Raw genomic sequence first — 72089 nt, 5'->3', positions numbered from 1 at the left:
CTGCTGATGCCATGATATTCTCAGGACCCAAACTCCGCCTCATAGGTGATCCTTGGCTGGTTTGTATTCAGACTGATTATTAAACATAAAACTGGCCTTTGGTGGTGGCCCCATAATTGAGGCATTAGCTAATAAATCTTGCAGTGCGATTTGGTGATAGATGCCACCAGTTTTTACAGCCTCGCGTTTCAAATTGGAATACATCGGGTGGGTATTATCCCCTTTCTGACATTAGACGTACTATCCCGTCGAGGTGGGGTGGGCCCCTATGACCAGCGACGGGATTATACGTCATGCCCATTAATGCGTCTTAAGTCGCGGTGATCGCATTAAAATTCCGACGCCATCTTACCTTGGGGAAGATGGCCTCGGCATCCAGGGGTTCAATTCTGAACAGCCAATCACAGCCTTTCTCATTGTTTCAGCCAATCAGCTTGGCTGAAACAGTGAGGTCCCAGGCTAAGATCAAGTACCGATGTACTCGATCCTGGGGCCGGTGCCTGGCAACCCAGGCACCGGCCAAAAACCCCCCCGGATTGGCGCGATCGACGATCACATCGATCGCGCCAATCGCAGGGCACAGCGCTGTGCCCTGCCTGAAAATACCTGATCCGGAGCCTTCCTCAGCTGCCCTGCGGCTCCGGATCCTGCAGCCGATTGGCGCGATCGATGTGATAGTCGATCGCGCCAAATCAGGAACAGACCCGCCGGATTGGCGCGATCGACGATCACATCGATCGCAGGGCACAGCGGTGGTGTTACCACGCTGTGCCCTGCTTGGAAATCCATGTGCCCTGCCTCATCTCCCTGCTAGCTCCCCCTGTCACCTCCTGCAGCTCTGCCAATCAGGGCACAGCAGCGGTGTGCCCGCGCTGTGCCCCGATGGTGACCTGCTGGTCACCTGCCTATGATCGGAGCTGTGTGCTCCGATCATAGGCTGGTACCTAGCAACACCGGCGTCACCATGGCCTCCTTTGATTGGTGGGATCGATGTGATCATTCGATCCCACCAACGACAGGTCACAGCAGTGGTGTGACCGCTCTGTGACCTGTCTCACCGGTCTTCAGGAATCCTCACACTTGGTGAGGATTCCTGCAGAGTGGTCACGCTGACAGATTCCCTCCTGTGCTGAGACTTGTGGTGCCACAGTAGCCTGTGACAATTCTTGCTAAAGAAAAAAGAAAGACAGAAGAAGAGAGACTACAAACGTAAGTGTTCATCCCCGATCCCGGCCCGATCTTACTTCACCCCACCTTACCCCCTCCCCCCTCACTTTGCTCCGCGTCCGTCCGTGCCCAAATTTAGCAGCCGCCGAGCATTGATTGGTGACGCAGTTCACCGATCAACACTCGTGCTCGCTTTTCTTTCCCACATCCCCTTGTGCGCACCCAACCGCTGCGTCTAAACCCATACCTTTCGTTTTGTTTTTTTACACATCCCCGTCCGCGCACCCAGCCGTCGCCGAACTTTGATAAGTGACGCAGTTCACTTATCAGAGCTAGGGCCTGCTGTTTTAGACTTTTCCTTTCACAGGTATTTTTTTTCCCCCATTTGCTTTTTTTTCCTTTAGCTTTTTTCCTTTCAGAATAGTTTGCACCAAACACTATCCCCCCCCACACACGTACACAGTTACCAATAAATATTACACCCAAGCACCATATTCACAAAAAAAATGTCCCGTTCGTCCCACATTCCTTTACTCTTCAGATTCTTCATCCTCTTCCTCCTCTGGTCCTGCGGAACCGCCACGCAGACGCCCCAGGAGTGAAGATCAGGCAGCGCCCACTCCTGAAGATGAACCAGCACGACTCTCTTCGGACCCCATATGGACCTCGCCCCCTGAAAATTACGAGCCACTGATTCCTGATTTTGTGGCAGAATCAGGAATCAAGTTTGACACCACCGGCCTCACAGAAATAGACTTTTTCAGTCTTTTTCTCTGAGGATTTTGTTAACCTCATGGTGGAGCAAATTAATTTGTATGCTCGGCAATTTTTGGAGCAAAACCCCCGTTCATCATTTTCTAACTGGTCTCCTGTAGACGCAGTTGAAATGATGCAGTTTTGGGGCCTGGTCCTCCATATGGGGATCGTGAAGAAGCCAGAAATTCGGCAATATTGGAGTGTAGATATTTTATATAACACTCCAGTGTACCGAATGGTCATGGTTCGGACGCGTTTTGAGGCCATCCATAAGTTCCTGCATTACAACGATAATGCACGGTGTCCCGCACGAGATTACCCCAATTTTGACCGTCTGTTCAAAGTTCGGCCGGTCATCGAACACTTCAGCAAAAAGTTTGCTGAAGTGTACGTGCCCAAAAGGGACATCTGCGTGGATGAGTCCTTGGTTCATTTTAAGGGGCGGCTCAGATTCCGTCAATACCCGCCCAGCAAAAGGGCCAGGTACGGAATCAAACTCTACAAGCTGTGTGAGAGTACCTCAGGGTACACCTACAGCTTTAGGGCTGGTTTTCACTTGCGAGGAACACGTCCGTGTCTCGCATGTGGAAACGAAGCTCTGGTGCCGGCACTCCGGAGCGGAGCGTGCGGTCCCATAGCAACACATGGAGCCGCACGCTCCGCTCCGGAGTGCCGGCACCAGAGCTTCGTTTCCACATGCGAGACACGGACGTGTTCCTCGCAAGTGAAAACAAGCCCTTAGAGTGTACAAAGGGAAGGACAGCAGGATTGAACCGCCTGAGTGTCCTTCCATCCTGGGAGTGAGTGGGAAAATTGTGTGGGATTTGGTGCACCCACTGCTGGATAAAGGTTATCACCTCTACACCGATAACTTTTATTCCAGTATCCCACTCTACAAATCCCTCTGCGCGAGGTACCGGAGCCTGCGGTACTGTCCGCAAAAATCAGAGAGGCCTCCCGAAGACGCTACTTGGGCAGATGCTCAGAAAAGGTGAGAGCAAAGCCCAATGTAGCGACCACCTGCTGGTGGTCAAGTACAAGAGGGATGTCCTTCTCTTGACCACCATACACGGTGATGGCAGTGCCCTCGGCAGTGTACAGGGTACCTCAACACAGGTCTGCAAACCGGACTGTGTACTGGGGTACAACAAAAACATGGGGGCGTTGATCTCTCCGATCAACTCCTCCAACCGTACAGTGCTTTGAGGAAGGCCAAGGTGTGGTACAAAAAGCTGTCCGTGTACATCGTACAAATGGCAATGCTCAACGCTTTCCTGCTGTCACGATGTGCACGACACACTGATACGTCATACCTTCAGTTCCAGGAGGTAGTGGTTAAGGCCCTGATATTTGGCACGAGGGAAGGAGCGGGCCCCAGTACTTCCGGAACTGAGGGTGCTTGTATCGTACCAGGTCAGCATTTTCCGGGGGTGGTCCCGCCAACTGATAGAAAAGGTAAGCCGCAAAAAAGGTGCCGAGTGTGCTACAAAAAGAAGAGTACGCAAGAACACCATCTATCAATGCGACACCTGCCCCAACAAACCTGGCCTGTGTATGAAGGACTGCTTCAAATTGTACCACACCTCCATGCACTACTAATTTACTTAACAGGAACCAGTAGATTAGTTCCAAAGAGGGGGCACATCTAAGTAAGTTCCTTGGGGGTCTAGGTTCCAAAATGATGCCACTTGTGGTTTTTTTTTTTACTGTTTAGGCACATCAGGGGCTCTGCAAACGGAACATGACGCCCTCAGAACTAGTCCATCAAAGTCTGCATTCCAAATTGTCACTGCTTCTCTTCTGAGTCCCGAAGTGCCCAAACAGTTTTTTCTCACATATGGGGTACCAGCGTACTCAGAACAAATTGGACAGCAACTTTTGGGGTCCAATTTCTCCTGTTACCCTTGGGAAAATAAAAAAAATGGGGGCTGAAAGATCATTTTTGTGGGAAAAAAACAGAATTTTTTATTTTCACGCCGGGCATCATAGACTTTAGTGAAGCACTTGGAGGTTCAAAATTCTCACGACACACCTAGATAAGTTCCTTAGGGGGTCAAGTTTCCAAAATGGGGTCACTTGTGGGGAGTTTCTACTGTTTAGGCACATCAGGGGCTCAACAAATGGCACATGATGCCCGCAGACAATTCCATCAAAGTCTGCATTCCAAAACGTCACTACTTCCCTTCCGAGCCCCGAAGTGTGCCCAAACAGTAGTTTTCTCCCACATATGGGGTACCAGCGTACTCAGGACAAATTGGACAACAACTTTTGGGGTCCAAATTCTCCTGTTACCCTTGGGAAAATAAAAAAAAATGGGGGCTGAAAGATCATTTTTGTGGGGAAAAAAAATATGATTTTTTATTTTCACGCCGTGCATCAGACTTTAGTGAAGCACTTTGGGGATAAAAGTGCTCACGACACATCTAGATAAGTTCCTTAGGGGGTCTAGTTTCCAAAATGGGGTCACTTGTGGGAGGTTTCCACTGTTTAGGCACATCAGGGGCTCTCCAAACGCGACATGGCGTCCGATCTCAATTCCAGCAAATTTTAGCTTGAAAATGTCAAACTGCACTCCTTTCCTTGAGCCCTGCCATGCGCCCAAACAGTGGTTCCCCCCCACGTATGGGGCATCAGCGTACTCAGAACAAATTGGACAACAACCTTTGAGGTCCATTTTCTCTTTTTACCCTTGGGAAATTAAAAAAATTATTGCTGAAAGAACATTTTTGTGACTAAAAATTACAATGTTAATTTTTTCCTTCCATGTTGCTTCTGCTGTTGTGAAACACCTGAAGGGTTAATAAACTTCTTGAATGTGGTTTTGAGCACCTTGAGGGCAGCAGTTTTTAGAATGGTGTCACTTTTGGGTATTTTCTGCCATGTAGATCCCTCAAAATGACTTCAAATGTGAGGTGGTCCCTAAAAAAAATGGTTTTGTAAATTTTGTTGTAAAAATGAGAAATTGCTGGTCAAATTTTAACCCTTATAACTTCCTAGAAAAAAAAAAATTTATTTCCAAAATAGTGCTGATGTAAAGTAGACGTGGGAAATGTTATTTATTAACTATATTGTGAGACATAACTCTCTGGTTTAACAGAATAAAAATTCAAAGTTGGAAAATTGCGAAATTTTCAAAATTTTCGCCAAATTTCTGTTTTTTTCACAAATAAACAAGTTATATCAAAGAAAATTTACCACTATCATGGAGTAAGATATGTTACAAGAAAACAGTCTCAGAATCGCTAAGATCCGTTGAAGCGTTTTGGCGTTATAACTTCATAGAGACAGTGGTCAGAAATGTAAAAATAGGGATTTTTGTGTACTCACCGTAAAATCCTTTTCTCCGAGCCATTCATTGGGGGACACAGTCCATGGGTGTATGCTGCTGCCACCAGGAGGCTGACACTAAGTAATACAAAGAAAAAGTTAGCTCCTCCCCTGCAGTATACACCCTCCTGCTGGCTCCCAGCTAACCAGTTCGGTGCAAAAGCAGTAGGAGATCAATAACGACATATAAGCGTAAAGCATGTCACATTATATATAAGAGTATAACATATCAAAAGATAAAAACAAAGCATAAGCTAATAACAGGGTGGGAGCTGTGTCCCCCAATGAATGGCTCGGAGAAAAGGATTTTACGGTGAGTACACAAAAATCCCTATTTCTCCTTCGCCTCATTGGGGGACACAGACCATGGGACGTCCCAAAGCAGTCCTTGGGTGGGGACAACACCACTTCAGGCCGTGTAGCCGCTACTTACAAGTGCGCCACCGCGGCCTGCAAAGTCCACCTGCCCAGACTCACATCTGTGGAAGTGAGTGAAATATAGTGCTTCAAGAATGCATGCGGCCTGGAGAAATTCGCAAGCCTGCGGTCGTGCTTGCCGACGTCTGGCGCCTAGAGCCCTCAGACAGGGAGATAGGCTGGCATCTAGCGCGAAAGCACTCCTGGATGGAGAAAAGAATCCACCAGGCTAACGTGGCCGAAGAAAAACGGCTAAACCCTTCCTGCGACCGTCAGGAAGCCTACTTACCATCGAAAAACCCGAGTAAAATGTCCAACCTTTGGAAGGACGTCGTCCTCGATACGTACCCACTCGGAGCACTCGCTTCTTCCAGATTATGGAGAACCCATTCCGCTTTGTGGACTAGAGCCGAAGGAGATGAGAGGACGATGCCCCTGCAACAGTGGAGATATAATACCCCTTGGCAACGAGGGAATAGGATGGCTAGAGGGCAACCTTGCCTTGAAGGTAATAAGGAAAAAAGATAAAGAACAGAGCGTCGAGATCTGAAGACTCATCAGGAGGACAAGAACGCAGAGAAAGAAGGGGAGAGACCCTCCCTGATAGAAAAGTCTATCCGGATCAGAAAAGGAGTCCACTGTAAGATGCCCAGGACCATTAAGGTCCCACGGATTTAACGGTACGTGGTTGGGAAGAACTACAGGTTGAGGCCTGCAAGAAAGACCATATTTCCAGCTTGAGACAATAAGCCGGAAAAATACTAGTACCGCAAGCGAGAAAAAAAAACCTGACATGGTCAGTGCGGGTCTCCCGGGATCACTGGGGCCCTACCCGCTTCCGAAAAGGTTTCAGACGTAGTGGAAGAGGGGTTATGGAAATTGGTACCATGGAAGAATAGATCATGCACTGCAATGGTCCTGGATCGCGAGGCCAAACCATGAACTGGAGTACATTGGCGTTCAGCTTGGACGCCATCCGAACTACCTCTGGAGTACTCCAGTGAAGGCAGGTCCGATGGAAGATTTCCGAGTGAAGTTCCCACTCACTTGAGGAAAAACCCCGGACGGCTGAATATGTCTGCCGCCCAGTGTACTACTCCAGGGAATGTACTGTTGAGATCACCGAAGATAGAACTCGGCCCATCAGAGAGTGCGAGGTACCTTAGCCATGGCGCTTGACTGAGGGTACTTGCTAGATGGCCAACTTGGGGCACAGCCGAGGCATTATCCAACTGAAGACCCGCCAGAAGGCAGAGGGCCTGCTGAAGGAATAGCCGTACCGTTCGGTTCTACAGAGAGATGATCGGGAGAAGAAAACTGGCAATGGTATCTCCCAATAGACCTTGGGCCAGGAGAAGGCTCTGGAAGAGAAAGGAGCTCAGACTACCCTTTGAGAGCCTGATTGACTTGCAGAAAACGAGCGCAGCGAAGGAAACTGCTTCCGTAGACGTCCTTTCCCTCAGAACCCTCCTAGTGAATTGAAAGAACCGAGGGAATGAGAGATCGAGTGCGCAAGCTCCCTGTAGAAGGGCCACGACCTAGACCCGAGAGAGAGTAACCATCCTTCTTGGGCAGGATCATCCTCAAAGAGGATCTGCTGGGCTGAGAATGAGGGAAAAAAACTTGTCTAAGTTTAGCTGCTAGCCCAATAGAGAGGTAATTGCAAGTGATATGGACGACTCAGCGTAGTCCTAGGAGAGCAGCTACAAAGTCGACCAAATAGAGGAAGGACGACCATGCTTCTAAGGTGCAAGAAGAACATGACAACCGTCATGACCCTTGCGACCACTCTGGTGTGGTAGCCAGGCAGAAGGGCCAGGTCGTGAAAATACTGTTCGCGAATGGAAAGGCGAAGAGATTATAGTAGAGAGGAGAAATAGGTATGTGAGGGTAAGAATCCCGAATGACGATGGATGCCAGAAAACAACCACGTTTCTCTGTTGAAGTAGTGGCTGAGCGGAGGAACTCAATCCGAAAAATGAAAGGGCCCTGTCAAAGGTTGTTAGAAGTTTGGGGTCCAGGAATGGAGATACTTTTCATTCCCTCCATTTTGGAACCAAGATCCCTTAGATCTAGACTGTCCTGGCCAATGCTTCCACTGCTGGTTGAGCCTGAAGAAGAGATACGATCCCTTGCTAGTCTCCCGCTCAGAAGATTTGATTGGCCAGCTATACTGTGGAACGAAGTAGATAAGGTCTGGGACCCGGAGACTTTCATTCTCTCCCTTTGGTCAAGCAACCCATGCGGCTAAGGAAGGGTAGAGCGCTGAACCCGAAACCACAAGACGGAACGAACTAGATTTGCTATCCGACTGTCTGCGGAATCTTAATTGATGATACACCGGCCAGGATACTGGTAGGAATACCGCAAGAAATTCTGCCCGGCGAGTCTGCCAAGTGACAGAATGCGGGACTGTAACCAGCAGGTCTCTGCCATCGTCGTGCAGAGAAGAAAATAAGGAAAAACCTCGATCCACCATCTTCTTAACAGGGAAGTGGAGAGGAATCGTCCACTTTCTTGCATCTGATACAAAGGGGGGGAAAACCTCCTTGTTGGGACGCCACAAATGTGGACGCCACATCCCCAGAATTGAGGTTTCCGAGTGGACAGGGCAGGTTGTGGCGATAGACCTGGATGCAGAAGAAGATACATGGAGGCGACACTCCGTGTGCTCGTCTCTTGAAGGTGTGGGGGGAAATCGGAGCCCTTTAAGGGACCCGTCGCCCATAAAATTCCGACCAGGTATGGTATCCTACTTAGAGGTCTTCCAGTGCATCACCGTCAAATGTTGATGGAGATTTTCTAGAACCTGTACGTTTTTCTAGAATACTTGCGGCCCCTGCTAGCCGACGGCTCCCATTGTAGGAGAGGGAGCATGTGAGTGCTCCAGAGCTCAGTTAGGGTGACCAGCTTAGGATAGATGATGTGCCCTTAAGACCAGTAAATACTGGTCATGCGCCTTTAAGGCTAGGGGTTACTGGCCCTGAGCCTTTAAGACCAGGGAATACTGGTCTTGTGCCTTTTGTAAGATGACATACTGTTCATGTGCCTTTAAAAGCAGGGCATGCTGAAATCCAGGAGATAATGGTCATGTGCCCTTAAAACCAGGGTATGCTGGTCATTTGCGTTTAAGACCAGGGCGTACTGGTCCTGAGCCTTTAAGTCCAGGGCATAATGGTCACGTGCCTTAAAGACCAGGGCATACTGGTCGTGTGCCTTTAAAAGCCAGGGGATACTGGTCACGTGCCTTTAAGACCAGGGCATACTGGTCATGTGCCTTGAAAACCAGGACGTACTAGTCATGTGCCTTTAAGACCAGGGCCTACTGGTTATAGCGTTTAAGACCAGGGGATACTGGTCACGTGCCTTTAAGACAAGGGCATACTGGTCATGTGCCTTTAAGACCAGGGTATACTGGACACGTGTCTAAGACCAGGGGATACTGGTCACGTGCCTTTAAGACCAGGAATACTGGTCATGAAAGGAATGTTGGAACAAGTGCCTTAAAGACCAGCAAAGCTGGTAATGTGCCTTTAAGAACAAGAATGCTGGTCATGCTCCTTTAAGACCAGGGATGCTGGTCATGTGCCTTTAAGACGAGGGCATACTTGCCATGTGCCTTTAAGACCAGTGCCTACTGGCCCTGTGCCTTTAAGACCAGGGCATACTGGCCTGATTTAGTACTAAGGAAAAGGAGACCGGCTTCTGGCAGAGCAGAGAATGCTGGGGATGTGACCCTTTTAAAACTAGGGGACCCTTAAGACCAGGGAATGCTGGTCCTGGGTTTAATAAAAAGGCATGGAAAGCTGGGGATGCACCTATGGGCCCAGCGACTACCGGGCAGAGTATTAAATACCAGGGAATGAGTCACCAGGGAATGAGTCACCAGGGAATGAGTCATGAGAGCTTCATTGCTGGGAACTCACAGCTCTGTTTGCAAGCCTGCACACTGTACTATACATTCTGTAGTGTGCAGGAGCACCAGAGATTGCAGCCTTAAGTATATAAAAAAACAGGGAAAGCTAGTCCCTTAATGCTGCCGGGATGCGTGCCGGGGGGAGGGGGGGATATTGGGGCGATTCACCTTACTCAGGTTCTGAGTCCCCCGTCTGGAATAGCGCTGACTTCAGCGCTGAAAAACCGCCGGCCGCAGCCCCCTCCAGAAGAAATAGTGACCGCAATGGAGGAGGAAGAAGATGGCCGCCGAGATCTCGTCTGGAATGAGAAGCGCCTGAATAGGGGGGCGGAGCCGCTAGAAGGAAGCAAGCGGTGGGCGGGGCTTCCCGGGATGCAGCCTAAACAGGGCCGAAGCCGGGGACTAAATTTATGGCTTCGGCCGGCGCGCACCCGCAGACTGAGGGGAAAAGTGCCGCGAAGCTCTGTGGGGACCCAGTCGCTATGGAGCCCTCCTCTGACCGCCGGAAAATCCAAATCTCACGGAGCACTTACCCCAATATGGAGGGGGTGGCAGATGCTGCAGGTAGGAGCTGTGCCCGGGTAGATAGGACGGTGCAGGGTTGGGGAGCCTCCATCCACCATCCCTGCAGAAGAGGGGGGGGAGAGGAACCGTCTGCCTCCTTCCATCATCCGCTTTTTCAGTGGTGATGCAGTGGGGGCTGCTCGGACGCCACGCTGGAAGGTGCCTCTGTACAGCCGAGGGTAAAACCTGGTGGGCAGGGCTGAATGTCCGGCAATAGGCCTGGCTGCAGAGGAGGATACTGAAGGTGAAACTCCAGTGCTCGTCTGATAAGGGAGGGGGGAGATCGGTGCCCTTGAAGGGGCCCGTCGCCCCTAGAATCAGCTCAGGCAGTGGCTTCCCACGTCGCAGGAGAGAATACGGAGAGGTAAAACTCCCGTGCTCGCCTGTTGATGGTTCGAGGAGATCGGAACATGAAAGAATCCGTCGCCCCATTCGACCGTAGTAAAAAGTAAAAAACGGTAAAAAAGAGTTCTTTGGGTCTGAATAGCAGACCCGTCCGTGTGCCTCCTACGGACACTAAGCAAGAACTGGTTAGCTGGGAGCCAGCAGGAGGGTGTATACTGCAGGGGAGGAGCTAACTTTTTCTTTGTATTACTTAGTGTCAGCCTCCTGGTGGCAGCAGCATACACCCATGGTCTGTGTCCCCCAATGAGGCGAAGGAGAAATTGGCCTGGTCATTAACGTGCAAACCACCCTTGGGGGTAAAGGGGTTATTCATAAGGAGCGGTTGGGGGGTCTCAAGCACGTGTTGCTTGCAGAACTCCGGCTGTTCTACTATAGTATAAGATGAGAAATCAAGGTAATCAATAATAAAACAAAGCAAGTTTTCAAAGAAATGTGTAAAAAAAAAAAAAAAAAAAAAATCAAGTATCAAAAGACTGATTGTCTCACCCAAATAGACCAGGTGAGAACCGATGCCAAGTAACCACCTCTATATATAACACAAAGTTGCACTATAACGATACAGAATGCAAACGTGAAATTGGAATTGCATTACTGATAAGAGAAAATAGGAAAAACCGAAGATACTTCGCACATAAATTGGCCAATTCATGTATGCCCAGCAGCCACAAGGCTTCTATTTTCCAGAGTAGTAATGCAAGTCCAATTTAATGTTTGCATGTTATAGCGTTACAACAATGCAACTTTTGTTAGTCAAAAACATGAAGTTAAAGGGAACCTGTCACCCCGTTTTTTGAGATTGAGCTATAAATACTGTTAACCCCTTAGCGACCGCCGATACGCCTTTTAACGGCGGCCGCTAAGGGTACTTAAACCACAGCGCCGTTAATTAACGGCGCTGTGGAAAAAGTGTATAGCGCCCCCCACAGGCCGATTTTCTCCGGGGTCTCGGCTGCCGAGGGTAGCCGAGACCCCAGAGAACATGATTCGGGGGGTTTTTAACCCTCCCCGCATTTGCGATCGCCGGTAATTAACCGTTTACCGGCGATCGCAAAAACAAAAAAAAAAGCGATCTCTTTAATTTCTCTGTCCTCCGATGTGATCGCACATCGGAGGACAGAGAAAAGGGGTCCCAGGTGGCCCCCCAATACTCACCTAGCTCCCCCGATGCTCCTCGTGTCTCCCGGTGGGCGCCGCCATCTTCAAAATGGCGGGCGCATGCGCAGTGCGCCCGCCGGCCGGCACCGGGAGAATCTTTGGGGTCTCGGCTGCCTGGGGTAGCCGAGACCCCAAAGAGCATGATCGGGGGTCGGTTTTAGCGACCCCTGTTTTGCGATCGCCGGTAATTAACTGTTTACCGGCGACCGCAAAAAAAAAAAGTAAAGTGTAATTCTCTGTCCTCTGATGTGATCGCACATCAGAGGACAGAGAAATAGGGGGATTCGGGGACCCTAGCATACTCACCTAGGTCCCTGGATCCTCTTGCTGCTCCTCCTGGCCGCCGGCAGAAGAACATGGCGGACGCATGCCCAGTGCGCCCGCCATCTGTCTCCATCTGCCGGCCGGCAGGAGAACAGCGGTTAGGGCTAAAATTAGGGTTAGGGTTAGGGCTAGGGGTAGGGTTACGGCTAGGGTTAGGTTAGGGGTAGGGTTAGGTTAGGGTTACGGCTAGGGTTAGGTTAGGGGTAGGGTTAGGTTAGGGGTAGGGTTAGGGGTAGGGTTAGGTTAGGGGTAGGGTTAGGTTAGGGGTAGGGCTAGGGTTAGGGCTAGGGTTGGGGCTAAATTTAGGGTTAGGGTTGGGGCTAAATTTAGGGTTAGGCTTCTTTCACACTTACGTCGGTACGGGGCCGTCGCAATGCGTCGGCCCGACATACCGACGCACGTTGTGAAAATTGTGCACAACGTGGGCAGCAGCTGTAGTTTTTCAACACATCCGCTGCCCAATCTATGTCCTGGGGAGGAGGGGGCGGAGTTACGGCCACGCATGCGCGGTCAGAAATGGCGGATGCGACGTACAAAAAAACGTTTCATTGAACGTTTTTTTGTGCCGACGCTCCGCCAAAACACAACTGATCCAGTGCACGACGGACGCGACGTGTGGCCATCCGTCACGATCCGTCGGCAATACTATGGGCAAAAAACGCATCTTGCGGGCACATTTGCAGGATCCGTTTCTTGTCCAAAACGACAGATTGCGACGGAATGCCAAACAACGCAAGTGTGAAAGTAGCCTTAGGGCTAGGGTTAGGGTTGGGGCTAAAGTTAGGGCTAGGGTTGGGGCTAAAGTTAGGGTTAGAGCTGGGATTAGGTTTAGGGTTTGGATTAGGGTTGGTATTAGGGTTAGGGTTGGCATTAGGGTTACGCTTGGGATTAGGGTTAGGTTTGGGATTAGGGTTAAGGTTAGGGTTGTGATTAGGGGTGTATTGGGATTAGGGTTAGGTTTGAGGTTAGGGTTGAGATTAGGATTAGGGGTGTGGTGGATTTAGGGTTTTGATTAGGGTTATGGTTAGGGTTGACATTAGGGTTGTTTTGGGGTAAGGGTTGTGATTATGGTTAGGGTTAGTGATTAGGATTATGGATCAGGTTGGGATTAGGGTTAGGGGTTGGAGCTAGAATTGGGGGGTTTCCACTGTTTAGGTACATCAGGGGGTCTCCAAACACGACAGCCAATTTTGCGCTCAAAAAGTCAAATGGTGCTCCCTCCCTTCTGAGCTCTGCCGTGCGCCCAAACAGTGGTTTACCCCCACATATGGCACATCAGCGTACTCGGGATAAATTGGACAACAACTATTGCAGTCCAATTTCTCCTGTTACCCTTGTGAAAATAAAAACTTGGGGGCTACAAAATCTTTTTTGTGAAAAAAAAAATTTTTTTATTTTCACGACTCTGCATTCTAAACTTCTGTGAAGCACTTGGGCATTCAAAGTTCTCACCACACATCTAGATAAGTTCCTTGGGGGTCTAGTTTCCAAAATGGGGTCACTTGTGGAGGGTTTCTACTGGTTAGGTACATCAGGGGCTCTGCAAATGCAACATAATACCCGCAGACCATTCTATCAAAGTCTGCATTCCAAAACGGCGCTCCTTCCTTCCGAGCTCTGCCGTGCGCCCAAACAGTGGTTTACCCCCACATATGGGGTACCAGCATACTCAAGACAAATTGGACAACAACTTTTGGGGTCCAATTTCTCTTGTTACCCTTGTAAAAATAAAAACTTGGGGGCTACAATATCTTTTTTGTGGAAAAAAAAAATATTTTTTATTTTCACGGCTCTGCATTATAAACTTCTGTGAAGCACTTGGGCATTCAAGGTTCTCACCACACATCTAGATAAGTTCCATGGGGGGTCTAGTTTCCAAAATGGGGTCACTTGTGGGGGATTTCTACTGTTTAGGCACATCAGGGGCTCTCCAAACGCGACATGGCGTCCGATCTCAATTCCAGCCAATTCTACATTGAAAAAGTAAAACGGCGCTCCTTCACTTCCAAGCTCTGCGGTGCGCCCAAACAGTGGTTTACCCTCACATATGGGGTATCGACGTATTCAGGAGAAATCGCACAACAACTTTTGTGGTCTAATTTCTCCTGTTACCCTTGTGAAAATAAGAATTTGTGGGCAAAAAGATCATTTTTGTGTAAACAAAAGCGATTTTTTTATTTTCACGGCTCTACGTTATAAACTTCTGTGAAGCACTTGGGGGTTCAAAGTGCTCACCACACATCTAGATAAGTTCCTTAAGGGGTCTAGTTTCCAAAATGGTGTCACTTGTGGGGGGTTTCCACTGTTTAGGCACATCAGGGGCTCTCCAAACGCGACATGGCATCCAATCTCAATTCCAGCCAATTCAACATTGAAAAAGTAAAACGGCGCTCCTTCACTTCTAAGTTCTGCGGTGCGCCCTAACAGTGGTTTACCCCCACATATGGGGTATTGGAGTATTCAGGAGAAATTGCATAACAAAATTTATGGTTACATTTCTGTTTTTACACTTGTGAAAATAAAAAAAATGGTTCTGAATTAAGATGTTTGCAAAAAAAAGTTAAATGTTCATTTTTTCCTTCCACATTGTTTCAGTTCCTGTGAAGCACGTAAAGGGTTAATAAACTTCTTGAATGTGGTTTTGAGAACCTTGAGGGGTGTAGTTTTTAGAATGGTGTCACACTTCATTATTTTCTATCATATAGACCCCTCAAAATGACTTCAAATGTGATGTGGTCCCTAAAAAAAAATGGTGTTGTAAAAATGAGAAATTGCTGGTCAACTTTTAACCCTTATAACTCCCTAACAAAAAAAAATTTTGTTTCCAAAATTGTGCTGATGTAAAGTAGACATGTGGGAAATGTTATTTATTAACTATTTTTCATGACATATCTCTCTGATTTAAGGGCATAAAAATACAAAGTTTGAAAATTGCAAAATTTTAAAAATTTTCGCCATATTTCCGTTTTTTTCATAAATAATCGCAAGTAATATCGAAGAAATGTTACCACTAACATGAAGTACAATATGTCACGAAAAAACAATCTCAGAATCAGCGGGATCCGTTGAAGCGTTCCAGAGTTATAACCTCATAAAGTGACAGTGGTCAGAATTGCAAAAATTGGCTCGGTCATTAAGTACCAAATTGGCTCTGTCACTAAGGGGTTAAATAGGGCCTGCGCTGTGTGTTCCTATAGTGTATGTAGTGTATGTAGTGTACCCCGATTCCCCACCTATGCTGAGATATAACTTACCAAAGTCGCCGTTTTCGCCTGTCAATCAGGCTGGTCAGGTCGGGAGGGCGTGGTGACATCGCTGGTTCTTCCTCAGCTTTACGTTGGTGGCGTAGTGGTGAACAAGCAGCGCGCGATCTGCGCTGTAATCCCTTGCATCGGTGGGGGCGGCCATCTTCCTGGGGCCGCGCGTGCGCAGATCGAGTGCTCTGCTGCACGGGGCTTCAGGAAAATGGCCGCGGGATGCCGCGCGTGCGCATTAGAGATCGCGGCGGCCATTTTCCCAAAGCCGAGATGCAAACTCGGCTTTGGGAAAATGGCCGCCGCGATCTCTAATGCGCACGCCACCAACGTAAAGCTGAGGAAGAACCAGCGATGTCACCACGCCCTCCCGACCTGACCAGCCTGATTGACAGGCGAAAACGGCGACTTTGGTAAGTTATATCTCAGCATAGGTGGGGAATCGGGGTACACTACATACACTATAGTAACACACAGCGCAGGCCCTATTTAACAGTATTTATAGCTCAATCTCAAAAAACGGGGTGACAGGTTCCCTTTAAGACCAATGTGGCATAATGACTTCCACACAATAAGATACACAGGGAACAGTCAGAGAAGCAGCTGAAAGAGCAGAGGATGCTGGAAGTGCGCAACAGACGCCATCTAGAGGAGGAGACCAGAACAGCGTTAGGTTTCCAACAAAAAAGACAAAGCTTTTAAGTTTTAACCCCTTTACTCCCAAGGGTGGTTTGCACGTCAATGACCAGGCCAATTTTTACAATTCTGACCACTGTCCCTTTATGACGTTATAACTCCGAAACGCTTCAACGGATCCTGGTGATTCTGACATTGTTTTCTCGTGACATATTGTACTTCATGATAGTGGTAAAATTTCTTTGATAGTACCTGCGTTTATTTGTGAAAAAAACGGAAATTTGGCGAAAACTTTGAAAATTTCGCAATTTTCCAACTTTGAATTTTTATGCAATTAAATCACAGAGATATGTCACACAAAATACTTAATAAGTAACATTTCCCACATGTCTCCTTTACATCAGCATAATTTTGGAACCAAATTTTTTTTTTGTTAGGGAGTTAAGGGTTAAAAGTTGACCAGCAATTTCTCATTTTTACAACACCATTTTTTTTTTAGGGACCACGTCTCATTTGAAGTCATTTTGAGGGGTCTATATGATAGAAAATGCCCAAGTGTGACACCATTCTAAAAACTGCACCCCTCAAGGTGCTCAAAACCACATTCAAGAAGTTTATTAACCCTTCAGGTGTTTAATAGGAATTTTTGGAATGTTTAAATAAAAATGAACATTTAACTTTTTTACACAAAAAATTTACTTCAGCTCCAATTTGTTTTATTTTACCAAGGGTAACAGGAGAAAATGGACCCCAAAAGTTGTTGTCCAATTTATCCTGAGTACGCTGATACCCCATATGTGGCAGTAAACCACTGTTTGGGCGCATGGGAGAGCTCGGAAGGGAAGGAGCGCAGTTTGACTTTTCAATGCAAAATTGACAGGAATGGAGATGGGACGCCATGTTGCGTTTGGAGAGCCCCTGATGTGCCTAAACATTGAAACCCCCCACAAGTGACACCATTTTGGAAAGTAGACCCCCTAAGGAACTTATCTAGAGGTGTGGTGAGCACTTTGACCCACCAAGTGCTTCACAGAAGTTTATAATGCAGAACCGTAAAAATAAAAAAATCATATTTTTTCACAAATTATATTTTTGCCCCCAATTTTTTATTTTTCCAAGGGTAAGAGAAGAAATTGGACCTCAAAAGTTGTTGTCCAATTTGTCCTGAGTACGCCGATACCCCATATGTGGCAGTAAACCACTGTTTGGGCGCATGGGAGAGCTCGGAAGGGAAGGAGCGTCGTTTGACTTTTCAATGCAAAATTGACAGGAATTGAGATGGGACGCCATGTTGCGTTTGGAGAGCCACTGATGTGCCTAAACATTGAAACCCCCCACAAGTGACATTATTTTGGAAAGTAGACCCCCTAAGGAACTTATCTGGATGTGTGGTGAGCACTTTGACCCACCAAGGGCTTCACAGAAGTTTATAATGCAGAGCCATAAAAATAAAACAAAATTTTTTTCCCACAAAAATTATTTTTTAGCCCCCAGTTTTGTATTTTTCCAAGGTTACCAGGAGAAATTGGACCCTAAATGTTGTTGTCCAATTTGTCCTGAGTACGCTGATACCCGATATGTGGGGGGGAACCACCGTTTGGGCGCATGGGAGGGCTCGGAAGGGAAGGAGCATCATTTGGAATGCAGACTTAGATGGATTGGTCTGCAGGCGTCACATTGCGTTTGCAGAGCCCCTAATGTACCTAAACAGTAAACCCCCCACAAGTGACCCCATATTGGAAACTAGACCCCTCAATGAACTTATCTAGATGTGTTGTGAGAACTTTGAACCCCCAAGTGTTTCACTACAGTTTATAACGCAGAGCCGTGAAAATAAAAAATCTTTTTGTTTTCCCACAAAAATTATTTTTTAGCCCCCAGTTTTGTATTTTCCCAAGGGTAACAGGAGAAATTGGTCCACAAAAGTTGTTGTCCAATTTGTCCTGAGTACGCTGATACCCCATATGTGAGGGTAAACCCCTGTTTGGGCACACAGGAGAGCTCGGAAGGGAAGGAGCACTGTTTTACTTTTTCAACGCAGAATTGGCTGGAATTGAGATCGGATGCCATGTCGTGTTTGGAGAGACCCTGATGTGCTGAAACAGTGGAAACCCCCCAATTATAACTGAAACCCTAATCTAAACACACCCCTAACCCCAATTCCAACGGTAACCCTAACCACACCTCTAACCCTGACACACCCCTAACCCTAATCCCAACCCTATTCCCAACTGTAAATGTAATCTAAACCCTAACCCTAACTTTAGCCCCAACCCTAACTGTAGCCCCAACCCTAGCCCTAATGGGAAAATGGAAATAAATACATTTTTTTTAATTTTTCCCTAACTAAGGGGGTGATGAAGGGGGGTTTGATTTACTTTTATAGCGAGTTTTTTAGCGGATTTTTATGATTGGCAGCCGTCACATACTGAAAGACCCTTTTTATTGCAAAAAAATATTTTTTGCAATACCACATTTTGAGAGCTGTAATTTTTCCATATTTTGGTCCACAGAGTCATGTGAGGTCTTGTTTTTTGTGGGACGAGTTGACGTTTTTATTGAAAACATTTTCGGACACGTGACATTTTTTGATCGCTTTTTATTCCGATTTTTGTGAGGAAGAATGACCAAAAACCAGCTATTCATGAATTTCTATTGGGGGAGGCGTTTATACCGTTCCGCGTTTGGTAAAATTGATAAATCAGTTTTATTCTTTGGGTCAGTACGATTACAGCGATACCTCATTTATATCATTTTTTATGGTTTGGCGCTTTTATACGATAAAAACTATTTTACAGAAAAAATAATTATTTTTGCATCGCTTTATTCTCAGGACTATAACTTTTTTATTTTTTTGCTGATGATGCTGTATGGCGGCTCGTTTTTTGCGGGACAATATGACGCTTTCAGCGTGGTTATTTATATCTGTCCTTTTGATCGCGTGTTATTCCACTTTTTGTTCGGCGGTATGATAATAAAGCGTTGTTTTTTGCCTCTTTTTTTTTCTTACGTTGTTTACTGAAGGGGTTAACTAGTGGGAGTTTTATAGGTCGGGTCGTTACGGACGCGGCGATACTAAATATGTGTACTTTTATTGGTTTTTTTTTTATTTCGATGAAGAAATGTATTTATGGGAATAATATTTTTTTTTTCATTATTTTGGAATATTTTTTTTTATTTTTATTTTTACACATTTGGAAAAAATTTTTTTAACTTTTTTACTTTGTCCCAGGGGGGGACATCACAGATCAGTGATCTGACAGTTTGCACAGCACTCTGTCAGATCACTGATCTGACATGCAGCGCTGCAGCCTTCACAGTGCCTGCTCTAAGCAGGCTCTGTGAAGCCACCTCCCTCCCTGCAGGACCCGGATCCGCGGCCATCTTGGATCCGGGGCTGGAGGAAGCAGGGAGGGAGGTGAAACCCTCGCAGCAACGCGATCACATCGCGTTGCTCCGGGGGTCTCAGGGAAGCCCGCAGGGAGCCCCCTCCGCGGTGCTTCCCTGCACCGCCGGCACATCGCGATCATCTTTGATCCCGGTGTGCCAGGGGTTAATGTGCCGGGGGCGGTCCGTGACCGCTCCTGGCACATAGTGCCGGATGTCAGCTGCGATAAGCAGCTGACACCCGGCCGCGCTCCCCCCGTGAGCGCGGCCGATCGGCTATGACGTACTATCCCGTCCAGGGTCAGATAAGCCCAGGGCACCTCGACGGGATAGTACGTCTAAGGTCACAGAGGGGTTAAAATATTAAATATAGTGTGGAATATCGCGAATCTGAATAACCGCAGCTTCCTTGTTCTCAACATTGTGATGCCTTTACCAGTGATCATAATACTGTAACTGATTCTTTCTGCAGAGAATTATTAATAATTTATATAGCACCATTAATTCCATGGTGCTGTACACGAGAGTTTACCTCTGTACTCTGCCATGTATAGGTTCAATTTATCAAAGAGTGACAGTAATTCGAAGTTGGGCAAAAATAAATATATATATATATATATATATATATATATATATATATATATATATATATATATATATATATATATATATACATACATACATACATACACACACATGTATATGTATATATTTATATTACACACATACATACACACACACACTTCCCACCAAATTCAACAAAGGTTGCACCCCTTCTGTGGCATACCTTAAGCCAGTAACGTTACTTCAGTCTGAATTTCTGTTTTGAGGTGCACACCACTGAGAGGATGCTCTTCTTAAATGCAGGGGTGGGGAACCTGCAGCCTGTGGTGACTTTTCATGCGGCCAGGTCCCGAGTCTGCAATGCTCGGGCAGCAGCCAGATCCTGCCAGCCCTTTAAGCCCCAAGTGCACGCAGCGTTCATTACAGAATGCTGCCTGCACATGAATGTTGTCGCCAGGGTGGGCAGGGTTAGCACCCAATGCTCTCCAGTCCTCCTGTCCCGGAAGAGGAGCTGCTGCCAGAGAGATCTCAGTGCCTATCTGCAGGTGCTTTCGGCGCCAGGTGATCTGTGCCCCTCAGCTATGTGCTTCCATGTGATCTGTGCCCAACCCCGTGATCTGTGGCCCCAGCTTTGTGCCCTCCCCTGTGATCCCCGATATATGACCCCATGATCTCTGCCCCCCCAAGCTATATGCACCCTTGAGATTTGTGTCCCCGTGATCTCTCTGCATCCCTGTGATCTGTGCCCCCCAGCTATATGCACCCTTATGAGCTTTATACCCCCTGGGATCCCTGTGCTCCCCTGCTATGAACGCCCCTGTGATATTTGTGCTCCCTGTGATCGGTCTCCCCCAGCTATGTACCCCTCTGTGATCTGTGCCCTCCAGCTATGAGCCCTCCTCTGAGTCCTGTGCCCCCCCCCCCCCCCCCCCCCCCGTGATCTTTGTGCACCCTCCCCCGTGATCTGTGTCCCCACCGGAGATCTATGAACCCCACCAAGTGCTGTATGTGCCCCAAGTGATCTGTATATTCCCCAGTGCTGCATTTGCCCCAGAAGTGCTGTATATCCCACTGAGTACTGTACATCCCCCACCTGTGATGTACATATATACTCGAGTATAAGCCAACCCGAGTATAAGCCGACCCCCCTAATTTTGCCACAAAAAGAACTGGGAAAACTTATTGACTCGAGTATAAGCCCAGGGTGGGAAATACAGCTACTGGTAAATTTCAAAGATAAAAATAGATACCAATAAAAGTAAAAATTGAGACATCAGTAGGAGCCCCATATAATGCTCCATAAAGTTTGATGGGCCCCATAAGATGCTTCATACAAAAATATGCCCCATACAATGCTGCATAAAAATTGATTATGGCCCCATAAGATGCTCCATAGAAGATGTGCCCAATATAATGCTGCTTAACCCCTTCATGACCCAGCCTATTTTGACCTTAAAGACCTTGCCGTTTTTTGCAATTCTGACCAGTGTCCCTTTATGAGGTAATAACTCAGGAACGCTTCAATGGATCCTAGCGGTTCTGAGATTGTTTTTTCGTGACATATTGGGCTTCATGTTAGTGGTAAATTTAGGTCAATAAATTCTGTGTTTATTTGTGATAAAAACGGAAATTTGGCGAAAATTTTGAAAATTTCGCAATTTTCACATTTTGAATTTTTATTCTGTTAAACCAGAGAGGTATGTGACACAAAATAGTTAATAAATAACATTTCCCACACGTCTACTTTACATCAGCGCAATTTTGGAAACAAAATTTTTTTTTGCTACGAAGTTATAAGGGTTAAAATTTGACCAGCGATTTCTCATTTTTACAACGAAATTTACAAAACCATTTTTTTTAGGGACCACCTCACATTTGAAGTCAGTTTGAGGGGTCTATATGGCTGAAAATACCCAAAAGTGACACCATTCTAAAAACTGCACTCCTCAAGGTGCACAAAACCACATTCCAGAAGTTTATTAACCCTTCAGGTGCTTCACAGCAGCAGAAGCAACATGGAAGGAAAAAATGAACATTTAACTTTTTAGTCACAAAAATGATTTTTCAGCAACAATTTTTGTATTTTCCCAATGGTAAAAGGAGAAACTGAACCACGAAAGTTGTTGTCCAATTTGTCCTGAGTACGCTGATACCTCATATGTGGGGGTAAACCACTGTTTGGGCGCACGGCAGGGCTTGGAAGGGAAGGAGCGCCATTTGACTTTTTGAATGAAAAATTGGCTGCACTCTTTAGCGGACACCATGTCAAGTTTGGAGAGCCCCCGTGTGCCTAAAAATTGGAGCTCCCCCACAAGTGACCCCATTTTGGAAACTAGACGCCCCAAGGAACTTATCTAGATGCATAGTGAGCCCTTTAAACCCCCAGCTGCTTCACAAATTGATCCGTAAAAATGAAAAAGTACTATTTTTTCACAAAAAAAATTCTTTTAGCCTCAATTTTTTAATTTTCACATGGACAACAGGATAAAATGGATCCTAAAATTTGTTTGGCAATTTCTCCTGAGCACACCGATACCTCACATGTGGGGGTAAACCACTGTTTGGGCACATGGTAAGGCTCGGAAGGGAAGGAGCGCCATTTGACTTTTTGAATGAAAAATTATCTCCATCGTTAGCGGACACCATGTCGCGTTTGGAGAGACCCTGTGTGCTTAAACATTGGAGCTCCCCCACAAGTGACCCCATTTTGGAAACTGGACCCCCCAAGGAACTTATCTAGATGCCTAGTGAGCACTTTAAACCCTCAGGTGCTTCACAAATTGATCCGTAAAAATGAAAAAGTGCTTTTTTTTCACAAAAAATTTCTTTTCGCCTCAATTTTTTCATTTTCACATGGGCAATAGGATAAAATGGATCCTAAAATTTGTTGAGCAATTTCTCCCGAGTACGCCGATACCTCATATGTGGGGGTAAACCACTGTTTGGGCACACGGCAGGGCTCGGAAGGGAAGGCGCACCTTTTGACTTTTTGAATGGAAAATTAGCTCCATTTGTTAGCGGACACCATGTCGCATTTGGAGAGCCCCTGTGTGCCTATGCAATGGAGCTCCCCCACAAGTGACCCCATTTTGGAAACTAGACCCCCCAAGGAACTTATCTAGATGCATACTGAGCACTTTAAACCCCCAGGTGCTTCACAGAAGTTTATAATGCAGGGCCATGAAAATAAAAAATAATTTTTCTTTTCTCAAAAATTATTTTTTAGCCTGGAATTTCCTATTTTGCCAATGGTAATAGGAGAAATTGGACCACAAATGTTGTTGTCCAGTTTGTCCTGAGTATGATGATACCCCATATGTGGGGGTAAACCACTGTTTGGGCGCACGGGAGGGCTCAGAAGGGAAGGCACGCCATTTGGCTTTTTAAATGGAAAATTAGCTCCAATCATTAGCGGACACCATGTCGCGTTTGGAGAGCCCCTGTGTGCCTAAACATTAGAGATCCCCCACAAATGACCCCATTTTGGAAACTAGACCCCCAAAGGAACTAATCTAGATGTGTGGTGAGCACTTTGAACCCTCAAGTGCTTCACAGAAGTTTATAACGCAGAGCCATGAAAAAAAAAAAATTCTTTTCTCAAAAATGATTTTTTTAGCCCAGAATTTTTTATTTTCCCAAGGGTTACAGGAGAAATTGGACCCCAAAAGTTGTTGTCCAGTTTCTCCTGAGTAAGCTGATACCCCATGTGTGGGGGTAAACCACTGTTTGGGCACACGTCGGGGCTCAGAAGGGAAGTAGTGGCTTTTGAAATGCAGACTTTGATGGAATGGTCTGCGGACGTCATGTTGCGTTTGCAGAGCCCCTGGTGTGCCTAAACAGTAGAAACCCCCCACAAGTGACCCCATTTTGGAAACTAGACCCCCCAAGTAACTTATCTAGATATGTGGTGAGCACTTTGAACCCCCAAGTGCTTCACAGACGTTTACAACGCAGAGCCGTGAAAATAAAAAATCATTTTTCTTTCCTCAAAAATGATGTTTTAGCAAGCAATTTTTTATTTTCTCAAGGGTATCAGTAGAAATTGGACCCCAGTAATTTTTGCGCAGTTTGTCCTGAGTATGCTGGTACCCCATATGTGGGGGTAAACCACTGTTTGGGCACACGTCGGGGCTCGGAAGTGAGGGAGCACCATTTGACTTTTTGAATACAAGATTGGCTGGAATCAATGGTGGCGCCATGTTGCGTTTGGAGACCCCCTGATGTGCCTAAACAGTGGAAACCCCTCAATTCTATCTCCAACACTAACCCCAACACACCCCTAACCCTAATCCCAACTGTAGCCATAACCCTAATCACAACCCTAACCCCAACACACCCGTAACCCCAACACACCCCTAACCCTAACCACAACCCTAATTCCAACCCTAACCCTAAGGCTATGTGCCAACGTTGCGGATTCGTATGAGATTTTTCAGCACCATTTTTGAAAAATCCGCGGGTAAAAGGCACTGTGTTTTACCTGCGGATTTTCCGCGGATTTCCAGTGTTTTTTGTCCGGATTTCACCTGCGGATTCCTATTGAGGAACAGGTGTAAAACGCTGCGGAATCCGCACAAAGAATTGACATGCTGCGGAAAATACAACGCAGCGTTCCCGCGCGGTATTTTCCGCACCATGGGCACAGCGGATTTGGCTTTCCATATGTTTACATGGTACTGTAAACCTGATGGAACACTGCTGTGAATCCGCAGCGGCCAATCCGCAGCCAAATCCGCACCGTGTGCACATAGCCTAATTCTAAAGGTATGTGCACACGCTGCGGAAAACGCTGCGGATCCGCAGCAGTTTCCCATGAGTTTACAGTTCAATGTAAACCTATGGGAAACAAAAATCGCTGTACACATGCTGCGGAAAAACTGCACGGAAATGCAGCGGTTTACATTCCGCAGCATGTCACTTCTTTCTGCGGATTCCGCAGCGGTTTTACAACTGCTCCAATAGAAAATCGCAGTTGTAAAACCGCATTGAAATGCGCAGAAAAAACATGGTAAATCCGCCATAAATCCGCAGCGGTTTAGCACTGCGGATTTATCAAATCCGCAGCGGAAAAATCCGCAGAGGACCAGAATACGTGTGCACATACCGAAACCCTAACCCTACCCCTAACCCTACCCCTAACCCAACCCCTAACCCTACCCCTAACCCTACCCCTAACCCTAACCCTAACCCTACCCCTAACCCTACCCCTAACCCTAGTTCTTACCCCAACCTTAGTGGAAAAAAAAAAAAAAAAAAATTATTGTCCCTACCTATGGGGGTGACAAAGGGGGGGGGGGGGTCATTTACTTTTTTTTTTATTTTGATCACTGAGATAGGTTATATCTCAGTGATCAAAATTCACTCTGTAACGAATCTGCCGGCCGGCAGATTCGGCGGGCGCACTGCACATGCGCCCGCCATTTTGGAAGATGGCGGCGCCCAGGCAGAAGACGGACGGGACCCCGGCTGGATCGGTAAGTATGATGGGGTGGGGGGGACCATGGAGGGGGGCGTCGGAGCACGGGGGGGTGGATCGGAACACGGGGGGGGGGTGGATTGGAGCACGGAGTGGGGGATCGCTGTGCGGGCGGGTGGATCGGAGCACGGGGGGGGGATCGCTGTGCGGGGGGGGATCGCTGTGCGGGGGGGGTATCGGAGTGCGGGGGGGGTTTGATTGGAGCACGGGGGGTGTGATTGGAGCACGGGGGGAGCGGGCAGGAGGACGGGGGAGCGGAGCACAGGACCGAGGGGAGCGGACCACAGATCGGGGGGCTGGGGGGGCGATCGGAGGGGTGGGGTGGGTGCACATTAGTGTGTCCAGCCATGGCCGATGATATTGCAGCATCGGCCATGGCTGGATTGTAATATTTCACCATTTTTTTAGGTGAAATATTACAAATCGCTCTGATTGGCTGTTGAAAGTGAAACTGCCAATCAGAGCGATCGTAGCCACGAGGGGGTGAAGCCACCCCCCCTGGGCTAAACTACCACTCCCCCTGTCCCTGCAGATCGGGTGAAATGGGAGTTAACCCTTTCACCCGATCTGCAGGGACGTGATCATTCCATGACGCATATGCTGCGTCATGGGTCGGAATGGCACCGACTTTCATGACGCAGCGTATGCGTCAAAGGTCGGGAAGGGGTTAAAGGTTGATTATGGTCCCATAAGATGCTCGATAGAATATTATGCCCAATATACTGTTGCTGCGATTAAACAAATATAAATAAATAAAAAGATATACTCCCCTCTTGTCCTTAGCAGGCGGGGACACCAGCACTTGCGATATTCACCTGTCCCCGTTCCACCGCAGCACGCCGCTCCATCTTCCAGCTCTCTGCAGTGACTGTTCAGGCAGAGGGCGCACACTAACCACGTCATCGCGCCCTCTGACCTGAACGTCACAGCCAGAGGACGTGGAAGATGGAGCCGGGGGTGGAACGGAGACAGGTGAATATCGCAATGCTCACCCTCCCCCGTCATAATCACCCTCCCGCTGCAGTCCCTGGCAGCTTCTCCGATGGTCTCTGGCAGCTTGTTCCTGTGTTCAGCGGTCACTGGTACTGCTCATTAAAGTAATGAATATGCGCTCCACTCCAATGGGAGTGGAGTCGCGTCCATATTAATTACTTTAATGAGCGGTACCACGTGACCGCTGAACACAGGAAGAGATGCCGGTGCGCGGAGACCATGGCATCGGAGAAGATGCCAGGGACCGCGCCGGGAGGGCGAGTATGATGCGAAAGCTGCCGCACCCCCTCCGACCCCCTGGGACAATGACTCGAGTTTAAGGCTACTTTCACACTAGCGTCGGCCCGACGTACCGACGCTAACTGCGAAAAAAAAAAAGAAAAAAAAAAAAAGAACAATGGGGGCAGCGCATGCAGTTTTAAAAGCATCCGCTGCCTCATTGTAAGGTCCGGGGAGGAAGGTGGCGGAGTTCCGGCCCCGCATGCGCGGTTGGAAATGGCAGACAAGACGCACAAAAAAAACATTACACACAATTTTTTTTTTTTTTGTGCTGACGGTCCGCCAAAACACGACATCTGTCGCACGACGGATGCGACGCGTGGCCATACATCGCAATGCGTCACTAATGCAAGTCTATGGAGAAAAAAACGCATCCTGCGGGCAACTTTGCAGGATGCGTTTTTTCTCCAAAACGACGCATTGCGACGTCCGTCACATGACGCTAGTGTGAAAGTAGCCTAAGCCGAGAGGAGCACTTTCAGCATTAAAAAATGTATGGGCTGAAAATCTCAGTTTATACTCGAGTATATACAGTGTATAGCCCCCAGTGACGTATGTGACCCCACCAGTGATGGATATTTTCCCAGGGACATATATGCCCCAGTGCTGTCTGTGTTTCCTAGTGATGTATATAGCCCCTCAGTGAGGTCTATTCCCCCCCCCCCAGCATCTCCTGTGATGTTTATGCCCCCCCTGCCCCTCATGTAATTTATATGATCCCAGAGTCTCCTGTGATGCATATACAGCAGTGTCAATATTTCCTATGTGATGTATATACAGCAGTCCCAGCACCTCCTGTGTGATGTATATACAGCTGTCTCAGCGTCCTCTACATGTGATGCATATACAGTAGTCCCAGCGTCTCCTGTGGTGATGTATAGGATTTACAAACTTATGACAAAAAGTTGACCGCTCTCCTGGCCGACACAAACCTGGAAAAGTAGCTGTGAGAAGCAACATGATCAGTATCACCTAACATCATAGCTGCACCAAAGAAGCAGCTCCAGCTGTCACATTAATGGTGAATTACCGTAATTAATTGTTTGACTAAAAATACCAGGGTAATTTTTCAAGGTGATCATTTTTGTGTGGCCCATGAATGATGGCAGATATTTCCAATTGGCAACCGGCTGGAAAAAAGGTTCCCCGCCCTTGGCTTAATGAGTTCGGCACTTCTCGCCCACCACGCTCCTTCATTAAGACTGATGTGTACAAAGCCAGCAGAATTACTCAGTCCCGACTTGCTCAGTTTTAAACCAGTTACATTACTATAACTAAATGTATGGTTGTCCACCGTGTAATGTACCAAATAAGTGGAGTACATGATTTTGTAGGAAATATATTACAGGTTCTCCTCCTGCACTTGTTAGACTGGTCTTCCTCACAGACTACACAAGGCTCATGTCCACAATGTGGCTGCTAGTGGAAGAGCAGTGACCAGATCTGTCCATCAGTCTCTCTTACATGAGAAAGCTGCTTTTCTATTGGAGGACAATGATGGAAAGGCCTGGTCACTTCACCATCAGCAGCCACATAGTGGACAGAAGCTCTGTGTAGTCTGAGGAAGAATTGTCTAACAAGTACAGGAGGAGATACTTCCATATTAAAGAGCAAACAGTCATGTTCCCTGACATTTATTTTTTTTTTTATAATAAGAGTGGTGGCTAACTTAAAGGGGTATTCTTATCTGCAAGATCATATCCCAACAGGGAGTAGATGTAATAATGTTAGCAAAAACCTCTAAATAGAAATGTAGTATTGTTCTTCTGATTTGCAATTCCTTTCCTCATGTGCAGGGACTTCAGTATCCATGGTTACATCCACTGATAAAGTAAAGTAGCTAGTGGTGGTAACCATGGATACCTAAGGTCCTGCAATGCACTGCACATAAGGAAAGACATAGCGAATCAAAAAAACAAAAAAAACACTACATTTCTAGGTGGAATATTATTACACCTACTACATATTGGATAGGATCTTGGAATACGCCTATGCAAGAAGAAAAATGCCCTTCCCGCTGCCAAAAATTCTTTACCAACTATACATCACCTATACCAGAAGGATAACAGTTGTGATTAGTAGTAAAACAAATTTCAATTTACTTTATTTATTTTTTCTAACAAAATATTTGACCTAGAGACAGAACAGAAATTCAAGGTGTCAAATACAATCCAACATTTACCAAGTGGATACTTCTGGAGCAGGTCACATTTGGTGTATAATACAGCCCAATCACAAACCATAGCCCTTTGTGAAGGCAGATTTGGAAGAATACAATACAATCCCGGCTTCATGGAGTGGAGACGAACAAAGCAGAATAATTCCCGCTCACACAGTAACAGCGCGCAGCTCAACAAGTCCTAATTCTGACCAGTGGATCCAAAGCCACCAGCACCTCGCTCTGTATCATCTAGGACCTGCGGAGGAAGACACAGAAGGGTAGAGGATGTAACAGCCATCAGCTCTGCGGCACTAGCACAGCTGGGTCATGTGGAGAAGCCATTTATAACAAACAGTTATAAAATACAAATACTCACTTTAAGTTCCTCAAGATCAGGGTAGACTATCCGCTCACATATCAACTGAGCCACTCGGTCGCCTTTCTTAACTGAAGTATAAAGTTATACAATTATGAACACTTGGCATTATGGTGGTTACACAGGCATGTGTTTCTGCACTAATTAAAAATCGAAGATGAGCTAAGCTCACCAGCATCAGGGGCTTATCTACAGCATTCTGTAATGCTGTAGATAAGCCCCGATGTATCCTGAAAGATGAGAAAAAGAGGTTAGATTATACTCACCCAGGGACGGTCCCGGTCTGATGGGCGTTGCGGTCCGGGGCCTTCCATCTTCTTACGATGACGTCCTCTTCTTGTCTTCACACTGCGGCTCCGGCGTACATTGTCTGCCCTGTTGAGGGCAGCATAAAGTACTGCAGTGCGCAGGCGGCGGGAAAGGTCAGAGGGGTCCGGCGCCTGCACACTGCAGTACTTTACGCTGCCCTCAACAGGGCAGACAATGTACGCCTGCGCCGGAGCCGCAGTGTGAAGACAAGAAGAGGACGTGATCGTAAGAAGATGGGAGGCCCCGGATCTGACCGCTATACCATCGGACCGGACCGACCCTGGGTGAGTATAATCTAACCTCTTTTTCTCATCTTTCAGGATGCATTGGGGGCTTATCTACAGTATTACAGAATGCTGTAAATAAGGCCCTGATGCTGGTGGGCTTAGCTCACCTTTGATTTTGGGGGTGACAGGTTCCCTTTAAAAATGCTGTGGCAAATGACTAGTTTAAAGCCATGATGAGCATTTGCTGTATTTTGTGCTGTGCAAAACACAGTATATTACAGTCGTAGCGAATTGTGGGATTTAGAGACCTCCCATGCACACTGTACTTCCCCCGCCCCGCCCCCCCCATCTCATTATTTTAAAGGCTCGGAAACTGACCTGTGGTGCGTTTTTTGAAATCCGCAAGATATAAATTACTATTGTAGCAAATCTGCCTTTGATTTGCGGATTTCACCCATACACAAATGAAAATGGCATTAAAAACATGATATTCCAAAAAGAGAAAAAAATGCAGCTTGTAGAACCCCTGCCCCATAAAAAAAATTGGGAGTAACTTAATTGGTGAAGAAAGTCTGCACCTCCAAATCACTTATCATTGGATCTTAGACTAAAAGTTAGAATATTTTCAAAGTGCAGCTTTTTGGTGTCATGTGCTCTAGCTGAACTTTCCTTTAGCACTAGAGAAACACAAACACACACACGTCAATTAGTATCATGAGGTACATGGAACTTTGGGGTTAGGGTTATAGGGAACCCAGTGAAAATCCTCATGACAATTTGCTGATCGGGTCACCGCTCAGATGCGATTGCTTTAAGTTCTTATTTGTGTATTTTATTGAAGACGTAGTCCTTTTACATTTTTGAAAAATAAATCCCTTCTACGACTCCATGTTAGATCACACTAATGGTAGCCTACATGAGCTTTTACCCTTTGTGCAGCAATAGCTCTTTACAACACATATGAACCTCCATCTCAACACAATGGCACATACCAGCAAAGGGCTCTTTTCCAAAGTTGAATAATACAACACCAACGTTTCCCCTGTAGTCTTCATCAATTACACCAGCTAAATTGAAAAAAAAAAAAAGATACATGAAGACCAACATATGTATAATATTTACATCCACATTTCAGGTGCAACGTCAAAAAAGGAGGAAATAAACAAAAACACTTTGAAAAATGACAGGCGAAGCAATGTGGAAATTCCTTCACAATACAGAAAGATATTCTGCATTGTGTAATGATGGAAAATACACTGCAGTCATCAGTGGAAAAACGCACATTGGTGCTGGCAGGTTAATGTGATGGCCCCGAGATGCAAGTGCTAACTGTGTCAGGGCCTTGGCGCTAGAGGCTGCCTACGCCTTCCAGCTGTGGACTGACTACAATGTGACATTGTGCTTGTATTTCTATAGAGGATTCAAAATGTTGGGAAATTAGGAGAAAATATTTCAAGAAAAGAATTGCAAAAAGAGGGAAAAAAAAAAAAAAAAAAATTTACACTAACCGGTAAACTGATTTTCCGGAGCACAACAGCATGCCTCCCTTTCTGTCTATGTTGAAGGAAGGGGGGTCATCACTTGGGTGTTGCATATTTGTAAAAAGATAGGTGTCATATTAAAAACTAAGTAGTGTATGACCCCTCCAATGTAAAGACAAAAGAAAAGAATGAATTAAAAGGATGTGGTCATGTGTACTGGAAAATGAAATTACTGGTTAGTGTAGTTCTCATATTCCCCCACACCCATGACAACATCATGAGAGAACACAGAGGGATCATCCCTTAGGGTGACACCACCACTTGCAGAACTTCACCTCAAAAAGAAGGGCAAAGACAAAAAGTTCTGTAAGTGGCTGATTAACATACAGATTCTATAGAAGCCCATGACTTTTCGTCCCAAGATGTGGACAAGGCTCTAGTAAACGAAATAGAAAACAACTCGTATGGACCACCGTCTGTTTACTCCATCTAGCAACGGTCCTTTTAATAGCCACTTTCCCCTTATTTGGCTCCCCAAACCAAATGAAAGATTTAGTCGAAAAGATGTAGCTTTTAAATATGTCGAAGTAGTTAAAAATCTTTCTCCAATTTAGGATAAGGGACTTCTGGAACTTGGACATTACCTTCAGAAGGAAGGCTGGATAGTTTTATGATAACTCAGATGTCTAGAAACGTAGTGTATAGAACAGCAACGGTCATTGCTAGGAGTTCCCCAATGCGCCTAACCAAAGTAACTGCATTGAAGAAACAGCATTTCAGTGTAAAGGGTTTAATAGGAATGACCTGGATTATATTATAAGGGGCATTAGTGAGCCTTCAAGACTAGGGGTATAGCACCCCCCCAGCATCGGAAAATCTCCAGGGTCTCGGCTACCCGGGGTAGAACATGATTCGGTCGGTTATCACACACACACAAAAAAAATACCGTATATACTCGAGTATAAGCCGAGAATTTCATCCCATTTTTTTATTCTGAAATTGCCCCTCTCGGCTTATACTCGAGTCATTCCCAGGGGTCGGCAAGGGAGGGGGAGCGGCAGATGTCTAATACTCACCTGCTCCCGGCACGGTCCCTGGTTCTCCGGGCACGGACAGCTTCTTCCTGTATTGAGCAGTCACATGGTACCGCTCATTACAGTAATGAATATGGACCTCACTCCCATATGGGTGGAGCTGCATATTCATTACTGTAATGAGCGTTACCATGTGACCACTCAATACAGGAAGAAGCTGCCGGCGCCCGGAGAACCAGGGACATCCAGGGACCGCGCCAGGAGCAGGCAAGTATGGCGGGGGCAGTGTGCTATATTCACATGTTCCTCCGTCGGTGCCGCTGTGTCTTCTGCATCCTCTGCAGAGACGCTCAGGTCAGAGGGCGTGATGACGCGATTAGTGTGCTTGCCACCCTCTGCCTGAGTGTCAGTGCAGAGGATGGGGAAGACACAGCGGCGGAACGGAAGATAGGTGAATATAGCAAGTGCTTGGGGCCTGAGCGACGAGAGGCGAGTATGTCTTTTTTTTTTTTTAAATCGCAGCAACAGGATATGGGGCAAATATCTGTATGGAGCATCTTATGGGGCCATGTGCAGCATTATATGGGGCAAATATCTGTATGGAGCATCTTATGGGGCCATGTGCAGCATTATATGGGGCAAATATCTCTATGGAGCATCTTATGGGGCCATGTGCATTATATGGGGCAAATATCTCTATGGAGCATCTTATGGGGCCATGTGCAGCATTATATGGGGCAAATAAATCTATGGAGCGGGCGGCACGGTGGCGCAGTGGTTAGCACAGCAGCCTTGCAGCGCTGGAGTCCTGGGTTCGAACTCCACCAAGGACAACATCTGCAAAGAGTTTGTATGTTCTCTCCGTGTTTGCATGGGTTTCCTCCGGGCACTCTGGTTTCCTCCCACATTCCAAAGACATACTGATAGGGAATTTAGATTGTGAGCCCCAACGGGGACAGTAATGATAATGTGTGCAAAAAATGTAAAGCGCTGCGGAATATGTTAGCGCTATATAAAAATAAAGATTATTATTATTATTATGGAGCATCTTATGGGGCCATGTGCAGCATTATATGGGGCAAATATCTCTATGGAGCATCTTATGGGGCCATGTGCAGCATTATATGGGGCAAATATCTCTATGGAGCATCTTATGGGGCCGTAATCAGCATTTGTGCAGCATTGTATGGGGCATATTTTAATATAGAGCATCTTATGGGGCCCATCAAACTGTATGGAGCATTATTTGGAGCTCCTGATTCGATATGGATATTCAAAAAACACTTAAACTACTGATGTCTCAATTAATTTTACTTCTATTGGTGTCCATTTTTATTTTTGACATTTACCGGTAGCTGCTGCATTTTCCACCCTAGGCTTATACTCAAGTCATTACGTTTTCCCAGTTTTTTGTGGCAAAATTAGGGGTCTCGGCTTATACTCGAGTTTATACGGTAAATAAAAAGTCAGATTTAGCATTCATTTCTCACTCCTCTGAAACAATCTAGCATACCAGATAGAGAAATGGGGGGCACCTCCACCAGACCTACACCATTCCCAGTCCTTCCTGCTGTGTCCCATGACCTTCTGCATCTTCTTCCTGGAAGAAAATGGTGGGCACATGCGCAGTGCGCCCGCCAGTTCCCGGCAACAATAGGAGATTTTTCCTATTGGTTCATTGTGATCACTGTGATAGACCCCATCAGTGATCAAAATAAAACATTAATAGTAAGTCACCCCCTTAGTTCGGGAAAAAAAAAAAAAAAAAAAAAAAAAAAAATTTAAAATGTATTTTTTTCCCATCCTTTGGGGTTAGGGTTAGAGTTGGAGTTAGAATTGGGGGGATTCCACTGTTTAGAAACATCGGGGGCTCTCCAAACAACTTGGTGCCCACCATTGATTCCAGCCAATTTTGCATTCAGAAAGTCAAATGGCGCTCCCTCCCTTCTGAGCCCTGCCATGCACCCAGTGGCTTTACCTCACATATGGGGTATCGGCGTACTCAAGAGAAATTGCACAACAAATTTGGTGGTACAATTTCTCCTCATACCCTTGTGAAAAAATAAAAAATTGGGTCTAAAGTACATTTTTTGTGAAAAGTTAAATGTCAATTTTTTTTCCTTCCATATTTCTTTAGTTCTCTTGAAGCACCTGCAGGGTTAATAAACTTCTTGAATGTGGTTTGGAGCACCTTGAAGGGATCAGTTCTTAGGCCTCTTTCACACTACCGTCTTTGTAGTCCCGTCAAGAATACGGTACATCGTTTATTGAGAAAACAGGATACAATATTTTCTAACATCCGTCGGTACGTCTCGCCGACGCATTTGGACGTGACACTCCCGACGGAAGCGTGAAAGAGGCCTTAGCATGGTGTCACTTTGGGTATTTTCCGTCATCTTGACCCTGCAAACTAACTTCAAATGTGAGGTGGTCCCTAAAAAAAAAAAAAAAATGTAAACGTAAATTTTGTTGTAAAAATGAGAAATCACTGGCCAACTTTTAACCCTTATAACGTCCTAACAAAAAATAAAAAAAATAATTATATGTTTTCAAAATTGTGCTGATGTAAAGTAGACATGTGGGAAATGTTATTTATGAACTTATGTGACATAACTGATTTAAGGACACAAAAGTTAAGTTTGAAAATTGCTAAATTTTTGTTATAAACAAACAAGTCATATCAAAGAAATTTCACTACTGTCATGGAGTACAATATGTCACGAGAAAACAGACTCAGAATCAGCGGGATCCGTTGAAGCATTCCAGGGTTATAACTAGTGATGAGCGAATATACTCGTTACTCGAGATTTCCCGAGCACGCTTGGGGGTCCTCCGAGTATTTTTTAGTGCTCGGAGATTTAAATTTTCTTCACCTCAGCTGAATGATTTACATCTCTTAGCCAGCTTGATAACATGTGGTGATTCCCTAGCAACCAGGCAACCCCCACATGTACTTATGCTGGCTAATAGCTGTAAATCATTCAGCTGCGGCAAAAAAACTAAATCTCCGAGCACTAAAAAAAATACTCAGGACACCCGAGCATGCTCGGGAAATCTCGAGTAACGAGTATATTCGCTCATCACTAGTTATAACCTCATAAAGTGAGTTTGTACAGCTGTGTGCCCACGTTGCATTTTTTAAAAAAAAAATTTTATGCGTTTCTGCCGAGTTTTTTGCCGCAGTGGAAATGCTTAAAAACGCATTCCATGCAATCCTATGGGATTCCACAGTTGCTGTGCACATGCTGCAGATTTTCCCAGTGCAGAATCGCATAGCGGTAAAATCCGCAGCATGTTCATTATTTCTGCGGAATCGCGGCGGTTCCGCAGCCATAGGATTGCAGTGAAACGCTCACTTTACGCATGTGGCTATGTCCACCATGCGCAACGTGAGCGGATCATGTGCAGTTGGTACCCGGGTGTGGAGGAGAGGAGACGCTCCTCCAGGCACTGGGAACCATATACCGGTAAAATAAAAAAAATAAAAATATATGAATGAAAAAAAAAAAAAAAAAGGGATATATTTACCTTCTGATGGCCCCCAGAGCCCTCCCGCCTCTCAGTGTTGCACGCGGCAGCTTCCGTTCCCAGGGATGCTTTGCGTGAATCACCTGGGATGACGTCGCGGTCACGCCACCATGACGTCACAAAGGTCCTTCACGCAAAGCATCCCTGGGAGCGGAACGTACCGGGAGCGCCGCCGAGAAGATTGGGGGCCGTTGAAGGTGAGAACAATTTTTATTATTATTTTTAACATTCTTTTACAATTGATGCTGCATAGGCGACATCAATAGTAAAAAGTTGGTCACACTTGTCAAACACTATGCTTGACAAGTGTGACCAACCCGTCAACCACTTTTCCAAGCGATGCTTCAAGTCGCTTGGAAAAGCAAGCATTCTGCAAGCTAAAAACGCTTGTGTTTTGCGGGAAAATGCATGCGAATTCTGCATGCGTTTTACCTGCGGCAGGGAGCTGCGGAAATGCTGCAGACATTTCCTCAGCATTTCTGCAACGTGGGCACATAGCCTAAAAATTGGCTTGGCCACTAAGGGGTTAACCGTAATTCCCCTGCCCTTTCATTTTTCGGCACTGCTCTGGTGCCACTGAGCCATCCTGTGATCATAGCTTCTGACTGGCCAGAAGAAGCTACATCACAAGTAGTGATGAGCGAACGTGCTCAGATAAGGTGTTCGCTCATCACTAGTCACAAGCGCTCAATGACGGTCTATGAGAGTAAGAACGAGGCTCTCAGACGTACAGTGATTAGTGACCTCCAACTCGCTCCATCAAAAACTGGAGCAGCCAGAAGGCCAAACTAAGGAAACGGACCAGAGCAGTGGCGAAAACAGATTAAAATGCCGGAAGGAGAGAGTATATGACCAGGGACAGGGAACTTGGATTTTAAAGAGAACCTGTGTCACGCACGCGCCCAGACTGGTTGGCGCGGGCATTTGGGGGTGTGGCCCCACTGGACCACAGACCAAACTTCCCTGGAAGGGGCGAAACTAAGTAGCTTCCTAGGTGTTCGCTGGAGCCTCTGATGGTGAGGACAGACTTGTGCAATAGGAAGCTACCAGGTGCCACTCCAGGGTGATGTCTGGCTGTGGCTGCTGATCCCACTAAGGAACGGAGCGGGCACGGCTGGCACTCTGGCTGACAGGCGGGCACGGCTGGGACACAGGCAGGCAGACGGGTACAACAGAGACCCTGTCGAGCAGGCGGACACGCCTGGCTCTCTGGTAGGCAGGCGGGTAAGGCTGGAACATAGGAAGAACCGGTAGGGACCGATCTGCAGGCAGGTATGTGAAACAGGTTGGAACCTGTTCAGACAGGAGGACTAAGTAACAAGTAGAAGGTGGAACTAAGAGAAGGAGAAGGCAGAGCCAAGAGCGGAGACGCTGGAGGCGGAGCCAAGAGCGGAGACGCTGGAGGCGGAGCCAAGAGCGGAGACGCTGGAGGCGGAGCCAAGAGCGGAGACGCTGGAGGCGGAGCCAAGAGCGGAGACGCTGGAGGCGGAGCCAAGAGCGGAGACGCTGGAGGCGGAGCCAAGAGCGGAGACGCTGGAGGCGGAGCCAAGAGCGGAGACGCTGGAGGCGGAGCCAAGAGCGGAGACGCTGGAGGCGGAGCCAAGAGCGGAGACGCTGGAGGCGGAGCCAAGAGCGGAGACGCTGGAGGCGGAGCCAAGAGCGGAGACGCTGGAGGCGGAGCCAAGAGCGGAGACGCTGGAGGCGGAGCCAAGAGCGGAGACGCTGGAGGCGGAGCCAAGTGCAGAAACAGGAGGCGGAGCCAGATAGAACCGCAAAGAGTGGAGCCACAGAGCAAAGCCAGAGAGTGCGAAGCAAGGTCTGAGTGCAGAGCCGCAAGAGTGCGGAGTGTAAGCAGACTGAGAACACAAGGAAAGACAAAGCAGGGAAGGAAGCCACAGACAAGGAGACCGAGAAAAGACAAAGTACAGACAAGGCAATGGAACAAGACACAGGGACAAAGACACAGGGACCAGGATATTCTGCCTCCTGGAGGGCGGACTACAAGATCAAGGCAATAGCACAGAGAAAAGCCTCCAGAGAGGGAGTAACTCAGAGCAAGGCCAGGCAAACTCAGCAGCTAAACACTAACTGAGCTAACACATTGCACAGGCCCAGACCACAGGGTGGAGCTGCACTATATACAGGAGGCCTCTTGATAATTGGTCAGGAACTGATTGGACAGGTGCACCTGATTCCTATAAGAACCAGAGAATTCAGGCGCCGGCCTCCTATACACATAGCCATGAGGCATGCAGAGAGACAGAACATGGAGCTGGCATGAAACAGAAACCACATCATGACCTGGAGCAGTGGGTAAGATAGTGTGAGAGATGTGAGGCCATGCCGTGATGCCAGCAGAGTTGTTACAACCTGTCAGCAGCATTTTACTAAGTGAAGTGCAGACGGGGCCATATTGGCACTGCCATAGTGATTAAAAGGATGCCTCAGGTGAAGAAATCAGTTTTGTAGATTTTCTTTAATCTGTGGAGTTTCCTTGTATTCTTAGGCTAGGTTCCCATTGCGTTAATGGGAAAGCGCTAACGGACAGCGTTGCACAGCGAAATTAACGCCGTGCAACGCGTCCGTTAGCGCGCCCATTCACGGCAATGGGAACGCGCAGCACTAGCGCGTGCCATGTTCGGCACGCGCTAGCGACGCGCCGGTGTTTTGTGGCGCGCCGCGGACGCTGCTTGCAGCGTCCGAGGCGCGCCCGCGGTCCGTTCCCGCAGATCGGGGACGTTACCGCGACCCCAGTAAAAACATTGCGTTAGCGCAATCTGTTAGCGCTAGCACTAAACGGATTGCACTAACGCAATGTGACCCTAGCCTTATCTTCAATGTTCGGTGCCGGATTGTCGGCAGGGTCTTCAGCTTCATTCCCTCTGCCGTGTCGGATTGAATGTCTTATTTAAAAATTTAGGTAAGCGCAGTCTTAGCACTTGAGAAGTTTGATCTAATGGTGGGCTTTAAAATGGTGCAGGTGGCACTGAGTATTCTACGCAAGCGCAGCTGCCGGCACCATTTTCCTGAAGACTTTCAAGAGCTCAGAGATCGTGATTTTAGCTACATATAGCAGTGCTGTTGCAAGTTTGGGATCTGCTTAATTGTACTGACCTGTAGAATCATATTGCCAGGTTAGTTTTACCATATAATGAACATGATAATTCCAATGCACATTATTTTTTTCCCGCTCATAACATCACTGGTTCCGTGAAAAACTAGGGCAGCACAGTGGCTCAGTGGTTAGCACTGGGTTCAAATCCCACCAAGGACAACATCTGCAAGGAGTTTGAATATTCTCCCCATGTTTGCGTGGGTTTCCTCCGGGTTCCTCCCACACTCCAAAAACATACTGATAGGGATTCTAGATTGTGGTCCCGATACGTGCACATTTTTCTTTATAGTACCATTTTTTTTGCCATTTTATTGAATAAAGATATATCCTTTTATCATATATTCCTTGTCTGTAGTTTCTTGGCTTTCCATTGTTCTGGGGTATTTAGTTGATTCCAATGTCACTTCAACATATCCCATTGATTGAGATTTTTTTTGTGACACATACTTTATGATAATGAGCATTTAAATTGATATGTTTTGCTTTAATTTACACAAATATCAGAAATTTGACACATTTTTTAAAATGATTACGCATTTAATCCAGATTGTCATACCACACAAAACATTAATAAATAGCATTTCCCACATGTCTGCTTTACATCAGCACCATTTGTAAAATGTGGTTTTATTGTGTTAGCATTTTAGATTTAAAAATGGAGCAGTCAAAACTCCGCCCCCTGAGCTCAGAGCATGAGGCTGTAGAGTGAGAGGCTCCAGGGGAAAGCATCACAATCCGGCAAAAAACCGACTAAATCCCAGCCATCCAGTCCCAAAAACACACAGGATTGGTCCGGGATACAACCTAGTCCCTTCCCAGACCTACATTTCCCACTTTGGAGGACTTTTGTAATTGAGGCCTACTCACACCTCTGAGGCCTGGGCCTAAATTTCTACAGCCAGCCGGCTGCAACGCTTCTACAGCGTCACCGCACATCCCCGGACACAGCGAGGTTCCTCCAGGGCCCAGAAAAGACCGAAAAGGGGCTGAATATCAGGGCCCCCCACGGGCACCGGGACCGCTGTGACAAGGTGAGGCTGCCGCGGCTGAGCCGCCATTGAAGTGCCTCCCTCCCTCTCCCTCAGCGCCCGACAGCGGTGAGCGGGTGCCCAAGAGCCTGCATCATCCACCGCCAGGAGCGCCAGGAACAGAGAAGCGGCACAGAAGACCCGGTCACCGGAACTACAACGGAGGTGACCGGCGAGGCGGTGAGTGTCACCGCTGCAGAGCCGCCACAGAGAAATCTCTTCCCCCACCTCCACGGCACCCTGCAACGGAGCGGGTGCACAAAACCTGCGGCCCACACCGAGACCGGGCGCAGAGAAGCGACCGTCGCGGCAGCGGCCGGCAGCCCTACAACCTCACTGCCGACGGATTAGCAGCAGAAGCGGTCCGGGACTCGGCGCGGGGCGGGAGATACATCCGGTCTCCGGCCGCGCCGGAGTCCTCTGCCTGTGAGCCCGCAGCAGCGGCGGGAAAGCAACCGCTCCCCTCCTCTCCCCACACTGAGTGAGCGATACAACAAGCGGGGGAGAGACCAGACCCTGCTTTACCCACCTGGACACAGCAGCAGCACAGCTCCAGAGGCAGCACAGATCCAGATCCAGTGCCTGGGTCACCCTGAATCAACAGGACAGCAGACACAAGCAAAATCACTACCAAGGCACAGCAGGTAGGAGGTAAGAGCCCCTCCTCCCCCTGCCCCAAGCACCCGGCCAGTCTGCCCACATAATATAATACAATAGCTGCAGCACAGCAGCAGCAGCTCACAGGTCTCACTGCCCCTGCCAGCTAAATCATTACAGTAACTGTTACCCTTCTGCGCTCCAAAGCTCCACTCAAGAAGCTCCAGCGCCATTTTCTCACAGCTACCAGCGCTCCATAATAAGTGCCCAGAGACGTATTCACAAAGCTGCTGCGCAACTTCCGTAGCATCACAGCGCTACACAGCCCTATCTAAAACGCTCCAGCGACATACCCTTACTGTCACATACGCTTTAATCACAGTTCTCTGAAACCAGTTCACATCTTGAATTAATCCCACAGATCATCTAGTGGCCTTACTCTGTCCCGCACAGACCCAAAAAAAGACCACTGAGCCACATAATTCCCGCTAAAAATCACTCAAAAGCGGCGGCTCCCACACCGGATCCCCCCGGTACTATCCTACCATTACCCAGCTAACTCAATCCAACCATCATGAGCTTCTCTAGACCTAAGGGGCTCTCACAGTCCCAACAATCTCCTAAATCACAAAATGCTGCAAAACAAAACATATAGCAGCCACAAACCTCACAAGGACCAAGTAAACCTCATTAGTCACATTAGAGCCAGATCCAGATCACCTCAGAGAGACGCTAACCAACAACCATTAGTTAGAAGAAAAACAAAAATGGATGAAAATCCCCACCAGTTGGAAAAAATGGACTCCTCCCTTTCCTCAAAAAGAAGTATGCCAGGGGCAATGGGCGAAAAATACGTAAACCTCAGAAACATTAGCGACTGATGAATCATACAATGACTGCAGCCCCAACCAAAGTCCTGAAAAACAAAGACTCAGAAGGGAGAGCCCACCCCGTGCCCAACCAGGATTAAACCACCATAACCAAGAACTACAACCAAACATGATTGAGGAAATCAGATCCATGATCAGAGATGAATTCAAAATTCAAAAACAAGAATGGAGAGTAGAGTTCGACACGATGTGCGACAAAATCAATAAACAAGTTGAGAACCACGAAAAAAGAATCCAAAAAAATAGAAAAGAGCACTGCAGAATCAACCGTTGACCTAGAGTACCTTTCAGCAGAGATCCACAAACTAAAAATTAAAATGGCAGACATCGAGGACAGGGGACGCCGAAATAACTTAAAAATCAGAGGGATTTCGGAATCAGTTAAACAGGAAGATCTCACACAACACATCCAGGACATATTCAAAACAGCAATCCCGGAATTGTCCCCCTCCGATCTTATAATCGGCAGAGCCCACAGACTCCCCCGTCCTCCCAAAATAGCCTCAGATGTCCCAAGGGACACCATCCTAAGGATTCACTTCTTCCAAACCAAGGAGAAAATTACCAACTACCTTAGAGCGAACAAGTTTTTCCCCGAACCCTACAAGGACCTGAAGGTCTTCCCAGACCTATCTAGAGAAACTCTAGAAGGCCGCAAGGATTTCAGCAAGGTCACTTCTTTCCTTAGGGAAAAAGACATTCCCTACAAATGGGGCTTTCCGCTAAAATTACTGGTGAGCTTCAGAGGACGGACCATTCCGATCTTCTCACCTAGAGATGGAATGGACTTCATTGACTCAATCAAAGACTCCCCCACCTCCACCAGAACCAAAAATTGAAGAATGTCACTTATATTCCTGTTGGGAGACTGCAAGTTGTAAATTGCTGATTAGATTTCTCTGCTACCAGGATGCTTTCCCTGTTTGCTTCCCTTTTTTCACAGGAGTTTTCCCGTCGAGAGGAGGTAGCATCCCTTCGGGTCTACCTGTCCATATATTCTACATTAATAAACAGGTCTAACCATTTTTTCTCTTTCAGGAACTGATACCAAAATCTGAAAATTGTTGTATAGTTAATTCAAGTTATAGCCGTTTCCAATAATTGTAATTTTTCTGGTTACTTCCTAAACTTATCCCTATTTTCCAGTCACTCAGCAAAAACGCATAATGGAGCTGAACTTGACCTCATACAACGTGAGAGGGCTCAACAACCCTAGAAAAAGACACGCACTGTGGAGAGAGCTGACCGAGTCCAGGGCCAACATTATCTGCTTACAGGAAACCAAATTCCTGGAAGGTAACCACCCTTATTTTAAACACCACAAATACCCACACATGTTCGAATCTTGTAACACAAAGAAAAGAGCAGGAGTCCTAACATTGATTGAGAGCTCAATCCCGTTTGAGACCCTAGGTGAATTTAAAGATAAAAATGGCCGCTTCCACATACTCATTTGTAAAATAAACGATCAGGAGTGTACGATAGCAAACATTTACGCCCCAAATGTTGGCCAGGTCCCATTCCTGAACAAAATCGTGAAAAAAAAAAAAATCGAAGAGGTCAGGAGAGGCAATCTGTTTCTGCTGGGGGACTTCAATGTCACCCCGGACAACAGGTTGGACTCCTCCTCCAAAAACAGACCCGCTAATGACTGCCTCAATAACTGGCTAGATAACAATGATTTGACGGCTTCAGGTGCCTTAACGCCAATTCTAAAGAATATACACACTTCTCGGACATCCATCAATCAGCCGCGAGAATAGACTTAATTGTCACAGACATCCACTCCCTGACAAAATTCAAGGAAATATCAATTGGAGTTAGGTCAATTTCGGACCATGCTCCTGTCTACAGGAAACTCACAATAGGTCCCCCTCTCCTAAATGCCAGATTATGGAGATGTAGCGCCAAAATCCTACACAATCCAACTAATAAAAACACTATACAAAGCGCAATAAATAACTACTTTGAGGTCAACAAATCAGAGTCAACCAATCCTTGCATCAATTGTTGCGCACAGAAGGCGGTTATCAGAGGACTGTTGCTGGGAATGGCATCCAGGGAAAAAAAGGAGTCTAGGAGAATAATTAAAGACCTATCTAATAAAATTCGGACACTAGAAAACAATATACTAAACAATAACACAGCCCCCCAGAACACCCAAAAGGAGCTTTCCAAACTAAGATCAGAATTAAGAGAGACCCTATTTTCGCCATATGACAACATAGTTAAAATGTCAAACTACAAATTTTATACATCACACAACAAACCTACTAAATACATGGCCAATAAAATAAGAACGAACAGAATCAAAAGTAGAATCAACAGAATTAAGCTAGATGGGTCAGGTAAAATCTCCCACCCTAACGAGATAGCAGATGAATTTGCAACATTCTACACCAAGCTTTATAACATAAACCCCCAAAATAACGACTCCACAGACAATTTGGTCAAAATAGACAAAATCAAAGACTTTCTAAAACAAATAAACCTCCCCACCCTAACCCTAGAAGAACTTACCGCCCTCAAAGCCCCTATAACACCCGACAAAATAGAAAACACTATCAAAGGGTTTGGCCTTCACAAGTCCCCAGGCTCCGATGGATTCTCAAATGCATACTATAAAACTTTCTCAAAAAAATCTTTCCCCACACCTAGCAGAGGTTTTCAACTTTATCTTCCATGGCGGCTCCTTCCCCTCAGAAATGTTAGCGGCCACAATTTCGGTTATCCCCAAATTAAAAGGAGATCCTGAGGCCATGGAAAATTTTAGACCTATCTCCCTAATAAACGTTGATGTCAAGATTTATTCAAAAATCCTTGCAGATAGGATCGGCCTGGTGATTCCAAGGTTGATTCAAAACGACCAAATGGGATTCGTGAGAGGTAGGCAACCAGCGGATTCTACTAGAAGAATCATTAATATCTTAAGCTGGGCTAGGAAACAGGGAATCCCCATGACTCTACTGTTGCTTGATGCTGAAAAGGCCTTTGACAGAGTGGATTGGGATTTCTTGAGAGAATGCCTAAACAAATTTGGCTTCGACAAACCCCTGACATCACACATAATGGCCCTATACTCAGATCCCAAGGCCAGCGTCTACTGCAACTGTCAAATTTCGGACCCCTTTAGTATCAGGAACGGTACTAGACAAGGTTGCCCACTCTCCCCGATCCTATTTAACCTAGTAATTGAACCACTGGCAGAAATTATAAGATCCAATAACAAAATAACAGGCATTTCCACACCCACCAGACACCACAAAATCTCCCTCTTTGCAGACGACATTCTATCCCTCTCCAACCCAGAAACCTCAATTCCCGAAGCAATCCAAACTATCGAAAGATTCTCCTCATTCTCAAACTTTAAAATTAATAAAGCTAAATCCAATATACTCCCAATAGGTCTTAGTGAAGCCCAAGCCCATACTATAAAAAACCTAACAACCCTAAACTGGTGTGAAAAAGAACTCACTTACCTAGGTATCATAATAAATAAAACAAATATAGGGACAATAAACTCTAACTTCAATCTACTGAAAGAAATACTAAACAAGGAAACCATAACACATAGGCACAACACACTTACATGGTGGGGCAGAGCTCTGACAATGGGTCTATTCATTCTACCTAGACTTTTATACATCCTGAGATGTGTCCCCCTACCATTTTCAGACATCAGCTTCACACACCTACAGGAACAGATAAAAACCTTTATCTGGAACTCAAAAAAGCCACGTACTGCCACCCAAACTCTTTTTAAAAGAAAAATAAACGGAGGGATTAATATCCCAAACATAAAAGCCCACTTCCACACACTGCTTATAAAACAGAGTATCCACTGGATGCAGAACTCCAACCCGCCAGTATGGCTTGATCTCGAGACAGCTCTAAATAACAATAGCCACCCAAAATCGATTATATACAAATCAATATTTGGCAACCTCCCAAATTCAGTCTCCCACCCCATCTTTCAGGCAACAGCCTCAGCCTGGAAAAAATTATCACTCCAAAAGAAAGGCCTTAAACACTCAGCTATATTAAGATACATTCCCATCTCCTTGGCCTATTCCATAATTGGCCAAACTTTCCCAAAAATTTGGTCAGACTCAAAAATTAAGAAGATTGGGGACATACACTCAGGAGAGACCTTTATAAGCTTCCAAAATATGAAACGCCAATATGGCACTCAACCATCCTCTTTCCTAGAGTTTCTTATACTCAAAAAGAACATAGGATCTTTTATGGGGAGGAGACCCAAATTATCAGAATCATCCATTAAACTCCTAAGCAATATTGGACATAGCATATTTTGGAGCCACAAATTCATTTATAGCAATTTCAACTCTGACTTTACTCTCTCTAAAAGTCCCCCAATGTTCAAATGGGAACAAGATTTAAAAAACACTTATAGTCCACTCTTTCAATGGCCCTACAAGAAACACACTTGAAGGTAGTATCAAGATGGTATTACACCCCCAACAGATTGGCGCACATGGACACCATAAATTCTGCCCAATGCTGGAGAGGCTGTGGCCAAAGAGGAGACATTATGCACATTTTCTGGAGCTGTCCCGTGATAAATCCCATATGGAAAAAATTATCTAAAGAAATCATCAACAAACTTACTAGCACACCCTTTGACTTGAAGCCCCAGGGGGCTCTGTTGTCTCTTGGACTCGGTCAGCTCGACCATAACCAAAAACTACTGATAACTCATATCTGCTTAGTCGTAAAAAATCTCATAGCATCAAATTGGAAAACTCAACAAACCCCATCAACAAAAGACATCATCTCAAGGATCTCTCTTCATAGATCCCATGAGTCTCACTTCGCAATTGCCAATAACCAGTACCTAAAGTTTGCAAAAAAGTGGTCCAGATGGGATCAGCAATTTCCCACACCCATCACCTGAACACCAGTCAAGTTCATGCTCCATTTGCCAAGTATAAAATAGTCCTACTGTTTTGGTGCTGTTGTCGACTCATAAAGAGTCAAATATTGTGTTGTTTTGTGTTATTACTGCTTTTTCAAATATCACAAAAAAGCTCTATAGCTTATGATGCTCTCTTCGACTCAAAGAGTCAAATTCCATGTCGTTTGTGATACTACTGCTATTTCAAAAGTTTTGTTTTGTGTTATTACTGCTTCTACACATATCACAAAAAAAAAAAAAAAAAAAGTTCTATTGCTACCGATGCTCTCTTCGACTCATAAAGAGTCAAATTTCACGTCGTTTGTAACACTACTGCTATTTCACAAGTTCATTACTATTATGTTTTTGTATCTGTACATAGTTCCTGCAATTTCTACATTTATGCACTTCAAATGTGAAAATGGTTCTGTTTTCTCCCCCCCCACCCCTACTTTGGCAGGGGGTCTGACCTTTCCCTCCCCCTTTTCCCATCCCTACCCTCCTTTCTTTCCCTCTTCCTACCCCCCTCCCCCCCCCCACCTTTCCCTTCTCAACTCCCCTCCCCCTCTCCTCCTTTTCTTCCTATTAAAGTTGAAAATCCAATAAAAGATTTTGAAAGTAAAAATGGAGCAGTCGTTTTTGATTTTTTTCAAGATTTACAAAACTTACCTTTGTAGGGACCTGTTCAGTTTTGAAGTCACTTTGGGGGTCCTACATATTGGAAACCATCAAATGTATTCAAAATTGCTTTAAGGTACTTGATTAATCCTTCAGGAATGAATGCAGAAGTTTTTTTACTACCTAAATTTTTATAGCTTTTGTACAGGCCACTATAGCAGGCAGATTATAAGGTAGTTATTTGGCCATTAACTGGCATTGCAACCATCAGGACCTTTTAGATGCTGTAGTCACTATTAACCCCTTCATGACCCAGCCTATTTTGACCTTAAAGACCTTGCCGTTTTTTGCAATTCTGACCAGTGTCCCTTTATGAGGTAACTCAGGAACGCTTCAACGGATCCTAGCGGTTCTGAGATTGTTTTTTCGTGACATATTGGGCTTCATGTTAGTGGTAAATTTAGGTCAATAAATTCTGCGCTTATTTGTGATAAAAATGGAAATTTGGCGAAAATTTTCGCAATTTTCATTTTGAATTTTTATTCTGTTAAACCAGAGAGATATGTGACACAAAATAGTTAATAAATAACATTTCCCACATGTTTACTTTACATCAGCACAATTTTGGAAACAAAATTTTTTTTTGTTATGGAGTTATAAGGGTTAAAATATGACCAGCGATTTGTCATTTTTACAACGAAATTTACAAAACCATTTTTTTTAGGGACCACCTCACATTTGAAGTCAGTTTGAGGGGTCTATATGGCTGAAAATACCCAAAAGTGACACCATTCTAAAAAAATGCACCCCTCAAGGTACTCAAAACCACATTCAAGAAGTTTATTAACCCTTCAGGTGCTTCACAGCAGCAGAAGCAACATGGAAGGAAAAAATGAACATTTAACTTTTTAGTCACAAAAATTATCTTTTAGCAACAATTTTTTTATTTTCCCAATGGTAAAAGGAGAAACTGAACCACGAAAGTTGTTGTCCAATTTGTCCTGAGTACGCTGATACCTCATATGTGGGGGTAAACCACTGTTTGGGCGCACAGCAGGGCTTGGAAGGGAAGGAGCGCCATTTGACTTTTTGAATCAAAAATTGGCTCCACTCTTTAGCGGACACCATGTCACGTTTGGAGAGCACCCGTGTGCCTAAAAATTGGAGCTCCCCCACAAGTGACCCCATTTTGGAAACTAGACGCCCCCAGGAACTTGTCTAGATGCATATTGAGCACTTTAATCCCCCAGGGGCTTCACAGAAGTTTATAACGCAGAGCCATGAAAATAAAAAATAATTTTTCTTTCCTCAAAAATGATTTTTTAGCCTGGAATTTCCTATTTTGCCAAGGATAATAGGAGAAATTGGACCCCAAATATTGTTGTCCAGTTTGTCCTGAGTACGCTGATACCCCATATGTGGGGGTAAATCACTGTTTGGGCACATGCCGGGGCTCGGAAGTGAAGTAGTGACGTTTTGAAATGCAGACTTTGATGGAATGCTCTGTGGGCGTCACGTTGCGTTTGCAGAGCCCCTGATGTGGCTTAACAGTAGAAACCCCCCACAAGTGACCCCATTTTGGAAACTAGACCCCCCCTAGGAACTTATCTAGATGTGTGGTGAGCACTTTGAACCCCCAAGTGCTTCATAGAAGATTATAATGCAGAGCCGTGAAAATAATAAATACGTTTTCTTTCCTCAAAAATAATTATTTAGCCCAGAATTTTTTAATTTTCCCAAGGGTAACAGGAGAAATTTGACCCCAATATTTGTTGTCCAGTTTCTCCGGAGTACGGCGATACCCCATATGTGGGGGTAAACCACTGTTTGGGCACACGTTGGGGCTCGGAAGTGAAGTAGTGACGTTTTGAAATGCAGACTTTGATGGAATGGTCTGTGGGCGTCACATTGCGTTTGCAGAGCCCCTGGTGTGCCTAAACAGTAGAAACCCCCCACAAGTGACCCCATTTTAGAAACTAGACCCCCCAAGGAACTTATCTAGATATGTGGTGAGCACTTTGAACCCCCAAGTGCTTCACAGACGTTTACAACGCAGAGCCGTGAAAATAAAAAATCATTTTTCTTTCCTCAAAAATGATGTTTTAGCAAGCATTTTTTTAGATTCACAAGGGTAACAGGAGAAATTGGACCCCAGTAATTGTTGCGCAGTTTATCCTGAGTACACTGATACCCCATATGTGGGGGTAAACCACTGTTTGGGCACACGTCAGGGCTCGGAAGTGATGGAGCACCATTTGACTTTTTGAATACGAGATTGGCTGGAATCAATGGTGGCGCCATGTTGCGTTTGGAGACCCCTGATGTGCATAAACAGTGGTAACCCCTCAATTCTACCTCCAACACTAACCCCAACACACCCCTAACCCTAATCCCAACTGTAGCCATAACCCTAATCACAACCCTAACCCCAACACACCCCTAACCCTAACCACAACCCTAATTCCAACCCTAAGGCTATGTGCCCACGTTGCGGATTCGTGTGAGATATTTCCGCACCATTTTTGAAAAATCCGCGGGTAAAAGGCACTGCGTTTTACCTGCGGATTTTCCGCGGATTTCCAGTGTTTTTTGTGCGGATTTCACCTGCGGATTCCTATTGAGGAACAGGTGTAAAACGCCGCGGAACCCGCACAAAGAATTGACATGCTGCGGAAAATACAACGCAGCGTTTCCGCGCGGTATTTTCTGCAACATGGGCACAGCGGATTTGGTTTTTCATATGTTTACATGGTACTGTAAACCTGATGGAATACTGCTGCGAATCCGCAGCCAAATCCGCACCGTGTGCACATAGCCTAATTCTAAAGGTATGTGCACACTGCGGAAAACGCTGCAGATCCGCAGCAGTTTCCCATGAGTTTACAAGTTCAATGTAGACCTATGGGAAACAAAAATCGCTGTACACATGCTGCGGAAAAACTGCACGGAAACGCAGCGGTTTACATTCTGCAGCATGTCACTTCTTTGTGTGGATTCCACAGCGGTTTTACAACTGCTCAAATAGAAAATCACAATTGTAAAACTGCAGTGAAATGCGCAGAAAAAAACGCGGTAAATCCGCCATAAATCCGCAGCGGTTTAGCACTGCAGATTTATCAAATCCGCAGCGGAAAAATCCGCAGAGGACCAGAATACGTGTGCACATACCGAAACCCTAACCCTAGCCCTAACCCTACCCCTAACCCTACCCCTATTCTAACATTAGTGGGAAAAAAAAAAAAAGCCGGATTACGTACCGGTAATGCTCTTTTAATGAGTCCACGACAGCACCCCACATGAGAGAGAGGGATCCGCCCATAGGAACAGGAAACCTACAGAATAAAAGGAGGCGGTCCCCTCTCCTCCTCAGTTTAGTTACAGAGTATAAAAAGGGGAACCGCAAAAGTGTTAGTATTCATTCTTATTCAGTCACATAAATTTCTTAACTCTATACAACCATTATTTGTGACCTTAAAGGAAAGAGCTGTGCATAATTTAGGGAGGGTAATACATGGGTGCTGTCGTGGACTCATTAAAAGAGCATTACCGGTACGTAATCCGGCTTTTTACCCTTCGCCACGACAGCACCCCACATGAGAGATTTTCAGAGAGTCATTATTTGGGTGGGATTACTGTATTAAGAACAGCTCTACCAAAGGTCAGATCAGAAGACGTGGACAGATCAAGTCTATAATGGTTGTAGAAGGTAGAAGGTGTAGACCAAGTTGCAGCCTTACATATTAAATGGATCGGTACATCTGCTTGTTCCGCCCAGGAGGAAGCCATGGCTCGTGTTGAGTGCGCTTTTATACCCACTGGAGGAATCTCGCCTTTTGACGTATAGGCCAAGCAGATAGCCTCTCTGATCCACCGAGATATGGTAGCTCTCGTGACCCCATGTCCTTTCTTGTGGCCCTGAAAGGAGATAAACAGAGCCCTACTCTCCCTCCATGTCTGACACCTTTCTATATAAGTCAGGATGGCTCTTCTGACATCTAAGGTGTGGAACTTATGATGTTCTGGAGTTACAGGTGAATCAAAAAAGGAAGGGAGAAATATTTCTTGTGACCTGTGGTAGGTGGACGCTACCTTAGGGAGGTATGAGGGGTCTGGTTTCAGGACTATCCGATCATGAAATATCAGTAAGAAAGGTGGGTCTACTGATAGGGCCTGGATGTCACTAACCCGTCTAGCTGAGGTTAGGGCTACTAGTAAGGCTACTTTATATGTTAGGATTTTTAAAGGTATTGAATCTAATGGTTCAAATGGAGAGCTTGTTAAGGCCTCTAATACTAGATTTAAATCCCACGGAGGTAGACGGGGAATATGGACCGGTTTACTACGTTCACAAGATTTTATGAATCTGGAGATCCACCTATTAGCTGCTATATTGCATCCATATAGGGCTCCTAATGCCGAGACCTGAACTCTTAAGGTATTTACAGATAGTCCTAACTCTCGGCCTTTTTGCAAGAACTCTAGGATAGGTGTGAGTGGAACTTGCTTAGTGAACGGTACCGTGTAGAAGTCTAAAAATTTATTCCATACCCTACTATATATTAGGGTGGTAGATCTTTTCCTGCTCAATAAGAGGGTGTTTACTAGTTCTGTTGAGAACCCTCTGGAACTTAATAGTTGCCTCTCAAATTCCACGCCGTCAAGTGAAGACCTTTCACTTGCGGGTGGAAAAAGGGGCCTTGGTACAGCAGCTCCTTGTCTGATGGGAGGATCCAAGGATCGCATAGGCACATGGTCTGGAGACAAGAGAACCATGGTCTTTTCGGCCAGAATGGTGCAATGAGGATTACTCTTGCCTGTTCCCTCCTGATCTTTCTGATCACTAGAGGAATCAGAGACATTGGAGGAAAGGCATATGCCAGTCTGAACCGCCAAGGATGGTGGAGAGAGTCCAACATATCTGGGTGATCCCTGGTGTTCAGGGAAGCGAACCTTTGTACTTGCCGGTTGTCTCTTGTGGCAAATAGGTCGATTTGTGGTATCCCCCATGCTTCTGTTATCCTTCTGAATATGGATTTGTTTAAGGTCCATTCTCCTTGACGCAACTCGTTTCTGCTGAGGTAGTCTGCCCTGATGTTCTCTACACCTTTGATGTGCAGGGCTGTTAAGGATGTTAGATGAGCCTCTGCCAGCTGAAAGATGTTTGCAGCTATGGTCATCAGACTTCCTGACTTTGTACCACCCTGACGGTTCAAGTATGCCACTGCGGTGGAATTGTCTGAGTAAATTCTTACATTTGTTCCATGAATCTGCGGAAGAAAATGATATAAGGCACATTCTATTGCTTTTAACTCCTTCCAGTTGGAGGAACATATTAATTCTGTCTGATCCCAAGTATTTTGGGCCAGATTGTCTTCCATATGTGCTCCCCACCCAATAGGGCTGGCGTCGGTGGTAATTATTTTAGACGGGTCTATTATCCATGGCACACCTCGTGATAGGTGGTCCATGTCTAGCCACCAGGATAGCGATTCTAAGACATTACTGGAAAGAGTTATTCTACTTTCTAGATAACCGTCTTTCCCCTGAGCCGACAATACTTCGTACTGCAATTGACGGGTATGGAATTGTGCCCAAGGTACAGCAGGGATACATGATGATAATGACCCCAGTAAGGACATGGCCTTCCTTAGTGTCATGTAGGGTTTGCGTATTGCGTCTGATACCTTTGATTGTATAGTCAACCTCTTTGACTGAGGAAGAAAGCATTTCTGACTTACGGAGTCTAGCTGGATTCCTAGAAATGTCTGAACGGTTTCTGGATTCAGCCGAGATTTTTCGAAGTTGACGATCCAACCTAACTCCTGTAGGGACGAGATCGTATTAGATAAACGAGTTTTACATTGAAGTGCAGAGCTTCCTACCACTAGAAAGTCATCTAGGTAGGGTATTATCAAGGTATCTCGTTGGCGTAGATGAGCCATCACTTCTAGTATCACCTTAGTGAAGACGCGGGGAGCCATAGAAAGCCCAAATGGCATTGCAACATATTGAAAGTGACGAACCTTTCCCTCCAGGGTGACTGCTACCCTTAGGTACTGCTGATGTTCGGCATGTATGGGAAGATGGTAATAGGCGTCCTTTAAGTCTATTCCGGCCATGACACACCTAGGGAATAAGAGTTTTATGGTAGAACTAATGGATTCCATTTTGAAGGTATGATTACGCAGGAAAGAATTTAATTTTTTAAGATTTATGATGGTTCTAAATGAACCATCTGGTTTATTAATCAGGAATAAAGGGGAGTAGAACCCTTTCCCTTTTTGATCCTGGGGAACTTCAATCAGGACTTTCTTAGATAGAAGAGATAGGATCTCTATTTCTAGAGCCCTCTGTTGGTCCTGACCTTTTGGAGATGTTATTATGAAGGAATCCCAAGGGATTCGATCAAATTCTAATTTAAGGCCGTATTGCACAATGTCCAGAATCCACTGGCTGGATGTTATCTGTTCCCATTGGGGAAGAAAAAATTTTAATCTGCCGCCTACTTCCTGGTTAGCGGTATTTACGTCTCGGATTATGGGACCCGCTAAAAAAGGCACCTTTTTGCTTTGGGTCCTTCGACTCCCATCGCTCTCTTTGTTCAAGCGGCTTGTTCCTAGTAAAGGGGCGTCTCCTGAAGGCTCTCCTGTAGGATGGAAGATACTGGTTAGGGAAGCCTTTCTTCCTTTCACCTGCTTTATTCAGGAGTTCATCCAGCGTCTTCCCAAAAAGGAACTCACCCTGACAGGGAATCGCACAAAGTTTTGCTTTAGCTTGTGCGTCCCCCTTCCAATTCTTTAGCCAGAGTGCACGCCGGGCTGTGTTGACTAGGCCGGCTGACCTGGCTGCAAGACGTAGCGAGTCCACTGAGGCATCAGCTAGGAATGCTACTGCTTCTTTAATTTGAGGCAATTTCAGCAGGATAGATTCCCTCGAAGTTTTGCCTCTAATCTGTTCCTCCAATTGCTCCGTCCATACTAGTAGAGATCTTGCAGTACAGGTACTAGATATGGCGGGCCTGAACGCCCCCGTATTGACTTCCCATGACCTCTTTAGTAAAGCTTCTGCTTTACGGTCCAGCGGGTCTGTCAGGACCCCTGAATCCTCCACTGGTAGGACCGACTGTTTGGTTGTGGAGGCTACCGCAGCATCAACTTTTGGCACCTTTGACCAGGTGTTTAGGTCTTCATCGCTGAAGGGATAGCGCCTTTTAGAGGATGATGGTAAAAACCCTCTATTCTGCTTGTCCCACTCCTTTTTGACAATATCTTTGATGGTTTGTATGACGGGGAAGGACCTACGTTTTTTCTGTCCTAACCCCGCAAACATTATGTCCTGTGCTGATTTCTTTTCTTTCCCATCTGGGCACCCCATCGTGCTCCTGACAGATTTTATTAAATTGTCCACATTACTGTTGGGAAGACAAAGTCCCCCTTCAGTCTCGGATGAGCTCGGCTGAGATCCCTCTTCGTCTGAAGAAATACATACACCCTCTGACTCCGAACTAACCGGAGACCGGGACCTGCTAGGCTGACGGGTACTGGCGCTACTTGTCTGCGCCAAACCCTGCATCTCTTCTCGGATAATAGCTCTGACATCTGAGGGAGTCATGATATTTTCCTGCCGTAGAGTTTGCATGATACACTCTGCACACAGTTTTTTGGCATAATCATCCGGGAGGGGCTGCGTACATAAAGCACACTCTTTATGCTTAGATTTGTGTGTCCTTTTCTTAGTCTAGAGGAAGGATACAGGAGGAACATATATCAGCATATAGGAAGAGACTCTTTCAAAAACTCACCCAGTGAAGCTGACAGGTACCGGTTCTGGAGGCGGAATTCGTTTGGTGGTAGAACTCTTCTCTGGAGGTCGGCCACCACTCTTTGTGCTGCTCCTCGTGCTTCTCTCCCTGCTGGGAGAGCGCTGTTGCACTGCGGGCAGGTGCGCTTCGTCGGCCGGTGAAGCCATTTCACACACACCGGCCCGACGCTAGCGCTGCATTTTTAAACTTGCCGCCCATTCTCCTGCCTCCCCGGACCAACCCGGAAGTGCTCCCGCGACTTCCGGGTTAGACGCGCCGCTCTCACTCACCATGCGGCCGCCAGAGGCTATTAAGCCGGCCGCTGCACCGCGCGCGTCCTCACAGTGCCGGCCGGACCTACGGTGACCGGACCCGGACCGTGGATGTTTGGCCAGACGAGGGGGGAGGCTGCAAGCAGGGGCTCCCCCGCCGCTGCTTCTGGTACCGCAGCCCCTGCCGTTCCCACAGAAACCGACGCAGGCGGGTGCATGGCCCAGGGATCCTCTTCATCTGTAGGTAAGCCGGGTCCCTGTAGGAACAGGAAACCTAAACTGAGGAGGAGAGGGGACCGCCTCCTTTTATTCTGTAGGTTTCCTGTTCCTATGGGCGGATCCCTCTCTCTCATGTGGGGTGCTGTCGTGGCGAAGGGTAAAATTTCTTTATTTTTTTATTGTCCCTACCTATGGGGGTGACAAAGGGGGGGGGGGGGGGGGTCATTTATTTTTTTTATTTTGATCACTGTGAGAGATTATATCTCAGTGATCAAAATGCACTTTGGAACGAATCTGCCGGCTGGCAGATTCGGCGGGCGCACTGCGCATGCGCCCGCCATTTTGGAAGATGGCGGCGCCCAGGGAGAAGACGGACGGGACCCCGGCAGGGTCGGTAAGTATGATGGGGTGGGGGGGTGGGGGAGATCGGAGCACGGGGGGGGGGGGGGGGGGGGGAATCGGAGCGCGGGGGGCGTGGAACGGAGCACGGGGGGGGGGGGGGGGGGCTGGAACGGAGCACGGGGGGGCTGGAACGGAGCACCGGGGGGCTGGAACGGAGCACCGGGGGGCTGGAACGGAGCACCGGGGGGCTGGAACGGAGCACCGGGGGGCTGGAACGGAGCACCGGGGGGCTGGAACGGAGCACCGGGGGGCTGGAACGGAGCACCGGGGGGGCTGGAACGGAGCACCGGGGGGGCTGGAACGGAGCACGGGGGGGGCTGGAACGGAGCACGGGGGGGGGGGGGGGGGGGGGGGGGTGGATCGGAATGCAGGGGGGGTGATTGGAGCACGGGGGGGAGCGGACAATAGCCCGGGGGGGAGCGGAGCACTGGATGGAGGGGAGCCGGAGCAGTGTACCGGCCAGATCGGGGGGCTGGGGGGGGGCGATCGGTGGGGTGGGGGCACATTAGTATTTCCAGCCATGGCCGATGATATTGCAGCATCGGCCATGGCTGGATTGTAATATTTCACCCGTTATAATAGGTGAAATATTACAAATCGCTCTGATTGGCTGTTGAAAGTGAAACTGCCAATCAGAGCGATCGTAGCCACGGGGGGGTGAAGCCACCCCCCCTGGGCTAAACTACCACTCCCCCTGTCCCTGCAGATCGGGTGAAATGGGAGTTAACCCTTTCACCGGACCTGCAGGGACGCGATCTTTCCATGACGCCACATAGGCGTCATGGGTCGGATTGGCACCGACTTTCATGACGCCTACGTGGCGTCATGGGTCGGGAAGGGGTTAACAGCAGCATTTAAGGGGTTAAATAGCTATGGTCGGTGCCATCACTGATCGCGACTGATGCAGCAAGTTGTCAGCTATAGTGTACAGCTGTTATCTGCTGGATTGTCACCTGTATGGGGATGCTATTTTCTCATATCTGAGGTGAGCAAAAAGACGTATTGGTGGTCACTAAGGTGTTAAACCTTTTGCCACATACCCCTGCTACGCTCAATTTTGGTGTAAAATGTCTTATTCAAACGGACTCAGAGTGACGAGATCTGCTCTCGTACTGTCCTTCTTACTTATTTGATCTGCCGAAAGGGATAGATCCTGCCCTGCTAAGATCAATAATGTGAATGGCAACATTCTCTAAACTTGACAGTCAGATACTTCCCTGGTGGCTCAGGTAGGCTATAACTGTGGTGCTCTCACAGAGTGACTGCAGACTTTTAGCTTAGGACAGGACCACCCCTTTAAAATAATCTCTGGAGGCAGATTCTCATGCAGATCAGTGTCTGGCCCATAGCCTGGAACAGCTCATTTACATATATGAAAAAACGGATTTCTCTGGAATAAGACATCAGATCGGAGGTATCATTTTGCTCAGCTTCCTATGACCTACATGCCCATATAGGCGGCTTAGGAGGTTTGATCCTACTGACAGATTCCCTTTAACCCTGCTGTTCTGTTCGGTCTGGGGAGATCTATTTTGAACTTTGGTATTTTTTGGGGTGTTCAAGATGCGGTTCTGAAACTTGTGGTTGATTGACTTAAATGAGGATGGGTCGGTCGGCCACGGGTTTCAGAGCCGCATCTTGAATATTTTAAAGAATATTGAAGTTCAAAGTCGGTCATTTTTGACCAACAGAACAGCAGGGTTAATACATCTAGAAATAGCAATGAGAATAAATTCCCTTACAATGAAGTGTGATAAAAAACAGAGGCATTACCATGTGAAACATTTTCAGCATCGCAAGAACAGTGGCTGCCTTTACGCAAAGTTAGCACTTGGAATAGGGGGAATGCCATGACTGACTATAGCTCTCCCCATTGTAAAATTAAATTCCATAAACTACAATGTAGAAAGCCGGAATAATAGATGGCCACCTGTCAATCTCATACACCTCTCTGGAGTAAATGGAGCCAATTCACATGTAAGGTATGGGGGTGACATGACTGTGTGCCGCCTGCTTTTCTATGCAGACAGCCACATATAGGGGTACATTTCGGTCACCAGACGGTTGGGCGCTGTACAATAACAGAGGGCTACAGAGGTGGCCCCTGAGCCACAGGTTCAGCAACCCCTGCTCTAGAACAACCTTGACAGAGAAAGAATTGCAAGTGCCACAATGTATTATACATATTCTGCATGTGAAATAGCAAGAATTACCTCCAACATCAATGAAGTGTTTAGCTGCCAAACCAGATCGTGGAGCTGAAAAAAAAAGATAAGAAAATAAGGAAATTAACACATTGGCACAAGAAGACTCATCACACCATGTACCCACTAATGACAAGCTGCAAGGTTTCTCTTCTTGCCATGTAATTCCACATTGTAGTAGTCACAGTATTTTCGATTTCTGCCGACAGACGCTCTGCAGTGGTCACAAAAGCATTAAGCTACTTACCGGTAGCGGCGTTTTTCGGAGGCCCATGACAGCACCAGGAGAGAGGGGATCCGCCCTTCAGGAACAGGAAACCTACAGATACAAAAGGGTGGTACCTCTCCCTCGTATATCAGTTGAATTTCAGAGCCTGAGGGGACTACCGCGGTTAATAGCACATAAACCAATAATGTTTGAAAAAGGTGGAAGGGGGATGACCATGTGGCCGCCTTACATATTTGTTCTATTGACACTCCAGATCTTTCCACCCTGGATAATGCCATGGCCCGGGTGGAATGCGCCCTCAGATTCTACGGAGCCGGACTCCCACCTGCTGTATAAGCCAGAGAGATAGCCTCCCTAATCCATCTGGCTAGTGTGCATCTTGATACTCTAAACCCTTTCCTAGGACCTTGAAAGGATAAGAATAGTGCATTATCTCCCTTCCAAGTATCAGTGACCGAGATATATTGCAGAAGGCATCTTCTGACATCTAATGTATGGAGTTCCTCTTCCTTAGGGTACCGTCACACAGTGGCATTTTGATCGCTACGACGGCACGATTCGTGACGCTCCAGCATCGTAGACTGCTGTCACACTTTGCAATGTACGACGCTGGAGCGATAATTTCATGACGTATGTGCGATGTAGAAGCCGTTGGTTACTATGCGCACATCGTATACAATATCGTGCACACCTTTGTTACACCATGCGATGATGCCGCCACAGCGGGACACTAGACAACGAAAGAAAGTTTCAAACGATCTGCTACGACGTACGATTCTCAGCGGGGTCCCTGATCGCAGGAGCGTGTCAGACACAGCGAGATCGCTGGAACGTCATGGATATATCGCTCGAACGTCACGAATCGTGCCGTCGTAGCGATCAAAATGCCACTGTGTGACGGTACCCTTAGAGTTAGTTCCACCATCATTTCTTCCTAATCCTTCTATCTCCTGTGGAAATGGGATGCTACTTTCAGCAAGTAAGCTGGGTCCGGCTTGAGGACTACTCTATCCTGCAAGAATTCTGTATAGGGGGGAAGCCTGGAAAGTGCTTGGATATCTCCTACTCTACATGCAGACGTCATCACTACCAGGAAAGCTGTTTTAAGGGATAGCATCTTTATTGAGGCTGATTGTAGGGGTTCGAAGGGCTTTTGTCAAAGATGAAAGGACTAGATTAAGATCCCATGGTACCGTCATATTCTTATGTATGGGTCTAGCTCTACCAATAGCTTTAATAAACCTCGAAACCCAATAGTTATTGGCAGTATTACAGGAGAACAGGGCACCCAAGGCTGAGACCTGTAATTTTAGTGTACTAGTGGAAAGATTTAATTCCAATCCCTTCTGCAGAAACTCTAAGATCTGGCGTATCGGCACCCCCTCTTTAATGTCGAAGTTTGAAATGGCCAGGAACTTCTTCCAAGTTCTAGAGTAGATCTTAGGGTACTTTCACAATAGCGTCGTGCAATGCACGTCGCAATGCGTCGTTTAGGAGAAAAAAAAATGCATCCTGCAAAATTTCTTGCAGGATGCGTTTTTCACCATTGACTAACATTAGCGACGCATTGCCACACGTCGCAACCGTTGTGCGACGATTGCGTCGTGTTGTGGCGGACCGTCGGCAGCAAAAAAGTTACATGTAACGTTTTTGTTGCGTTGTGTCCGCCATTTCCGACCGCGCATGCCGGAACTCCGCCCCCAGCAACTCACAATGGGGCAGCGGATGCGCTGGAAAAATACATCCGCTGCCTCCGTTGTGTGGCGCTTGCACAGTATGCGTCGGTACATCGACGCTAGTGTGAAAATAGCTTTAGTTGTGATCTATTTCCTACTTTTAAGAAGGGTATCTACTAAATTCGGGAGAAGCCTCTGTCTTAACAACGACCGCTCAAACTCTATGCCGTTAAATGGAGCCCCTTTTCTTGTGGATGACTGATCGGTCCCTGGTACAGCAAGTTCGTAATGTCTGGAAGAACCCAGGGATCGTCTACCAACATTGTCCTGAGCCATACGAACCAGGTCCTCCTGGGCCAGAATGGGGCAACCAGTATAACTCTTGCCCCATCTTCCCTGATTTTCCTCACCAGAGGTAACAGGTTCAATGGTGGGAAAACGTAGGCCAAATGAAAATCTTATTTTATCAGGAAGGCATCCACAGCCAGAGGATTCTCCCTGGGATTCAGGGAACAGAATTTTCTTACTTTTCTGTTGGCTCTAAAGGCAAAGAGGTCCACCTCCGGTTGACCCCATTTGCAGACAATCTGATTGAAGATGTCCCTGTTTAAAGACCATTCTCCTTGCCTTAGGGTATTGCCAACAACCTCCCCCCACTGGCATTGCTAGTTATTGGTCTGGTTCCTGTCAGCGCCGAGCGGGATGCCCGGCCAGCCAGCGATGCCCCGGACAGCTTCCCCTGATCGCACAGACTCCAGCGCCATACACCCCAGTGGCAAACAACCAGGGTGGAACATACTTACCTCGTGCCGGCTTGGAGACGGAAAGACCGCTGGCCACCGTTCCCTGCTATGAGCATCACCGCCATGCAGCCCTACCAGGACCACCGCGACGCCTCCAGGAACTCCACACCGGCCGAGGTAGGAAACCCCCTCGCTACCTGAGTCGGCTGGCCTGGGATCCATCTTCCGTAGGACTCAGTCCCAGTAGGAACAGGAAACTAACTGATACGTGGGAGAGGTACCGCCCTTTTGTATCTGTAGGTTTCCTGTTCCTTAAGGGCGGATCCCTTCTCGTGGTGCTGTCATGTGAGTCCGAATAAATATGTGCTAGCCATAGAGAACTACTGTAAGCACTCAGCCTGTTTCTACAGCTCGAGAAGATGTCTTGAGCTTTAGGTCAAGTGCACAAATAGCATGAACTTCAAGAACTGACTGCTCACACGCTGCCTAATGTATCCTCCCCTTACCATGTCCAGTGTAAAACAGTCAGTCTTTACACTGCTAAGTGGCTTTAATGAGTGCACCATGATCTCGAAAAATCATTCTTGGTAAACATTGAAAATGTATAACTGCCATAGAAAATGGGAAATACGTGCTATATAATGTACACATGAAATATTTATCTGCAAAAATTGATGTGAAAAAAGAAAGGTACTTTGCACATCGATTGGCCAATATACAGTGGGTATGGAAAGTATTCAGACCCCTTTATATTTTTCACTCTGTTTCATTGCAGCCATTTGGTAAATTCAAAAAAGTTATTTTTTTCTCACTAACGTACACTCTGCACCCCATCTTCACTGAAAAAAAAAAAAAAACAGATGTAGAGATTTTGCAAGTTTAGTAAAAAAAGAAAGACTGAAATATCACATGGTCATAAGTATTCAGAACCTTTGCTCCGACACTCATATTTAGGTCACATGCTGTCTATTTGCTTGTGATCCTCCTTGAGATGGTTCTACTCCTTCATTGGAGGCCATCTGTGTTTAATTAAACTGATAGGTGTGTGCCTTTCCAAATCAAGTCTTTTCTATATAACACCTCACAGCTCAGTGCATGTCAGACCAAATGAGAATCATGAGGTCAAAGGAACTGGCCAAGGAGCTCAGAGACAGAATCGAGGCAAGGGACAGATCTGGCCAAGGTTACAAAAGAATTTCTGCAATACTCGAGGTTCCTAAGAGCACAGTGGCCTCCATAATCCTTAAATGGGAGGTCTGGGACCACCAGAAGTCTTTCTAGACCTGGTCGTCCAGCCAAACTGAGAATCATGGGAGAAGAGCCTTGGTGAGAGAGGTAAAGAAGAACCCCAAGATCACTGTGGCTGAGCTCGGGAGATGGGAGAAAGTTCCACAAAGTCAACTATCACTGCAGCCCTCCACAAGTCAGGCCTTTATGGCAGAGTGGCCTGATGGAAGCCTCTCCTCATCGGCGTGTGACACCAATTCAGCGATGTCTTCACTGGTAACCAGGGTAAACATCGGGTTACAAAGCGCAGGGCCGCGCTTAGTAACCCGATGTTTACCCTGGTTACCATTGTAAATGTAAAAAAAAAAAAAAAAAAAAAAAAAAAAAAAAAACACTACATACTTACATTCCGGTGTCTGTCCCCTCGCCGTCAGCTTCCCGCACCGACTGTGAGCGCCGGCCGGCCGTAAAGCACAGCGGTGACGTCACCGCTCTGCTTTACGGCCGGCGCTGAGACAGTGCAGGGAAGCTGAGGCCGGAGGACAGACACCGGAATGTAAGTATGTAGTGTTTTTTTTTTACATTTACAATGGTAACCAGGGTAAACATCGGGTTACTAAGCCCGGCCCTGCGCTTAGTAACCCGATGTTTACCCTGGTTACCAGGGGACTTTGCATAGTTGGTCGCTGGAGAGCTGTCTGTGTGACAGCTCTCCAGCGACCACACAGCGACGCTGCAGCGTCCCTAAATGTGACGGTACCTTAAAGCGTTCTCAATCTGATCAGATGGTACATAGTGGACTGAGGAGCACCAGGGAAAAATGTAAAAGCAGCAGTGCCTCCTCAGGAGCAGCGTGCGCTCAACACTGGACATGGCATCCGAGCAGTGAGACCTCGCTGACCAGAGAATCATCACTGCCGTACTGTGGAGTGACAGCGGCTCTAGCCACATCAGGAAATGCTGGAGTAGTTTTCTCCTTTAGTGACATTAGGATTTCCGCATTCTTCTCTATACATTTTGGGCCACTTAGTTTTATTTTAGCTTTCTGTGAAAAACTATTTATCCAGAAGTCGCAGAGTCACAAAATGCATCTTTTAATCAAATATCACAATTATTTTTCTGTGTATCTTATTCCAGACACTGCCTGAAGTAACGTTTCTGGAGAGGTTTCCAATTTGGCATATTTTAGATTGTCCCAAACTCATGAACTACAGGCACAATATTGAAGAATTTGGCACAAACAAAATAAAAACACACACGTTGTTTTCAATGGCACCATTCAATATGCTGAACAATAAAATGCCATTACACTATAGTTTTCAGGTTTTATGGCACAAATAACCTTATAGCCATAACCAGCTTGCATAGATTTTTATTTAGTTAGCTGGGAAAAAAAAAAAAAAAAAGAAAAAAGAAAGTTGGTTTGTGTAATTTTCCAAGACCCTCAAAGTCTTACCTTTTCGTTGATGTGTTTTTTTTTCCCAGTGAGGAGTTGATTATCAATGCCAGACATGTTTTGATTTTTCTTCTTTTTTACGTCATTTATTATTTAGGTTAATTTTATACTTTGATAAACTAGATGTACAGACGTGGCAATACCAAGTGTTTATTTCCTAATTTCTTTATTTTTAAAGGGAGGGGGTGAATCAAATGTTCTTATTTTTTAGTTCACTTAAATGACTTGAACCTGCGATGGCCGGGTTACTTCACTGTATGCTGCAATACAACAGTACTGTAGAGTGGAAATCCCATCCCGTGGCCGAGCTTCACAGGAACACCAGTATAGCAGCAGCTGGGGGCTTCAGCCTGCCACGATAGTATCAGTGATTGTGTCGTGGGGGAATAATGGAAGTCACCGTTCATCATCCATTCAGCAGCAATCAGAGCTTAGATCCGGCCACTGCTGGTCGAGACAAATGCCGGCTATGTAACCGATGGATCTCCGCTCCCGAGCCCCCCGCCCACACTCTGTGATCCATGTCATTTTACTCAGAAAGGCCAAGGGGCTATAGAAGGAAGAAAAGAAAAAAAAAAAAAAAAAGAGAGAGAGATAAGTGCCCATTGTACTTACCGACTCTCCCATAACATCCACTGGGAACACAGATCTGAATGTCCGTCTTCACTATAGCTTTATCTTGCGGATCAATCATGTAATCATAGGCACTAAGGAGAGGAATAAAAGGAAATTACAGGATAAGACACCATCCATCATGTAGAAATAATAATATTATTATACACATCACTATGAGCTGACTGTCACACCAAAATATTAAAGGTTTTATTCTGAAGAGAAAAAAAAAAACAAGACATTTGTCCTGAAGGCTTCAATCAAAAGAGCTGTAGGGCCGGGATCTCGCGCCTCCGTCCCAGCACTGCTATATAGAGGGTACAAGAGCCCAATACTGGGGTCACACAGGCAGAAAACGGGAGATTTACAGCTCCCGCCATAACTGCTGGTCATAAAGCCCTGTAACCACAGGGGGGAACCTGCTGAGCTCTGCTACATCTGTGCGGGCGACGGCCTATCCACTGCCCCCGCCAATCACATTGCTCATTTCAGAAGGGAACATATCAGGAACCCAAGTCACAATAGGGGGATTTACACAGCAGAGATTGGGCAGCTTTATTGTTGAGGCATGAGAGTGCGGACCCCCTGTAGACCCTCATACTCCCAATATTGCTGCATGTTTGCCCCCTTTACTCTACAATGAAGCCCCTGGAGCACGGTGCTCACAACATGGAGGCAGTAGCAGTGCCCCCCTCCATGGCTCAGGCTGAGGACCCCACACTGCCCCCCAGGGTAATGGCTGACAAGCAGCACTGTTAATTCCAGCTGCCTGCACCCGTGAGGACCATGGACGTGCCCCATGTGTCACCATCTACCAGAACCATGTGCTCCATCACTGCGCATGTCACATCCATCCCCCATGCTTTCCACGGCTCTTACCTGTACAGATCATAGCCTGCAGCCCGGGCCGAGCCTCTGGTTGGAGTGGACGCATGTTCTGACAACTTGGCAAAGCGCAGCACAGTACACTTGTCACCGCCGTCCTCTTTAGCCCGTTTGGCGGGAGATGAGTTCACAGGAGTGAGCGGCATGGTGGGAACAAGATGAAATGTGACAATAATCCCGCCAAGCCTAAGCCCCGCCCCGTATATGTACGTGCAGCGTCGCCCCCATCACTCCCCCCGAGCCCGGACTCCACAGACTGACACAGGAGCTCGGGTGCTGCTAGTCTGCTGCGAAGCTGTGGAACTACGAATCCCAGCATTCCAGCGTCCGATAGCACTGACGAGCCCCGTACAGTGGCATGCTGGGACTCGTAGTTTCCGTCGCTCAGGTTCTACTACCACATAGCGGAGCTGCGTACTGAGCGCCAGGAATACATGTACCTCGTCCGCTGAACACCCGAAAGGGCTGGCGGATACAGCAGGTGGGGGCCCGGCGGATACAGCACAGCCGCCAGCCCAGTGCGGCCGCAGCCATGATGGACACGTGACCTGTGTGCTGCGGGGGGGGGGGGGGGTTCTGCGTGTGCACACGGCGGATTCTCTGCGGAAGATGGGTCCGGATGTGCGGATTATGGACCTGGGTGCGGATGTGCAAAGTGGAGTACAGTTCCACAATCAGTCATTGCTGCGGGTTGGACACTGAATGTCAGGCTATGTGCACACATTACAGATGTGACGACTGTGGAATTTTCTGTGCAGATTCTGCATTTCTTGGCAGAAAACGCAGGTCAGAATCTGCGCCTTTTTGTGATCTGTGCACACGTTGCAGATTTCTATTATGGAATGGGTGCAGAAACGCAGCAGATCTGCACAAAAAAGTGACATGCTCCTTTTTTGAATCTGCTGCGTTTTCTGTGCAGATTTTCCTGCACCATCAGCACAGCATTTTTTTTGCCACTGATTTATATTGTACTGTAAAGCTATGTTCACACCTTGCGTCGGGTTCTCCCGCAGCGGATTTGATAAATCTGCAGGGCAAAACAACTGCGGTTCCTTCCTGCAGATTTATCGCGGTTTGTTCCGCGTTTTCCGCTGCGGGTTTCCGCCTATACTATTGATGCTGCATATGCAGCAATATGCAGCATCAATAGTAATGTTAAAAATAATAAAAATTGGTTATACTCACCCTCTGATGTCCGGATCTCCTGGGCGCTGCACCCGGTGGTCCGGTTCCAAAGATGCTATGCGAGAAGGACCCTTCGTGACGTCACGGTCATGTGACCGCGACGTCACCGCAGGTCCTGGTCGCACAGCAACTCTGACCGGACGGCCGCGTGCAGCGCCCAGGAGCTCCGGACATCAGAGGGTGAGTATAATCAGATTTTTTAACCCCAAATATGGTTCCCAGGGCCTGGAGGAGAGTCTCCTCTCCTCCACCCCGGGTACCACCCGCACATTATCCGCTTACTTCCCGCAACGTGGGCACAGCCCCATGCGGGAAGTAAGCGGTTCAATGTATTCCTATGGGTGCAGAATCGCAGCGATTCTGCACAAAGAAGTGACATGCTGCGGGTTGTAAACCGCTGCGTTCCCGCGCGGTTTTTCCCGCAGCATGTGCACAGCGGTTTGCGGTTTCCATAGGGTTTACATGTTACTGTAAACGCTATGGAAACTGCTGCGGACCCGCAGCATCAAAATCGCGGCGGTTCCGCGGTAAAAACCACTAAGTGTGAATATAGCCTTAGGCTATGTGCACACGTTGCGGATTCTCTGTGGATCCGCAGCGTTTTTGGAGGTGCAGAAACGCTGCAGATCCGCAATTGATTTACAGTTCAATGTAAATCAATGAGGAAAAAAAAAGCTGTGCACACTTTGCGGAAAATCCGCAGAGGAAATGCTGCAGTTTAAAAGAAGTAGCATGTCACTTCTTTTTTGTGAATCTGCAGCGTTTTTGTACCCATTCCATTATAGAAAACCGCAGGGGTAAAAAACGCAGCAAATCCGCAAGAAAACTGCAGCAAAAACACACAAAATGCTGCGGAACCGCACAAAAAAAGCGACAAATCCGCAGGTGCGTTTTCTGCCAGGAGAGGCAGAATCTGCACCAGAAACTCCTAAACCTAATCCGCAACGTGTGCACATAGCCTGAATCACTTGCAGATCTGCAGCGTGTGCACATAGCCATACAGCATAGTGGGTGCGATTTCAAGAAACCCCATGTCCACTATGCACCTAGAGACCTCCGCAGATCACCCGCGGACACTGATGTACGGCGCATCTTTCCAGGCCGCAGCAGGTCAATTTCTCTTACCTCACAGATGCGAACAAAAATCACCAAAAGCTTTTTTGTCACTTTAAACAGCCTTTGTGTAAAAACAATTATAATTGATATTGCCACATCCAGAACGTCCCGAACTATAAACTGTCATGGGGAAAAAACACCAAGTGGTTAGATCCGGAGTAACAGGCCAGAATATTCCACGTCCCAGACTATGCCCCGGGTTAAAGTGGCCTAGGCCAGGGGTGTCAAACTGCATTCCTCGAGGGCCGCAAACCATGCGCGTTTTCAAGATTTCCTTAGCATTGCACAAGGTGCTGCAATCATGTGTGTAGGTGATTAAATTATCACCTGTGCAGTACAAGGAAATCCTGAAAACATGACCTGTTTGCAGCCCTCGAGGAATGCAGTTTGACACCCCTGGCCTAGGCTAAACTATACCCCTCCAAGCCCAAATATTGGTGTGTTTTTCCTGCTCACCCACCCAAATCACATATTAGTTGTCCCATGTATTGGGACCTTTAGGATAGGGACACATGGCAAGTTTGTGTGCGATTGTTGCATGTGACTTTTTATCCCTGGCCTTAGGCTACTTTCACACTAGCGACGCACGATGCAATGCGTCATGGCGACGTACCGACGCATGCTGTGAAAGCGCAGCACAACGGGGGCAGCGGATGCAGTTTTACAACGCATCCGCTGCCCCATTGTGAGCTCCAGGAAGGAAGGAGGGGGCGGAGTTACGGCTGCGCATGTGCAGTCGGAAATGGCGGACACAACGCACCAAAAAACGTTACATGCAAGGTTTTTTGGTGCTAACGTTCCGCCACAACACGACGCAACCGTCGCAATGCATCGCTAATACAAGCCTATGGAGAAAAAACGCATCCTGCAGAACACTTTGCAGGATGCGTTTTTTTTGCAAAACGACGCATTACGACGTGCGTCGTACGACGCTAGTGTGAAAGTAGCCTAGACTAGCAAGTCCTTGCTACAATATAAACGTTTAACCCCTTTACCCCCAAGGGTGGCTTGCACGTTAATGACCGGGCCAATTTTTACAATTCTGACCACTGTCCCTTTATGAGGTTATAACTCTGGAATGCTTCAACGGATCCCGGTGATTCTGACATAGTTTTCTCGTGACATATTGTACTTCATGATAGTAATAACATTTCTTTGATATTACCTGCGTTTGTTTGTGAAAAAAATGGAAATTTGGCGAAAATTTTGAAAATTTCGCAATTTTCCAACTTTGAATTTTTATGCAATTAAATCACAGAGATATGTCACACAAAACACTTAATAAGTAACATTTCCCACATGTCTACTTTACATCAGCACAATTTTGGAACCAAAATTTATTTTTGCTAGGGAGTTAAGGGTTAAAAGTTGACCAGCAATTTCTCATTTTTACAACACCATTTTTTTTTTTAGGGACCACATCCCATTTGAAGTCATTTTGAGGGGTCTACATGATAGAAAATAGCCAAGTGTGACACCATTCTAAAAACTGCACCCCTGAAGGTGCTCAAAACCATATTCAAGAAGTTTATTAACCCTTCAGGTGTTTCACAGGAATTTTTGGAATGTTTAAATATGGACATTTCACTTTTTTCACAAAAAATGTTCTTCAGCTCCAATTTGTTTTATTTTACCAAGGATAACAGGAGAAAATGGACCCCAAAAGTTGTTGTACAATTTGTCCTGAGTATGCTGATACCCCATATGTGGGGGTAAACCACTGTTTGGGTGCATGGCAGAGCTCGGAAGCGAAGGAGCGCCATTTGACTTTTCAATGCAAAATTGACTGGAATTGAGATGGGACGCCATGTTGCGTTTGAAGAGCCCCTGATGTGCCTAAACATTGAAACCCTCCACAAGTGACACCATTTTGGAAACTAGACCCCTTAAGGAACTTATCTAGATGTGTGGTGAGCACTTTGACGCATTAAGTGATTCACAGAAGTTCATAATGCAGAGCCGTAAAAATAAAAAATCATATTTTTTTGCAAAAATGATCTTTCGCCCCTAATTTTTTATTTTCCCAAGGGTAAGAGAAGAAATTGAACCACAAAAGTTGTTGTAAAATTTGTCCTGAGTACGCTGATACCCCATATGTGGGGGTAAACCACTGTTTGGGTGCATGGCAGAGCTCGGAAGCGAAGGAGCGCCATTTGACTTTTCAATTCAAAATTGACTGGAATTGAGATGGGATGCCATGTTGCGTTTAGAGAGCCACTGATGTGCCTAAACATTGAAACCCCCCACAAGTGACACCATTTTGGAAAGTAGACCCCCTAAGGAACTCATCTAGGTGTGTTGTGAGAGCTTTGAACCCCCAAGTGTTTCACTACAGTTTTTAATGCAGAGCCGTGAAAATAAAAAATTCTTTTTTTTCCCACAAAAATTATTTTTTAGCCCCCAGTTTTGTATTTTCCCAAGGGTAACAGGAGAAATAGGACCCCAAAAGTTGTCCAATTTGTCCTGAGTATGCTGATACCCCATATGTGGGGGGAACTACCGTTTGAGCGCATGGCAGAGCTCGGAAGGGAAGGAGCGTCATTTGGAATGCAGACTTAGATGGATTGGTCTGCAGGCATCACATTGTGTTTGCAGAGCCCCTAATGTACCTAAACAGTAGAAACCCCCCACAAGTGACCCCATATTGGAAACGAGACCCCCCCAAGGAACTTATCTAGGTGTGTTGTGAGAACTTTGAACCCCCAAGTGTTTCACTACAGTATATAACGCAGAGCCGTGAAAATAAATAATCTTTTTTTTTCCACAAAACTTATTTTTTAGCCCCCCAGTTTTGTATTTTTCCAAGGGTAACATGAGAAATTGGACCCCAAAAGTTGTTGTCTAATTTGTCCTGAGTACGCTGATACATATGTTGGGGTAAACCCCTGTTTGGGCGCACAGGAGAGCTCGGAAGGGAAGGAGCACTGTTTTACTTTTTCAACTCAGAATTAGCTGGAATTGAGATCGGACGCCATGTCGCATTTGGAGAGCCCCTGATGTGCCCAAACAGTGGAAACCCCCCAATTATAACTGGAACTCTAATCCAAACACAACCCTAACCCTAATCCCAACGGTAACACTAACCACACCTCTAACGCTGACACACCCCTAACCCTAATCCCAACCCTATTCCCAACCGTAAATGTAATCCAAACCCTAGCCCCTACCCTAACCGTAGCCCTAACTTTAGCCCCAACCCTAGCTGTAGCCTTAACCCTAGCCCCAACCCCAGCCCTAACCCTAATGGGAAAATGGAAATAAATACATTTTTTACATTTTTTAATTTTTCCCTAACTAAGGGGGTGATGAAGGGGTTTTTGATTTACTTTTATAGCGGGTTTTTTAGCGGATTTTTATGATTGGCAGCCGTCACACACTGAAAGACGCTTTTTATTGCAAACAATATTTTTTGCATTACCACATTTTGAGAGCTATAATTTTTCCATATTTTGGTCCACACAGTCATGTGAGCTCTTGTTTTTTGCGGGACGAGTTGACGTTTTTATTGGTAACATTTTCGGGCACGTGACAATTTTTGATCGCTTTTTATTCCGATTTTTGTGAGGCAGAATGACCAAAAACCAGCTATTCATGATTTTCTTTTGGGGGAGGCGTTTATACCGTTCCGTGTTTGGTAAAATGGATAAAGCAGTTTCATTCTTTGGGTCAGTACGATTACAGCGATACCTCATTTACATTTTTTTATGTTTTGGCGCTTTTATACGATAAAAACTATTTTTTCGCTGATGATGCTGTATGGCGGCTCGTTTTTTGCAGGACAAGATGACGTTTTCAGCGGTACCATGGTTATTTATATCAATCTTTTTGATCGCGTGTTATTCCATTTTTTGTTTGGCGGTATGATAAAGCGTTTTTTGCCTCGTTTAGTGAAGGGGTTAACTAGCGGGACAGTTTTAGAGGTGGGGTCGTTACGGACGCGGCGATACTAAATATGTGTACTTTTATTGTTTTTTTTATTTAGATAAAGAAATGTTTTTATAGGAACAATATTTTTTTGGGGGGGAAGTTTTTAAAAAAATTTTTTACACATGTGAATATTTTTTTTTACACTATAACATTGCCCCAGGGGGGCATCATGTTATAGTGTAAGACCGCTGATCTGACACCTTGCTGTGCACTGTGTCAGATCAGCGATCTGATGTGCACTCTGCAGGCTTACCAGCGCTTGCTCTGAGCAGGCGCTGGTAAGCCACCTCCCTGCAGGACCCGGATGCAGCCCCGCGGCCATCTTGGATCCGGGCCTGCTGCAGGGAGGAGGAGGTAAGAGACCCTCGCAGCAACGCGATCCCATCGCGTTGCTCCAGGGGTCTCAGGGAAGCCCGCAGGGAGCCCCCTCCCTGCGCGATGCTTCCCTATACCGCCGGAACACTGCGATCATGGTTGGTCGCAGTGTGCCAGGGGCGGTCCATGACCGCTCCTGGCACATTGTGCCAGATGTCAGCTGCGATAGTCAGCTGACACCCGGCCGCACTCCCCCCGTGAGCGCGGCCGATCACTATGACGTACTATCCCGTCGGTGGTCATACGGGCCCACCCCACCTCGACGGGATAGTACGTCAGATGTCAGAAAGGGTTTAAAGGCAAACACTAATAACATTAAAATGATCCAGTCTGCTCAAAAACACCAGAAATGTGCATTTGATTGCTGCCGCAACAATGATTTGGGCGAGTAGGGAAAACACACCAATATTTGGGCTTGGAGGGGTATAGTTTAGCCTACACCGATTACAGTCATGAATATGCGGCTCCACCTCCCATAGGGGTGGAGCCGCATATTCATTACTGTAAATGAGCAGCCCCACGTGACCGCTCATACAGTAGAAGGTGCGGCCAGGACAGGAAGCAGCGCCAGCCAGCGAGGGAGCCGGGTGAGTATTTTAATAACAGCGGGGGGGCGCACAGGGGGTGGGAGGGGGCTGGGGACATGGATCTTTATTTTAAACACGAGAAACAAAAAAAAAAAAAGGAATATTCATATCTTCCATACAGCAAATGCTGCTGCAGAGAAGATATCAATGGCGGCTTCAGCACCAGATGCAGGGGACAGCGCTAAACTTTAGCGCTGTCTTCTGCACGGTGCGTGTGGTACCCAGTGGGCACACGGGCGGCGCACGTGTGCCACAATGATGTGCCACAGAAACC

The 72089-nt window shown here is 46.6% G+C and overlaps 1 protein-coding gene across 2 annotated transcripts; it reads right to left on the bottom strand.

Annotated features, from left to right (window-relative positions):
• Positions 1-28695: 28695 nt before the first annotated feature.
• Positions 28696-65178, bottom strand: DUT (deoxyuridine triphosphatase). Of its 2 annotated transcripts, XM_069766025.1 has the most exons (7): positions 65066-65178; positions 64620-64725; positions 63744-63835; positions 57807-57851; positions 30686-30760; positions 29158-29228; positions 28696-29037 (listed from the first exon to the last, which is right to left on the bottom strand). In XM_069766025.1, exons 1-7 carry the CDS (start codon positions 65157-65159, stop codon positions 28981-28983), a joined length of 540 nt encoding a protein of 179 aa, XP_069622126.1. In that variant the 5' UTR covers positions 65160-65178; the 3' UTR covers positions 28696-28980. The 2 variants fall into 2 exon arrangements, with proteins under 2 accessions (XP_069622126.1, XP_069622127.1); XM_069766026.1 differs by lacking the exon at positions 65066-65178 and having other exon boundaries at positions 64620-64837.
• Between the last annotated feature and the right edge of the window lie 6911 nt (positions 65179-72089).

The sequence above is a fragment of the Ranitomeya imitator genome, chromosome 4 (genome assembly GCF_032444005.1).
Source record: "Ranitomeya imitator isolate aRanImi1 chromosome 4, aRanImi1.pri, whole genome shotgun sequence".
In the NCBI taxonomy this organism is placed as follows: Eukaryota; Metazoa; Chordata; class Amphibia; order Anura; family Dendrobatidae; genus Ranitomeya; species Ranitomeya imitator.
Note: the sequence above shows the minus strand (reverse complement) of the source record. Positions and strands in the feature narration are given on the sequence as shown.

Coding starts and splice junctions, on each gene's coding strand:
- DUT (XM_069766025.1), bottom strand. CDS start 65,159: ATGGCTGCGGCCGCACTGGGCTGGCGGCTGTGCTGTATCCGCCGGGCC. Junction 63,836..64,619: donor GCAGGCTATGATCTGTACAG/GTAAGAGCCGTG, acceptor TCCTCTCCTTAG/TGCCTATGATTACATGATTG. Junction 29,038..29,157: donor CTGATCTTGAGGAACTTAAA/GTGAGTATTTGT, acceptor CTTCCTCCGCAG/GTCCTAGATGATACAGAGCG.